The sequence below is a fragment of the Mandrillus leucophaeus genome, unplaced genomic scaffold (assembly GCF_000951045.1).
Source record: "Mandrillus leucophaeus isolate KB7577 unplaced genomic scaffold, Mleu.le_1.0 Scaffold22, whole genome shotgun sequence".
In the NCBI taxonomy this organism is placed as follows: domain Eukaryota; kingdom Metazoa; phylum Chordata; class Mammalia; order Primates; family Cercopithecidae; genus Mandrillus; species Mandrillus leucophaeus.
Genome location: NW_012102254.1, coordinates 6,125,670 through 6,192,403, shown reverse-complemented (window position 1 = coordinate 6,192,403; position 66,734 = coordinate 6,125,670). Strand labels below are relative to the sequence as shown.

The window sequence follows — 66,734 nt, the reverse complement described above, 5'->3', positions numbered from 1 at the left end:
CTGTTTCTACCAAAAAAAAAAAAAAAAAAAGATAATTTAGCTAGACATGGTGGTGCATGCCTGTAGTCCTAGCTACTTGGGAGGCTGGCATGAAAGGATCACTGAGCCCAGGAGTTCGAGGCTACAGTGAGCTATAATCACACCACTGCCTTCCAATCTGGGTGACAGAGCAAGTCCCCATCTCAAAAAAATTATGGAACGTTGTTAAAACATTAGCCGAGGGAAATTATAGCACTAAATATCTACATTAGAAAATGGTATCATAGACTGTATCTAGACAAAAAAAAAAAAAAAGAGTAGCTGGGTGTGGTGGTGCATACCTACAATCCCAGCTGCTTGGGAGGCTGAGGTGGGAGAATTACTTGAGCCCAGGAGTTCAAATGCAGTCTGGGCAAAATAGTGGAACCCTATCTCAGTGTTAAAAAAAAATAAAGGAAAAGAGTAAAGTTTAAGAAACGAGAATAAAAAGAGCAAAGTAATGCCAAAGTAAACAGAAGAAATAACAATGATCAAAATGGGAACCTATAAAATAGAAAACAAGAAAACAATAGAGAAAATCAAGTCAAAAGTGGTTTTTAGAAAATAAATAAAATGCATAAGCTTCTAGTAGGACTGATCAGGAAAAAAAGGAAAAGGGACACAAAAGTATCAATATTAGGATTAAAAGAGGTGACATCACTATGGATTCTACACCAATTAAAGGATAATGGGGGAATGTTATAAACAACTTTATGCCGATAACTTTAATAATTTAGATCAAATGGCCAGTTCCCTGACAGACACAAACTACCAATACTCACTTTAGGAAAAAAATAGATAACCTGAATAGCACTATAACTATAAAAAATAATTAAAACATTTCCCCCACAGACACAGAAATCTAGGCCCAGCATCACATGAAGTTAAGCTTCTGCACAGCAAAGAAAACCATCAACAAAGTGCAGAAACAACCCACAGATTGGGGGAAAATATTTGCAAACTACCCATCTGACAAGCGATTAATCACCAGAATGTATAACGAGCTCAAACAACTCTATAGAAAAGGAATCTGATAATTTGATTTTAAAATAAGCAAAATATTTGAGTAGACATTTCTCAGAAAAAGACATACAAATGGCAAAAATGCATATGAAAAGGTGCCCAACATCATTGATCATCAGAGAAATGCAAATCCAAACTACAATGAGATATCATCTCAGCCCAGTTAAAATGGCCTTTTCCCAGAAGACAGGTGATAACAAATGGTGAGGATGTGGAGAAAAAGGAACCCTTATACACTGTTGGTGGGAATGTGAATTAGTACAACCACTATGGAGAACAGTTTAGAGGTTCTGACAAAAACTAAAAATAAGGCTACCATATGATCTAGCAGTCCCATACTGTTGGACATATACCTAAAACAAGGGAGATTGGTACATTGAAGAGGTATCTGTACTACTCTGTTGCAGCACTTTTCACATAGCCAAGATTTGGAAGCAACCTAAGTGTCCATCAGCAGATGAATGGATAAAGACAATGTGGTACTTATACACAGTGGAATACTATTCAGCTATTAAAAAAAAAATGAGATCCTGTTATTTGCAACAACATGGATGGAACCAGAGGTCATTATGTGAAATAAGCCAGGCACAGAAAGACAAACATCGTGTGTTTTTATTTGTGGGATCCAAAAATCAAAGCAATTGAACTCATGGGGATAGAGAGTAAAAGAATGGTTACCAGAAGCTGGGGAGGGTAGTAGGGGGTGGGGATGGTGGGGATGGTTAATGGGTATTTTAAAAATAGAAAGAATGAATAAGACCTAGTATTTGATAACAGGGTGACTACAGTCAATAATAATTTAATAGTTTTTTTTTTTTTTTTTTTTTTTTTTGACGGAGTCTCACTGTGTCACCCAGGCTGGAGTGTAGTGGCACGATCTCAGCTCACTGCAAGCTCTGCCTCCTAAGTTTACGCCATTCTCCTGCCTCAGCCTTCTGAGTAGCTGGGACTACAGGTACCCACCACCATGCCCGGCTAATTTTTTGTAATTTTTTTTTAGAAGAGATGGGGTTTCACTGTTTTAGCCAGGATGGTCTCGATATCCTGACCTCGTGATCCACCCGCCTTGGCCTCCCAAAGTGCTGGGATTACAGTCGTGAGCCACCGCACCCAGCCTACATGTTTAAAAATGACTAGAAGAGTGTAATTGGATTGTTTGTAACACAAAGAATAAATACTTGAGAGGATGGATACCCCATTTTCCACAATGTGATTATTACACATTGCATGCTTGGATCAAAGTATCTTCTATACCTCATTAATATACACACTTACTATGTACCCATAAAAATTAAAAATTCAAAAAAATCTAAACCTAGGTGGCTTCACTGGTAAATTTTATCAGACATTTAAGGAAGAAATAATACTAACTTTATACAAGATCCTGCAGAGAATTGAGTATGAGGAAATATTTTCCAACTCATTCTGTGAGGCCAGCATTAACCAGATCCAATACAATAAAAGTGTTACAATAAAAGTACAGACCAATAGCCTTCACAAACTTAAATGCAAAAATCCTAAATGAAATTTTAGCAGATTAAAGCCAACAATATGAAATTTTAGTAAATTACTATCCAATAATTGGATAATACATCAGGAACAAAGGAATTTTTTCAAAAAAATGCAAGGTTGGCTTTGTATTTGAAAATTGATCAGTGTAAATCACCATATTAACAAGCTAAAAATGAAAAATCATGGTCACTATAATGGTGTAGAATAAGCTTTTGATAAAATCCAACATCTGTCCTTGATTTTGAAATGTTAAACCCCTCAGCAAATTAGGGGTAAATGAGATCCTAAATCTGATTTGAAAGTATCTACAAAAATTTTATAGTTGGTATCATCACACTTAATGGTGAAAGACTGAGATCAGGAACAAGATAAAGTGCTTTCATCACTTCTTCTACTCAACAGTGTACTGCAGGTTCTAGCCAGGGCAGTTAAATAAAATAAGTAAATAAATAAATAAATGGCATACAGGTTGGAAAGAACAAAGTAAAAATTGTCCTTTGTAGACAACACAACTCGCTATGTATAAAATCCAATTAAATCTCTTTTAAAAGCTACTAGAACTAATAAGTGAGTTTAGGAAGGTTGCAGGACACATAACTTTATAAAAATCAATTTGATTTTTATATACTAACAATGAACAATTTGAAATAAAAATTTAAATAATGATATTTATAATAGCATTAAAATATGAAATAGAGTAATATGACAAAAATGCAAAATATCTATATTAAGTACTATAAAACATTGGTGAGAGAAATTAAAGAAGACCTAACTAAATGGAAATCTACTTTGTTTGTGGATCAAAGTATGCAATATGGTTAATGTGTCAATTGTCCACAAACTGAACTATAGACTCAAATCCATCTCAATCAAAATCCTAGTAGTTGTGTGTGCGTGTTTTGTAAAAATTAAAAAGTTGTCTCTGAATTCTATATGAAAATGCAAAGAACTTAAAGAGTAGCCAAAACAAATCAGAAAAATATAAAAAATTTGGAGGGCTAACCTGATTTTTAAATGTATGTAGAACTACTGCAGTCAAGACAGTGTAGTTTTGGCATAGTGATAGAAAAATAGATAAATGGAAGAGAATAAAAAATTCAGAAATAGATCCACATATATATGAGCAACTGATTTTTGACAAATGTTCAAAGGCAATCAGTGGATAAATGGTATCTTTCCAACAAATCATATTGAAATAATTGGATATCCCTATGTAAAAATATTAACTTTGATCAATATCTCCCAATGTATTAAAAATTAATCAATAATGAATAATATACCTCAGTAGGAAACCTAAAACAATGAAAATTCTAGAATAAATCAGGAGAAATTGTGTCATCTTGTATTAGACAAACACTTCTTACATATGACACCAAAGGTATGATTCACAAAAGAACAATTTGATAAAATGGATGTCATCAAAGTAAAAGATCTGTTTTTTGAATAGTACTGTTAGGAAAATTACAAAACAAGCCACGATCTGGAAAAAATATGAATACAACGTATACCTGATAAAGGATTTGTATCCAAAAGTATCAAAATCCAACAATAAGGAAGCAAATAACTCAGTAAAATAATGTGTAAAGATCTGAATGGACACATCACTGAAGAAGACGTTCAGATGGCAAATAAGCACTGGAAAAGATGTTGAACATCGTTGGTTTTTAGGGTAATGCAAATTACAACCACAGGGAGATACCACTACACCCCAATTAGAATGATGAAAATTAGTAAGATAGTTCACATCACATGTTGGCAAGTATGTGGAGGAACTAGAACTTTCAAACATCGTAGGCAGAAATGTAAAGTAGTGTAACAACTGTGGAAAACAGGTTGGCTGTTGTTTAAAAAGTTAAACGAGGATTTGACAATGAATTATTGGCTATGACACCAAAAGCACAGGCAATAAAAGTAAAGCCAGGTGCGATGGTTCACGCCTGTAATCCCAGCACTTTGGGAGGCCTAGGAGGTTGGATCACTTGAGATCAGGAGTTTGAAACCACCTGGCCAATGTGGCAAAACCCCGTCTCTACTAAAAACACAAAAATTAGCCGGGCATGGTGGCATGTGCCTGTACTCCCAGCTACTCAGGAGGCTGAGGGAGGAGAATCCCTCGAACCTGGGAGGTGGAGGTTGCAGTGAGCTGAGATTGTGCCACTGCACTCCAGCCTGGGCATCAGAGTGAGCCTCCATCTCAGAAAAAAAAAAGTAAAAATAGATAAACTATACTACATCAAAATTTAAAACTTCTGTGCACTAAAGGACATAATCAGACTGAAAAGTCAACCTATGGAATGGGAGAAAATATTTGCAACTAAACATTTGATGAGTAGTTGATATCCAGAATATATAAATAACTGCTACAATTCAATAACAACTACTTAAAAAATGAGCAAAAGACTTAGACATTTCTCCAATGATATGCAGATGGCCAACAAGCATATGAAAAAATGCTCAATATCATTAATAATTAGAGAAGTAAAAATCAAAACCACAATGAGAGGTCATCTCACACCATTATGATAGCAATTATCAAAAACAAAACAACAACAACAAAAAAGAAAATAATAAGCATTGATGAGAATGTGCAGAATTGGTACCTTTGTGCACTGTTGGTGAGGATGTAAAATGGCACAGCTGCTACATAAAACAGTATAGCAGTTTCTCAAAAAATTAAAAACAGGTTGGGTATGGAGACTCATGCCTGTAATCCCAGCACTTTGGGAGGCTGAGGCAGTTGGATTGCTTGAGCCCAGGAGTTCGAGACCAGCCTGGGCTACATGGCAAGACCCTGTCTCTATAAAAAATACAAAAATTAACCGAGCATGGTAGCGCATACCTGTAGTCTCAGCTAGTCAGGAGGCTGAGGCAGATGGATGGATTGAGCCTGGGAGGTCGAGGCTGCAGTGAGCTGGGATCACACCACTACACTTCAGCCTGGGTGACAGAGTGGGACCCTGTCTCAATAAAAAATTAATTAATTCAATTAAATAAAAATTAAAATAGAATTACCATACAATCCAGCAACCCCACTTCTAGGTATATATTCATAAGAATTGAAAACAGGATCTCTAAGAGATATTTGCACATTCATGTTTATAGTAGCATTACTAACAATAGCAAGAGGTGGAAGAAATCCAAATGTCCATCAGTAGATGCATGGATAAACAAAATGCCATATATACATGCAATGGAATATTATTCAACCTTAAAAAAGAAGGCAATTCGACCGGGCACAGTGGCTCACGCCTGTAATCCCAGCACTTTGGGAGGCCAAGGCGGGCGAAACACGAGGTCAAGAGATCAAGACCATCCTGGCTAACATGGTGAAACCCTGCCTCTACTAAAAACACAAAAATTAGCTGGGCATGGTGGCACACACCCAGCTACTAGGGAGACTGAGGCAGAAGAATCACTTGAACCTGGGAGGTGGAGGCTGCAGTGAGCCGAGATCGTGCCACTGCACTCGAGCTTGGTGACAGAGCAAGACTCTGTCTAAAAAAAAAAAAAAAAAAAAAAAGGCAATTCTATCATACGCTACAATGTGGATGAATCTTAAGACATTATGCTAAGTGAAATAAACCAGTCACACAGAAACAAAGACTATAATTCCACTTCTAAGACGTATCTAAAGTAGTGAAACTCATAGAAACAGAAAGTAGAATGTTGATTGCCAGGGGCTTGGGGAATGGGGAAACAGTGAGTTGTTTAATGGGTATAGAGATTCAGTTTTGCAAGATGAAAAAGTTCTGGAGATTGTATAGCACTGTAAATATACTTAATACCACTTAACTGTAGACTTAAAAATAATTAACATGGTAAATTTTATGTTTTGCATTTTTTACCACAATTAAAATTTAAAGTCTTCTAAAAAAAAAAAAACTATTCTTGAAAAGGAACCCCAAATTAATTAGATCAGTCTGTAGAGCAATTTTAGCCTCAGGATATTGTAGAAAACAACAGAACAATCATCTGGCAATTGGTGGTGCTTAATAGCTGGGTTTGATAAGAGAAAGAGACAATGTGAATCTTGATAAATCCACTCTCTTTGTTGGGTGACAATGTGTATGCCCAAGGCTGAGCCCTCTATGGAGCAATGTTAGAGGCTTCACATTTGGTAGTATTGGTGATAAACTTCACTAAATTAATCTAGCCAGTCACTAAAGAAATAAGCAAATGAAAATACAAAGCCCAGAAAAGAGGGGAGCAGTACCTAGAGTTGCCATAATATGTTATCTAAAATATTCTATTTCCAATAAAAAATGATGAGACATGCAAAGACACAGGAAAGTCGGATCCTGTGCAGTTAAAGTAGTGAAGTTAGTATGCCTGTGACTGTTACCCTTAGAAAGGTCTACTCTCAAGGCTGGTTAGCATCTGGGAACCTGGATGTTGAGAGATTTTGCACCATTCCCTGATAAGAATGGATCACTATACCTAAATTGTTTGTGCAAACAATATGGTTTATGCTGAATGCCTACTTTTTTCTGGGAGTTTAGAATTTTAGTACATGCCAGGCAGAGTGTGCATATGTGACCAGCCCACACTAAAAATTCTCAAATTGAATCTCTAGTCCATTTCCTAGTACACAACATTTTATACTTGTAGCAATTTGTTGCTGGAGGAATTAAGCATGTCCTTCGTAATTCCACTGGGAAAGGAATCTTCGAACTTACTCCTGGTACCCTCTAGAATTCACCTTATGAGCCTTTCTCTGTGCTGATTTTACTTTGAATTCTTTTGATGTAGTAAATCATGGGTATGTGTATGAATCTATGCTGAATCTTGTGAATCATTGAACCTAAAGGTGACCTGGGGTATCAGTAGCTAGAGTAAACAAAGAAATAGGAGAAGACTAAAATAAAAAATGAAAAAGGAGCCATTACAGTTTTACAGCTGTTACCACAGAAGCACAAAGGATCAATGGAGACTATTATAAACAACTATATGCCAACAAATTAGAAACCCTTGAGGAAATGGATAAATTTCCAGATACATACAACCTACCAAGATTGAACCAGGAAGAAATAGAAAATATGAACAGACCAATCATGAGTAATTAGAGTGAATCAATAATAAAAAAATATCAACAACAACAACAACAAAAAGCCCAGGACTGGATAACTTTATTGCTGCAGTCTACCAAATTTTGTGTTTTTTTTAGAGTCGGTCCTGTTATGTTCCCCACGCTAGATTCAAACTCCTGGACACAAGCCATCCTCCTGCCTCAGCCTCCTGGGTAGCTGGGGCTACAGACATGTGTCTTTGGACCTAGAATACCAAACTTTAAAAAAATTTTTTTAGAGAAAGGATCGTGCTCTGTTGCACAGGTTGGAGTGCCATGGTGTGATCACTATAATCTCAAACTCCGGGGCTAAAGTGATCCTCCTGCCAAGGAGGATCCCAAGCAGTCAGGATTACAGGCATGCACCACCATGCACGGCTAATTTTTTTTTGTTGTTTTTGTTGTTGTAGGGACATGGTCTCTATATTATACTGGCTGGTCTCAAACTCCTGCCCTCAGACAATCCTCCCACCTCAGCCTCCCAAAGTGCTGGGATTACAGGCATGAGCCACCATGTCTGACCTCCAAACTTTAAAAAAACTAACGGCAACTGTTTTCAAACTATTCCAAAACACTGAAGATGAGAGAATTTTTCTAATTCTTTCTACAAGGCCAGCATTACCCAGATACCAGGGTAAAATTGGGAAAGGACAAAACAAAAAAAGAATACTACAGGCCAGTATCCCTGATGAACACAGGGGCAATAGTCTTCAACAAAATACTAGCAAATAAAATCTAACCAAAAGATAATAGACCATGATCAAAAAGATAATATACCATGATCAAGTGGGATTTAACCCAGGGATGCAAGGATGTTTCAACATATGCAAATCAATAAATGTGATACATCACATAAACAGAATGAAGAACAAAAACATATGATCATCTCAACAGATGCAGAAAAAGCATTTGATGAAATTCTATACCTTATGATAAAAACCCTAAACAAACTAGGCATAGAAGCAACATACTTCAGCGCAATAAAGGCCAAATATAACAGACAAACTCATAGCTAACATCAAACTGAATAGTGAAAAGCTGAGAGCTCTTAAGAATTGGAACAAAACAAGGATGTTCACATTCACCTTTCTTATTCGACGTAGTACTGGAAGTCCTAGCCAGAGTAATTGGGCAAGAGAAAGAAATAAAGGGCATTCAGATTGGAAAAGAGGAAGTCAAATTGTCCTTTCAGAAAACGTGTATTCAAAATTCTAAAGATTCCAGTAAAATATTCTTTGAACTGATAAACAAATTTAGTAATGGTGCAGGGTACAAAATCAACACAGAAAAAACTGTAGCATTTCCATACACCAATAATGAACTGGATGACAAAGAAATCAAGAAAGCAATCCTATTTACAATAGCCCTCCCCCTGCAAAACAAAAACAAAAACAAAAACAAAAAAAACTAGAAATGAAGGAAGTGAAATACCTGTACAATGAAAACTATCAAACATTGATGAAATAAATTAAAGAGAACACAAACAAATTAAAAGACATCCCATGCTCATGATCAGAAGAATATGCCCATACTACCCAAAGCAACTTACAGGTTAAATGCAGTCCCCGTAAAAATATTGGTGACATTCTTCACAGAAAAAGAAAAGAATCCTAAAATTTGTATGGCACTACAGAAGACACCAAATAGCCAAACCAGTACTTAGCAAAGAAAAACAGAGTTGGAGGTGTTACAGTACCTGAATTGAAAATATACTACAAAGCTATAGTAACCAAAACAGTATGATATATAGACAAATGGGACAGAATAAAGGACCCAGAAATATATCTATGTATTTACAGTCAACTGATTTTCAACAAAGGAACCAGGAACATACATTGGAGAAATGATGCCCTCTTCAATAAATGGTGCTGGAAAAACTGGATATACATATGTAGAAAAATGAAACTAGATCCCTATCTATCCCCATATACAAAAATATACTCAACATCGATTAAAGCCTTAAATGTAAAACCTGAAACTATAAAACTACTAGAAGAAAACATAGGAGAAATGCTTTAGGACATTGGTCTAGGCAAAGATTTTATGGATAAGATTTCAAAAGCACAGGCAACAAAATAAAAAGAAATACAAATTGGACAGTATTAAACTAAAAAAAAACTACATAGCAAAATAAATAGTCAATGGAGTGGACAGACGATCTATAGAGTGGGAGAAAATATTTGCAAATTCCTAATCTGACAAGGGACTAATATCCAGAATATACCAGGAGCTCAAACAACTCAACAACAAAAACCCAAATCCAATAAAAGTGGGCAAAGGATCTAAATAGATATTTCTTAAAAGAAGACCTGCAAATGGCCAATAAATACATGAAAAAATGGTCAACATCACTAACCATCAGGGAAATGCAAATCAATACCACAATGAGATATGATCTCACCCCAGTTAGAATAGCTATTATCAAAAAGACAAAAAATAAGAAATGCTGGAGAGCATTCGAAGGTAATTTTTGTTTGTTTGTTTGTTTGTTTGTTTGTTTTTGAGACAGAGTCTCACTCTGTCACCCAGGCTGGAGTGCAGTGGCGAGATCTCAGCTCACTGCAACCTCCACCTCCCGGGTTCAAGCAATTCTCCTGCCTCAGCCTCCCGAGTAGCTGGAATTACAGGCGCACGCCACAGGCCCAGCTAATTTTTTGTATTTTTCGTAGAGACAGGGTTTCACCATGTTGGCCAGGCTGGTCTCAAACTCCTGACCTCAGGTGATCCACCCACCTTGGTCTCCCAAAGTGCTGGGCTTACAGGCATGAACCACTGCACCCAGCTCGAAAGGAATTTTTATATGCTTTTGGTGGAAATGTAAATTAGTACAGCCATTATGGAAAACAGTGTGAAGGTTTCTCAAAAAAATTAAAAATAGGGTTACTATATGATACAGTAATCCCTTTACTGAATATTTAGCCAAAGGAAGGAAATCTAAATATCAAAGGAATACTTTTTCCCCTATGCTTATTATAGAACTATAATATTCACAATTGCTAAGAGATAAAATCAACCCAGTGTCCATCAATGGACAAATGGATAAAGAAAATGTGGCATACATGCACAATGAAATACTATGCACTCATAAAAAGAATAAAATCCTATGATTTGTGGCAACATGGATGAGCCTGAAGGACATTATGTTGAGCAAAATAAGCACAGAAAGATAAATACTACATGTTCTCTCTTACATGTGGGAGGTAAAAATAATTCAGAGCTCATGCAAGTAGAAAACAGAATTGTGGATACTGGAGCCTATGGAAGGTAATGGAGGGGAGGGATGGGGAAGCATTGGTTAATAGACACAACATTATTGTTAGATAGGAGGAAGGAGTTCTGGTGTTCTGCAGCACCGTGGGGTGAACATAGTTAACTAGAAATTATTGTATATTTTTAAAAAGATAGAAGAGAGGATTTTGCATGTTCACAACACAAAGAAATGATAAATGTTTCAGGTAATGGATATGCTAATTACCCTGATTTGGTCATTACACATTGTATATACATATAAAAATACCACCCTGTGTCCTATAAATGTGTACAATTATTATGTGCCAACTAAAAATAAAAAAATTTGTTCTCGCCCTTTCCACTGAAAATACCTAGAAACAAAATCTACCAGGAGCAGTGAGCACCCTTTACACCAAGATTGCAGTCCTGAAACACCATTTCCCTTTAAAGGGAACTAGGGCCCTTTGAAAAAGTGGTTGATTCTATGATTGGGGCAGAAAATGCACAATCCCAGCATTTTGGGAGGCCAAGGTGGGAGGATCACTTGAGCTCAGGAGTTTGAGACCAGCATGGGCAACATAGTGAGACCTCATCTCTACTAAAAATTTTAGACCGGGCACGGTGGCTCACGCCTGTAATCCCAGCACTTTGGGAAGCCGAGGCGGGCAGATCACGAGGTCAGGAGATCGAAAGCATCCTGGCTAACATGGTGAAACCTGTCTCTATAAAAATACAAGAAATTAGCCAGGCATGATGGCGGGCGCCTGTAGTCCCAGCTACTCGGGAGGCTGAGGAAGGAGAATGGCATGAACCTGGGAGGCGGAGCTTGCAGTAAGCCAAGATTGCACCACTGCACTCCAGCCTGGGCGACAGAACGAGACTCTGTCTCAAAAAAAAATTTTTTTTTTAATTTTTTTAAGTTAGCTGGGCATAGTGGTGCGTGCCTATAGTCCCAGCTACTTGGGAGGCTGAGGCAGCAGGATCACTTGAGCCCAGGAATTCAAGGCTTCAGTAAGCCGTGATCATGTCCCTGCACTCCAGGCTGGGGCAGAGTGAGGCCCTGTCTAAAAAATAAATAAATAAATGAAAATAAAAATAAAAGGAATGGGTTCATAATAATAAGATAAAGAGAACAAAAAAAGTAAAATGGTAGACATAAATCCAACTATATCTTCCTCCAGATGAAATGTGGGCTAAAAAGAAAACCCTATATCAATAATAAAATTAAATGTGAGTAGATTAATTGATCCAATCAAAAAGCAAATATTGTCAGACTGGATAAAAAAACACGATCCAATTATATGCTGTTTACAGGAAACACACTTTAGTTTCAAAGATACAAAGAGATTAAAAGTAGAAGGATGGAAAAAGATGCATCTTGCAAATAGCAACCATAAGAAAGCTTGAGGGGCTGGGCACGGTGGCTCACACCTGTAATCCCAGCACTTTGGGAGGCCAAGGCAGGCGGATCACGAGGTCAGGAGATTGAGACCATCCTGTCTAACATGGTGAAACCCCATCTCTACTAAAAATACAAAAAAAATGAGCTGGGCGTGGTAGCGGGCGCCTGTAGTCCCAGCTACTCGGGAGGCTATGGCAGGAGAATGGCATGAACCCAGGAGGTGGAGCTTGCAGTGAGCTGAGATCATGCCACTGCACTCCAGCCTAGGCAACAGAGAAAGACTTCGTCTCAAAAAAAAAAAAAAGAAAAAGAAAAAAGAAAGCTTGAGTGGTTATATTACAAGACAAACTGAACTTTAAAACCAAAAAAAGATACTATTTCAGATTTAAAAAGGGCATTTTTTAACAATACAGGGATCAATTCATCAGGAAGATATAACAATTTAAAATGTATATTCAGCTACTGTGATACCGCCAAAATACATTAAACAAACACTGAAAGAGATGCGCAGGGAAACAGACGATTCAAACAATAATAATTGGAGGCTTCAATACCCCACTTTCAGTAATAGTTAGAATACCAGAAAGAAGACCAACAAGGAAATAGAGGACTTGAACCCTATTAACCAACTAGGCCTAATACAGCCCTGGAACATGCCACTGAAGAATAGCAGAATATACCTTCCTCTCAAGCACACATGGAACATTCTCCAGGACAAATCATATATGAGGTTAAAAAAAAAAAAAAAAAAACCTTAATACAGCAGAAGGATTTAAATAATACAACGTATGTTCTCTGACCTAATGTAACTTAACTGCATCCTCCCACTCCCTAGAATAGTTACAGGAATAAAAACTATTCTGTCTCCAACAAGGAAAAATGGAAAATATCTGAGGTACAGTTATTACTAGGCATGTAAACAAATAGGAAAATACAACCTGTATTGATGAGAAAAATCAATTATTTTAAACTGACCTAGAATTGATACAAAGAATCAACACACAAGGATATTAATGCAGTTATTATAACTATATATTATATAAGCAAAAATCAAGGGGAAAGATTGAACTTGTTTAGCAGACACAAAAGATACTAAAAAGATTAAAATTCAGCCAGGCCTGGTGGCCCACGCCTGTAATCCCAGCAGTTTGGGAGGCCAAGGCGGGTGGATCACGAGGTCAGGAGATCAAGACCATCCTGGCTAACATGGTGAAACACCATCTCTACTAAAAATACAAAAAATTAGCCGAATGTGGTGGTGGGCACCTGTAGTCCCAGCTACCTGGGAGGCTGAGGCAGGAGAATGGCATGAACCCAGGAGGCAGGAGAATGGCATGAACCCAGGAGTGAGCCGAGATCATGCCATTGCACTCCAGTCTGGGCAACAGAGCGAGACTCCATCTCAAAAAAAAAAAAAAAAAAAATTCAATTTCTAGAGATAAAAATGTCTGACATAAAAATATCCATTGGATGGAAAATTCTAGCTGAATGTCTTATAATACTCATTCATTCATAGGGTTTCACTCCAGTATAGGTTTTCTGATGGCCATTGAGGTATGCACACTGATTGAAAGCTTTGCCATATTCATCACATTAGTAGGATTTCTGTCGCATCAGAACTCCTAATGTATAGCGAGACTGGAGGACATAGGAGGATTCCCCCAAATCCCTTATCTTCCTCACATTTATCTTTTGTAGGTTTGAAACAATTCTTGTGTGTTACTCAATAAATTCCTTCTAGTCAGCTCCTTTCTTCATTCAAGGGTAATTCTTCTAACTTCTTGAAAGTGTCTTCACAGGCATCTCTAGTTTCTGGTTTCCCTATGAATCAACACTTAGAACCCTCTTACTAGCTGGGGGCATGACAATATTCATCTGTAGGCCCAGCTGCTTGGGAGGCTGAGGCAGGAGGATCGCTGGAGCCCAGGAGTTCAAGGCTGCACTGAGCTATGATTGTGCCACTATGACAGTGAGACCTCATATCTCTTAAAAGAAAGAAAGAATCCTCTTGGTGTTCCATCAGATAACTCTGATCCTTTTATTTCCCGCTTCATAGTCAAGTCTATTCTGTTCTCATCTGCTGTCAAAAGAAAACAGCAAACAGTTTTACTCATTTTTTTGTCTTGTGGAAACAGTATCATCAAGAGACCTTAAAAAAAAAAGTCAGATTATGGGTGTAGAATGACATGACATATTTAGAACAAGAGTGAAATGTTAGTAGCTCAACTTTTTCTTCATGGGCAGGAAAAAAAAGAGGTGGGGAAGTTTATCGGAAGAGGGTAAAAGAAGATATCAGGGACAAACAGATATTGAGCCATCACAACCAAGTTAGAAGGCCAACTGGAGGGCAAGTGACCAGTTTACAAAGGGTGGTGTGGTCTTACAGAGTTAAGATCTTTAGTAAAATGATGAACTGTAGGTTCATTTCCAACCATAACATTGTATGGTTCCATAGTTCTCTGAAAAGATGTTACAGAGAGAGGGATAGCAAACATCTCAAGTCAAATATGGGAGAAGGCAGAGTAATTATAGTCATGATTACTAAACATGAATATGTTGGTTCCTTTTAATTATCCTGCAGAGTATGACCTGAGGCCAAAACTCTGCCCAAACAAAGACAATATTTAATGACTCTACCAATTGGAATCCCTTTCTAAGGAAATTGAATTGAAAGTAGGGCAAAAATGAGGAAATTAAGAACAGGAGCTGAAGCAGAAATTATGGATGAAGAGAAGCCACATCATTAGGAGCAGTGAGTATGAGGGGACAGAAATTGTAATAAGAAGGACTAATGAAGGGGACAGAAGATTCAGAGTGAAGAAGCTGGATAGTAGTGGGAAGTAGAGAAATAGAAAACAAATGCTGGGAGCAGCTGGGTTGCATTTACAGTGGAACACTGGCACAAAGATTCATTTACTTTTGCTGCTTTGGCTCCTGGACTACCCTGCATCAAGGCACAGTCTCTGGGAGGCCCAGTTTTCCACCATCTGGTCTAGCCTGTGGAGCTTGCATCTTTTCCCATAGTGGTGAGAACTTTGAACTCACAATTCCCCTCTGGCTAAGATCCTCCATTTTCCTCATTAGTGTATGATTCAGGAAGACAAGATGTGCTAAATAGCTCATTGTCTGTGTATCTGTGTAAAGGCCTATCTACTTAGAAGGTTAAGGATTGGCTTCTGGAGCCTCCTCTGGAAAAAGATAATTAGTCTTCAACCAGACTAATACATGGGTGTTCACAAAATTGGGCATTGTCAAATCCCCCAACCTTGTTTGAATTTAAAAGGTTGATTATAAGTTTAGGTTTTTCCAACAGCAGAGCCTGAGACAAGGATGTAGGTGGAGTAGATTATTTTGAAGGTGATCTCAAGGAGCAAGAGGGAATGAGCAGGAAGGGTAAGATGGGGAAAGTCGAAAGCCAACAAAGAGTAAGTTATTGAGCTGGATCCACTGTGGGCAACTGAGGCTCATTTTCACTAGGGGCCCTCTAAGGGCCCATGTAGAACATAGCTCAGACTTTTCTTGTCAAAGGACAGGATGTTGGGGCATTTATGAACCAATTCTTATTTATCATTCTTTCAGGTTTGCCTGAGGGGATGTTTTTCTCATCCACTTCTTCCAGTTTGTGCCTAAGACCTGGCTGAACAGGCTTCTGAACTTCTAGAGGAAGCCTTCAACAAAATAGCGTAAGATGTTATGGTGTGTGCTTGAGACACGACTCTGTCAGGATGGCTACATCCATTCTCCTACAGCTGCACGAAAATCAGAGGTGGGCATAGGTGACTGTGGTAGAGAATACACATCTGTTTTAGGTAATAAGCAGACACTTCTTTTACTATGCTTTTAATATCAAAGAATTTTAGTGTTTTAAAATATGCCCTTTACCTATGTAGTAACTACTTCCGTTGTTTTCCAATACCCAAAAGTAAAGTATCTACAGAATATCTTGGACTGGGAGGGGCCTCAATTACATTTGTTCTACTACCCAGACACCCAGACACCTCTAAGGCTAGGAGACACTAGACTAACTTTAGAATTACCACTTTTGGGCCTCTCTAGAGTAGAATGTATTCGAAAGTCATGACCTTCTACATAAAAGTTCAGGTGAGTATCAGCCAAGATAGCAGGCCTCCCTGCCTCCCACCCCCAACGATTATCAAAGCCTTGGATGGATTCCCAGTGGACACAGCGTATTAATGCTTGTTTGCATTCAAATTAGCATGAGTTGTCCAAGGCCCGACCACAGCTAAAGTATTCAGGAGGCTGAAGACACTCTTCATGGTGGCTGTCCTGACTTTTCTCCCCCTTTTCCCTACCTGTGTCTTGCCTCAGTCTCCTGAATGACTTTCTTGCTTCTGGGTGTACAAAAGCCAAAATATAGTGGTGGAAACAGCACTTGCCTTGGATTTCAAAGCCTCACTGGTTATTAGGAAGGTATTTTAACAAATTACTTAAACTTACTCACCCTTAGTTTCAGTATCATCAAAACTGTGACAATATTATCTGTCTCAAAGGGTTCATGTAAGGAGCAAATGAAATTAACCATGTGAAAGAGGCTGACACATAGCAAGTAATTTTTATATGCTTTTTTTTTCCCCTAATATTCTGGCTTTGCCTCACTGTTTTGGTTTGAACTCTAGCTTAATTCAACTGAAATGTTCTGTGATTGCCAATTATATACTGCTGAAAATTGTGTGTGTGTGCGTGCAGGTATGTGTGTGTGTGTGTGTTGGGGGTGGGATGCAGAAAGTGCAGCTGGGTAGATTTTGGCACTAGTAAAGACCTCTATCAGGGGTCAATGATCTTTTGATTCATTGTAGCATCACCAGCCTAGTAATAGAGGGCTGGCTTAGAAACCAATTTGGAACAACCTGAGATTTTCATTTTCATCTAGCCCTTGAGAAAGGCTACAGAAAGACCAAAGCAGATCCCCCAGTATCCCACTTCCTTTCCTTTCCTACTAGGGCCATAACCACCCCTTTAACCTTTCAGATTCTAAGGCTCCCGTCAAAGCCACAGGCACCCCAAGCTCAGGTCCTCTGATTTTATGCTCCCTCTACTCCTACCAACAACTATGTGCCTTTTCCAGCCTCTCCAGATCGGCGTCCGATGAGGGTAAAAGGATAGGCAATGGGATTTCTACCTCCCTCCAAATTGCAAATATGGCTGTTCTGTCTTCCCTCAAGCTTTCCAGTCTGGACTGGATTTACCCCTCTCTGCTCCCAGCATGGTTGGCCTTTCACAGGTGGCCTGTCCCCATCTCCAACTTTCCCTTTGCTGTGACTCACTCATTTCTACAAGGTCCCTCTCTGAGGATGTAAAGATAAGGTGGTGAGGTTGTCCAAGATAGACATTGAGATCTGAAATGGATCCTTTTGAGTGACACTGGCCTAATCTAACCACTGTGGATGCCCTTCAGTGCCTAGAAAATCTTTAAATAACTAATGTCCTGAACTGTATTTGGAAGAATCCATATGTGATAGTTCATTTTACATGTTAACTTGAATGGGCCATAGTGTGCCCAGATATTTGGTTAAACATTATTCTGAGTGTCTGTGGAGGTATTTCTGGATGAGATTAACATCTGAATCTGTAGACTGATTGCCCTTTTTAACATGAGTGAGCCTCATCCAAACCACTGGAGATGTGAGTCGAAGGAAGACTGAGAAAGGGAGAATTTCCTCTTTCTGACTGTCTTCTGGCTGGGACATTGGTCTTCTCTCACTTTTGGTAATATGGTTTAGATCTCTGTCCCTGCCCAAATCTCATGTCAAATTGTAATTCCCAGTGTTAGAGGTGGGGCCTGATGGGAGGTGATTGGATCATAGGGATGGATTTGCCCCTTGGCTCTGTGTTGAGATAGTGAGTGAGACCTGGTTGTTTAGAACTGTGTAGCACCTCCCTCCTCCCCCAGCCTTGGGCCTTCTGTTGCCACATAAGACATCTGCTCCCACATTGCCTTCTCCCATGAGCTCCCTGAGGCCTCCCCAGAAGCAGATGCTGCCATGCTTCCTGTACAGCCTGCAGAACTGTGAGCCAATTAAACCTCTTTTCTTTATAAAGTGCCCAATCTCAGGCATTTCTTTATAGCAGTGCGAGGACAGACTTAACACATTTGGATTCAGACTAGGACTCAGACTGTAAGTTACACCAGCAGCTTTTCTGCTTCTCAGGCCTATAGTTCTTGGACTACAACTATACCTTCAGCTCTCCTGGGTCTTCAGATTGCATGTCTTGAGATTTCTTAGCCATATATATTGTATACATATAATCCTTGGTCATAGGTCAATCACATTCCAATCTGCATTAAAAACAACTCTGGCCAAGTGGGGTTTTATAGAAAGATGAGAAATACAAACTTTCCATTCGGACTGGGATTTCCATTTTAGTAGATCAATAATCTAAGATCTTAACCCATCTTGAAATGTCAGTTCTCTGCTTCCAGCCTCTTCTCATATGCCTATGTCAAACCCATTTATTTCTTGTTTGCTTGTTTTTTTTCCTCTGTACATTTGGGAATTCTAATTACCAGGAATGTGTGTGTATCTAAAACAAAGGCTATGTGTTGTATTATACCACTGTCTCAGAGCTCTGGCCCACTTTAAACAGGTTTTGTATAGTTCCACCTTGGTCAAAGATAGGGTGTTCCTTTCTATCACCATCATTCCACAAGGTTACCAAGTCTTTCATCTTGGGGGAGAGGTTAGGGTGCTTCAAGTTCTCTGTCAGATGGGCAGAATCTCAGGGCACAAACTGAGTGACAAAACTGAGGCTCTGGGCTGGCCACTGGCAATTGGTAGTCCTTACTAGCTGACAACTCTTTGGTGACATGCTTCCAGGCCATTGCTTAGTAGGAGTGCAAATGATTACAGGCTCACTGGTCAGTGGTCCATAGTCTAGTTGGTCATTTTGGCTCCTCCCATTCCTTTCTTCTTTCTCAGCAAGGCAAGAATGTTTTTCACCTTACTAAAGACTTCTGATGGCCTAACTCACTATAGTCTTTGTCCCTTTTTTTTCCAGTCCCATAGTGTGTAACTCTTGTCTACCTAGGTAGGGCAGGGGAGGAGAAGGGAGCCTTGGTTTACAAGTAAAATTATAATTTAGTGTGGGGCAATCACATTGATCAATATTTCAAAATCTACTCATTCATGCTTTGAAACCCATAAAGCACTATTTCCTTCTCTTTCTACTTGATTGGTGGCTGCTTCTCAGTCTCCTTTGTTGGGTCCTCCTTACCCTTTTTGATGTCATCCCTCCAGGATGGCTAGATAGTAGAAAAGAAAGTTGGCTGGCACAGTGGCTCACACCTGTAATCCTAGCACTTTGGAAGGCCGAGGCAGATGGATTGCCTGAGCTCAGGAGTTTGAGACCAGCCTGGATAACACGGTGAAACCCCATCTCTACTAAAATACAAAAAATTAGCTGGGCATGGTGGCATGCACCTGTAATCCCAGCTACTCAGGAGGCTGAGACGAGAATCACTTGAACCCGGGAGGTGGAGGTTGTAGTGAGCTGAGACTGGGCCACTGCACTCCAGCCTGGGCGACAGAGTGAGACTCCATCCAAAAAAAAAAAAGAGAAAGAAAATAAAGTTTTATTCACATCAGTTTACAAACTTGGAGAGATAGTCTCTGGCTTGAACTGAAAGTGGTGCTCTCTCTAAAGAACAAAGAGAAGGTTAGAGATTTTACAAAAAAGAGGAATGTTACATATTGCTCTTTGAGAAAGTCCGTTGGCACTAATAAGGGTGTGGGAAGCTGGCAAGCTCCAATTGGTGAGCAACTGCAGTGGGCAAAATTAGTCCCAGAGTTGCAGCAAGTTATCTCAAAAGCTATAGATAAAACTGGTTTGGGCTTATAATAAACAATTTTGGCAGTCAAGCTTACAGAGAATAACATTCCTGGAGCAATGTTTTGTACCCTGAGTGCTTCCCCCAGCTAATTTCTTGACTTTGTTTTATTAGATACAACAAGAATGACCCAATTCTTATGATCAGCTTTCACATTTCTTAGCATTTACCACCACCTGACACATTTTTATATTTGTTTTCTGTTTACCCCACTAGAAATGTAAGCTCCATGAGAACAGAGACGTTACCACTTTATTTATGTCCTTAGTGCCCAGAACAGTATTTGGCACATGGCAAGTACTCAGTAGTTGAATGAATGAATGAATGAATGAATCAATCAATCAATCAATCAATCAAGGCTGAAGTTTAAGTATGTTGTTTAATGAATGCCAGGAGAGAACATAAAGAAATAAACAGAATAAGCCTGGCATGGTGGCTCACACCTGTAATTCCAGCACTTTGGAAGGCCAAGGTGGGTGGATCACCAGAGGTCAGGAGTTGGAGACCAGCCTGGCCAACATGGTGAAACCCCGTCTCTACTAAAAATACAAAAAATTAGTCAGGCATGGTGGCACGTGCCTGTAATCCCAGCTGCTCAGGAGGCTGAGGCAGGAGAATCGCTTGAACCTGGGAGGTGGAAGTTGCAGTGAGCCAAGACTGCGCCCCTGCACTCCAGCCTGGGAAACAAAAGCGAAACTCCATCTCAAAAAAAAAAAAAAAAAAAAAAAAAAAAAGACATAAACAGAGTAACAAGAACCTTGCTCATTCAATAAACATTCATCTACGACCTATGTGGCTTCAGCTTTGTACTAGGTGCTAAATACATGGGATCCATGCAGACATGGCCTTTGCCCTGTTGGAGACTTGTTCCAACCATAGTCCCATATAGGGGTGTCAATTCCAGAAGTCCAAACCTAAGAGACTGAAGACCAAAGAGAGGATCAGAGTTCCAGTTTCCTTTATACATACCTCACTTTACCCAGGGTAATGGACAGCTAGAATAACCTCCTCTTTCAGGGGAGAGATGTCCCTACCATTTGCACATTACCTTGCACCTTCAACTTGATTACTATTTAATATCATAGCTCCAATATGTCATCATGTGCGCAAGAGATACACCACAGTAAGCGAATTCACAAGAGGGTGATTTATAAGCCATGTTATTATTTATTATGAGAAATAATGTTATGAGAACTGCATAGGTTCAAGAAGAGACCAGAAAAGTCACCTACTAGATCATTCAGACATGAAGGTTACTCCCTATCAACCTCAATTGAAATGCAAATCAAAACAGAAATGTCCAACTCTCTTAGGAGGCAACAAGCATCCTGAGACCCTGGGTCCTGTCTTTCATTTCTGCACCCTTCTGGTCTGAAACAGCGGCCAGTTCTTGTTTGATGTAAGGAATAGTAGTACCCAAGGGCTCAGGAGTTCCGCCTCTCTTCTCCAGCTCTAGGAAAAGAAACGAACCATAGAGATGTGGTTTCCTAGAGATCCGGGATGAGGGGGGCGGTGCAACCGGAAGTCGCAGTATCCTCGGCTCGGCCATTATTCTGTGCCTCGGCTGCCGCAAGGGCTAGTTCCTGTGTCATCTCCTAGCGGCCTGGCGCCGAGGCGGCGGTACCCAAGGCTGGAGCCGCAGCGGGAGCCCCCGGTGAGCGGGGTGGGCTCGAGGGCGGGTGGGCGTGCAGGGAAGGCGACCCGGGACGCGGGCCTGAGCTTGCTGGGACTGCACAGCCCTCGGTAGCCCCTCCCGGGCCCTGACGCCCGGCACGGTCCGTCCCCAGCTCCGTGTTGGGGGTCGACGTCGTGGCCTCGGGTGGGCACGCAGCCGGCCCGGAGGAGGTACTGAGGACAGCAGCTCCGAGTCTGTGTGTGTCTGTGAACGAGTGCTCCTGTCTAACGGACTCCACTGGCGCTTTGAGAAGAGCTGCCTCAGCAGCCTGCGCCCCCAGCTCAGGCCTTTCTGCTCTTCCTCAGTTTTCTCTGAGGCTAATGCACAGAAACATTCTGAGGCTTCCCTATACCCATGGCGCCCAGACTCCTGAGGACGGATTTTTGTTTGTTTGTTTTAAGGGATGGAACAATTTTAGTTTTTTTAGTCTTTTAGTTTTGTAATATAATGGTATTTAAAAATCAAACTTGAAACCACCCATACTACCATTACTTCAGGCAATGCATTTTCACCCAAAGTACTAAGACCGTAAACTCAGAATAAATGCTGGCCTTACGCGCGCGCGCACACACCCACACACACACACACACACACACACACGCGCACACTCATTGCCAACCTGTCAGCGACGATTGTTACTGGTTTTCTCTTTTTGCAGCTTGCCAGATTAAAGCTTTGTCGTGGACTGGTGTTTGGAAACCGTTGTTTTAGAACAGTTGTTGTTTGGGTTTCATAAGTCTCTTCGTAGATGGAATTGTTTTGGACTTCTGGAATTAGAATCGCTGAATTCAGAATTTGCTCCCATATCTCAACTAGCTAAGTGGCTTTGAGTGGATTCGCTCCTCTGATCCTTTTGTTCTTTTCAACTTCTGCCTTGAAAACCTTTTGTGAGACGCAAATAAAATGTATGTTTAAGAATTTGTTATTTTTATGTTATTTGAAAATTATTCGAAATTCTTTTTAAAAATTCCTTACCATTACCCCCAGATCAGTTACCAAGGACTGCCAAGTTTTTCTCAATTATCTTATCCCTACTGGGGGATGAGTAAGTTCCTACCTCGTTTAGAACTTAAGTCATGTGTTTATTACAAAAACCTAACTGATCTTTCTTGATATCCAGTCCTCTCACCCCCACCATTCCTCACTGATAGAATCCTGACACAACTAGACTCTCCTCATGCTCGGAGTGGAATAGGTCTTTCTAATTTTGGTACAATACCCAGAAGTCGTAAAAGATTGACTGCATGGCAAAAAACACTTTAAGCAAAGTCACATGGCACATATAGTCACAAAGACACTTGACAAACTGAGAAAAATTTGCAGCTGCCATTGTAAACAGAGGACTAATTTTCCTGTGATAAAAGTGTGTACAAATTAACAAGACCCAATACCTCAATAGAAACATGAGCAAAATATATGAATAGTTACTTCAAAAAATATACAAGTGACTCAATATATTAATTCATTCAAAATGGAAGTTAAAAATTTGGCAAAGAGCACACAACTTTGAGAACCGTATTGGTGAAAGTGAGGAAAGGCACTCCCATACAACTGTTTTTGATGGAGGTATAAATTATAAATTGGTACAGTCCTAATGAGGTCAAATTGGTAGTATCAGAATTATACATGCATATACATTTTGACTCAGCAATTCTGTTTCAAGGAATTTTTCTTATATATGCCTACACACATCCAAACTGATGTATGCCCAGGATTATTCATGATAATATTGTTGGTAATAAGAAATGATTGAAAACTACCCAAACAAACCATCAGTGCTGGCATGAATAAATTATGATACATCTATGCATCCATAAAAATGTGGAGAAGGACTGTGTATTGACAGGAAATATCTCTAAGACATGGTATTATTGAGAAGAAAATGTAGCATGTCATTCATGGTGTCCTACCATTTGTGAAAATAAGGGAACTAGATAACGATATATGTACACACACATATGCAGAAATAACTGGAAAGATAAGAAGCTAACGGAGAAGGAAACTTTACACAGTATTCATTTTATAATTTTAAATTTTGAACCAAGCGAATATATTACTATTTTTAAAAATAAGGAAAAATGTAAAGTAAAACCTTTTTAATGCTTAAATGTAAGTAAAACTGCTGCACTTACAGGACAGGATCATCTCCTCAGAATACTGCCTCTCAAGAGCAGTAGTTAGAATTTAACTTCTGTTTACCTCTCTGCTCTACTCCTACACTCTTGCCTCTGAAGTTCACTTTCCTTCTCTGGTCTTCCTTCACAGAGTTATGTGTCCTCCCTTGCTTTTGAAAATAGAGTTTCTTTCTTCCTGGAATGGCTTTCCTCATAGTCCAATGATCCTTTTATTTTTCCTTAAAAGCCCAGTCCAAAATTACCTTTCATGGCTGGGTGCAGTGGCTCACGCCTGTAATCCCAGCACTTTGGGAGGCTGAGGCGGGCAGATCACGAGGTTAAGAAATTGAGAGCATCCTGGCCAACATTGCGAAACCCCATCTCTACCAAAAATACAAAAATTACCTGGGCATGGTGGTGCGAGCCTGTAGTCCCAGCTACCTGGGAGGCTGAGACAGGAAAATTGCTTGAACCCATGAAGCAGAGGTTGCTTTGAGCCGGGATCACGCCACTGTACTCCAGCCTGGGTGAGAGAGTGAGACTCCATCTCAAAAAAAAAAAAAAAAAAAAAAATTACCTTTCGTGAATCCTTTCTGTAGTTTTATGTTCTCCTATTACTTGTACTTTAACATTACATTGAAATTATGTTTATATTTCTGACTCCCCTATTTGTTATAAACAAGCTGTCTTTAAGGGTCTATGTGTTCAAATAAAGAGGATGCTTTCATATGCTTTCTGATGGTGATGTAACTATTATAACCTTAAAAGCTTAAAAATGTTTGTACCCTTTAGCCCAACAATTTTCTCCTAAGAGTTTATCCTGAAGAAATAAGCAGAGATGTAACTAAAAATTTGTTAGCAAGGATAGCCATTGTGACCTTATTAATAATTAGGGAAAGTTAGAATTAATCTATGATAATTAAATTGTGATAAGGACATAGTTCAGAATAATAGCAGTGATTGTTTTCTGGTTTTGTGTGTTTTCTGGTTTTATAAATTTTTGGTTTTATAATTAGAAAAATGTGTTATTTCTAAAGAACAGATGACTTCTAGAGAGCAAGTCTAAGTTCTGTATAATAAAACCTTATTCATATTTATCCATCTATGGGACTAGATGTGAAAGGAAAAGAAAAAATGGGAAATTTATCCAAATATTTTGATTAACAGAATGAACAATTTTCAGAGAATTAAAGGCATATAAAGCAAAACTACACAGAACTTAATTCATCCTTTCTTTGTTAATTGAGGAGGTGGTTAGGATTTTATCTCATATGTATCATGATTAATGATTACTTGTTAACTCTGCGGAACACAGGAAAGAGTGCTAGTTACGGAAGGGTAATAAGTAACATTTAAACCCATATACCAGGCACTGTTCAAAAACTTGAAATGTATTATACATCAAATTCTCATCACAACCCCAAGAGGTAGGGACTGTTACTATCCCTATTTTACAGGTTAAGAAACTAAGGTTCAGAAGTGAGGTACTTGTTCCAGGTTGCACAGGAGTAGTAAGGTGCTCATTGTTAGAGTGGTAAAGAGTCTATTGTAATTAGATGAAGGGATCCTATGAATAAAGACCAAAGGAAGTTCATATGTTTGGTTTCAGCAGTCGTGCAGGTAACATGAGTGTTTGTGTCCCAGAGCCTTAGGCAGGGGGTTTCTGTCAGAGGAAGCACTCTCTAGAACCTGGAACCTTGTACTGACAAAGGTTCTCTCTATTACGGGGAGCTGACTGGGGCCTGTAAAGCTCAGTTGTTTCTCTGGGCTAACTTTAACAATGATTTCTTGAGATCTTGTAGATGATACTCTCCAAGCTCTAAGGAAGAAGTCAAGCATTAAGGAGACCTGGACTGGAGAGGAGCCTTTTTCAAAAAACAACAATGACAAGAGAAAATTGGGCCCACAATGCTCTGAGACAAGAGGGCCTTGTGAAGGGGAAGGATGATACCTGGAAATGGGGAACCAGCTTCCAAGGAAGCAGCTCCTCTGTTTGGGAGACCTCCCACCTACACTTTAGACAATTACGTTACCATGAGACATCTGGACCCCAGGAGGCCCTGAGCCGGCTCAGGGAACTCTGTCGCCGGTGGCTGAGACCAGAAGCACGCACCAAGGCACAGATCCTGGAGCTGCTGGTGCTGGAGCAGTTTCTGAGCATCCTGCCTGGGGAGATTCGGACCTGGGTACAGCTCCATCACCCTGGAAGTGGCGAGGAGGCTGTGGCCCTGGTAGAGGAGCTGCAGAAAGACCTTGATGGACCAGCAATACAAGTGAGAAAGGCAGAGAGGGGCGATGGGTGTTGGGATGAAAGGAAGGAAAGAATTGAGGCTGGGCTAGAGGGTGATCCTGTGATTTTCATTAAAAATTAATAGCACACTAGCAACCCTAACGATAATTAAAGCAGGCCCATGAGTATTCAGACCATAGAATATGTCTGTAGAGAAACGGGTTTATGTTGAGGTCTTTGGGTCCAACTCAGAAGCAGCATAAAAACATTGACTCTGTTTTGTCCCCTGGGTAATACTTGCTAATGCTGAGTTTGGATCAAGAACCTGAAGAAGAAATGTTGAAAAGTTTTTCCCTAAACGGAAGCCTATGTATTGTTTCTATAATTCTGTTTGGAATGGTAATGAACACCTAGAGTATAAAAGGCAATAGCAGGCCAGGCACAGTGGCTCATGTCTGTAATCCCAGCACTTTGGGAGGCTGAAGTGGGAGGATCACTTGAGGCCAGGAGTTCAAGACCAGCCTGGACAACATGGGAAGACCCCATCTCTACAAAAAAATTAAAAATTAGCCAGGTGTATTGGCGAGTGCCTGAACTCCCAGCTACTTAGAAGGCTGAGGTGGGAGGATCACTTGAACCCAGGAGGTTGAGGCAGCAGTGAGCTATGATTATACCATTGCCCTCCAGCCTGGGTGATAGAGTGAGATCGTGTCTTTAAATACATACATACATACATAAAATGGCAGTAGTATAACAAGAATGAAGCTTTCCAAGTCTTGGTAAGATCTCTTGTGTGCCCTACTAGGGATCTGCAAGCCAAGGGACTGCGCTAAGATATTTGCTTCTGATAAGATTTATATCCTTGACCATTAGATTGGAATCTTAATATAGCATCTCATGTGTGTGAGATTTCTTTCTGTACATCTGTAGCTCACTAAAAACATTTCTGTATAAGACATCTGAATCATAACCCAAACTTGGGTGTGGCAGTAAGGATGGGCCTGTTTGTTTTAATCATAATGTGGAAAATTTTAGAGCTATATATTTCATTGCAAATTACTAATACATCCTCATTTGAGAGAGAAGAAAACTGAGGCAGACGTCTAGCTGGCCTCAAAACCCAAGTGCCTTGGTGCCAATTTTAGTGTTAGTTGTATTTGAGCACAAAGGGTTAGGTAAAGGGGTCAATAAGCAGATGGTAAATAAGTAGAAGAGATGTGACTGAAGTCCAGTCTAAAACTAAGTCTGAAGCTAAAATCCATGCTCTTAATTACTGCTTATTACTTCCCATTCCCTCCTTAACCCACACCCAGGTCTGGCTTCTGTTCCCACCGTTCTGTACAGTCTCCTCTGGGAGAGGTCACCAGTGCCATGAGTGGGGCTCGAGGGCAGCTCCATTGTTCTCAATGCAAAGCTTTACTGCTGTTTTGATGCTCCATACTTGAGGTGGGTCTCTCTGATCTCACAGGTCTAGATTGTGGGCAGAAAGAGGTCCACAGTGCTTAGGTGAGTCCATTTTCTTAAGGAACAAGAAGAACCAGCTTATTTTACTTGTTTCCAGGTTCCAGTCCTTGTCCAGGATCAGGACACTCTCCAGAAGGCGGTGAGTGCCCCAGGAACAACACTTCCTCCTGTACTTCCTGGCAGCCACATAGCAGCTGAAATTTGCCCGCATCCTCCTACTGACCTAGTGGCATTCAACCTCCAGGATCCTCAGCATGGTATTTACTCAGTGCTCTGGGCTTTGGGCTGTTCCAGGACCCTTTCTGTGGCTCATCCCCCTACTTCTGGGAAGTTGCTTCCTCTGCTACCCTGTCTAGGAATCTCTTACAGTGCCAATTTCTTTCTGCTGTTCCTGCTGTTCTCTTTTTCTTTCTTGGGCCCCTCTGATCTTGTATCCACTCTTTTTGTTTGTTTGTTTGTTTGTTTGTTTTTTTGAGACGGAGTTTCTCTCTGTCGCTCAGGCTGGAGTGCAATGGCGCGATCTCAATCTCGATCTCGGCTCACTGCAACCTCTGCCTCCCGGGTTCAAGCCATTCTCCTGCCTCAGCCTCCCGAGTAGCTGGGACTACAGGCACGCACCACCACACCCAGCTAATTTTTTTGTATTTTTAATAGAGACGGGGTTTCACCATGTTTGCCAGGATGGTCTCAATCTCTTGACCTCGTGATCCTCCTGCCTCAGCTTCCCAAAGTGCTGGGATTACAGACGTGAGCCACTGCGCCCAGCCTTGTATCCGTTCTTATTCCTACTCTTTTTGTTATTCCACTTCTGCAAGTGGGGGTCACTCAGAAAAAGTTTGTAGGTCCCATATGCAGCTTTTTCTCCTTCCTCAGATTCTCCTGCCCCTGAAGCTTCTGCCCTTTCCCAGGAAGAGAACCCAAGAAATCAATTAATGGCACTTATGCTCCTAACGGCCCAGCCCCAGGTAAGGTTTGCATCCTCTTTCCTTCCCAACTGCACAGCCTAACTGGCTGAAGTGCCCTCTCTCATCCTTGTCCTTCGATGTCCAGTCAGTTCCCATTTCTAAATCAAGGTCTATGCTATTGGAAGACAGACTTTACATGTGATCTCCTTATGTCTCCCTGATGTCTATTGTGCACTCACGGCCTCACAGTGTATTCCTTCACCAGAAGTGAAGGGAACCTTTCCACAGGCAACTTCGTGGGCATTGGTAATCTCACACACACCTGTTATTTCAGGAGTTGGTGATGTTCGAGGAGGTGTCAGTATGCTTCACTTCAGAGGAATGGGCATGTCTGGGCCCAATCCAGAGGGCCTTGTACTGGGATGTGATGCTGGAGAATTATGGAAATGTGACCTCTCTAGGTAAGGACTCTTCTTTCTGTGATGCTTACCTTTATTTTCCCTTTATTTGTTTTCTGATTATAAAAGTAGCGTATACTTATTTTGGGAAACACCAAATATTACAAAGAAGAAAAAAAACCTTCCTTAACATCGCTATTTCCAGATAACTATTATCATTTTGATATATTACCTTTCTGTTTTTTCTATATGTTTGAGGGATTTTTTACATTGTTCAAATGTGTGTGTTTGTGTGTCTGTGTACAGTTTGATAGCTTGCTTTCCTTGTGTGTGTTCTCACATGTTACAAACTCTTTGCAGTTATTATCTATATTGGCTATATGATTTGTACCATAATTCAGTCAGCCATTTCCTTATTTTGAATAATTGCTATAATAATCATCTGTCTCTGTGCCTAAGGCCTTCTAAAATGTTTTATTATTTTTAGAGGTACAATTACTGGGCATAAGTGTTTGAATGGCTTTAAGGCTCTTGCTTCATATTGCCAAATTCCTTTCTGTAGCAATCCCTGTTCTCTCTGTTCTTAGCAGTAATGTATAAGAACACTCCTTTTGCTCTGCCTTCATTTGTACTGAGTAATCCCACAATTCTAAATTGTTGCTAATATAATTTTAAAATTATATATTCTAAAATAGATTTATTTGATAAATAATAAAAGAATATTTAAAAAATTTTTGTTAGCCATTTTTGCTTCCAGCAAACATTAAATACCTATCGTGGTACAGCTGTGAAAATGATGTGATTCTGCCCTTAAATAGCTTACGATGGTTTAGGAGTTTATTACAGGAATATTAAATATGCAAGGCAGAGTAAAATAATTGGTACAAGAGTGGCATAAAACTGGTGTGATGGAAATGCAGAAAACAGGGCAATAATTTCATTCCTGGGGATTAGGAAAGGCCATAAAAGAGGTAGCATTTATACTAGAACTTGAAGAAAAGTGTAGAATTCTGTTTGGAGAAATCAACATTCAGAATTGGGTAATCAGTCACAGGAACTAATTTTGACTGAAATACAGATTTAAAGTATCAGTTTAAATGGCTGCAGAGTATTGCATGGTCCGTGTATCATGCTTTACTTTGACAGCTTTATGATTCTGAATGTTTCTATTCAAGAACATTACATAACATTCCATTTTTTCTGTACTGCCTTTGTATGTGTCAGGCATGTTTTAAAATCGTCTAGATCTTGCATATTTCTGGTAATATTTATTCTTTGGAATTGGAGTCTTTTCTGATATTTTCTAATTGTCATTTGCATATATGAAAGTACTGGTTTTTTGTATATTAATTTTGTACCTAGCAACTTTATTATTTTATTGTCTTTAATAATTTATACTGTATATTTTCACACTTTTGAGACTGTATCCTTTAGTATCTCAGCAGTGGCAGTGGTGGGTCAAACAGTCTGTAGATTTTATACTTTGATACATATTCGCAAATTATTTTCTACCAATGATACTTGAATTAAACTCCCGCAGAAAGAGCACACAGGAAAGCCAATTTCCCCTGGATATGCTCACAATTTGGTCAGTCTTTTAATTAAATCTTTGCTAGGTAGATAAAGAATACCATCTTTTGTTTGTTTGTTTTTCATGTTTTCATTATTTGTGTGATTGAAGTCTCTTCATATGTTTACTCGTCATTTTACTCCTATTCATACACTTGCTATATATAGAACTACTGCTAATGCTTTGCCAGTTGTTGCATATGTTTTTCCCATTTGTTTGCCTTTCAATATTATTAATTTTTTTTTAAGCCTTAGAAAACCTTTTATGTTGTCAAACTTAGGAGTATTTTCCTGTATGGTCTTACTGGTCTTTTTCCTCATAAAATTATTTTTTAAACCCACCTGTATTTTCTTTTTTTTTTTTTTGAGATGGAGTTTCACTTGTTGGCCAGGCTGTAGTGCAATGGCACGATCTCAGCTCACTGCAACCTCTGCCTCCTGGGTTAAAGCGATTCTCCTGCCTCAGCCTCTCAAGTAGCTGGGACTACAGGCACCCACCACCATGCTCAGCTAATTTTTGTATTTTTAGTAGAGATAGGTTTTGCCATGTTGGCCAGGCTGGTCTTAAACTCCTGACCTCAGGTGATCCACCTGCCTCAGCCTCCCAAAGTGCTGGGATTACAGGCGTGAGCCACCGTGCCCAGCTGTATTTTCTTAAGATATTTTTATCATTTTATTTTGATATTTAAGCTTTAATCCATCTTGATATTTATCAATTTATCTTGATATATAGAATGACATAGACATCTCGTGGAGGGGTTTTGTTGTTTTTTGAGATGGCAGTCTCACTACGCTGCCCAGGCTGGCCTCAAACTCCTGGCCTCAAGCAAACCTCCCACCCTAGCCTCCCAAGTAGCTGGGACTCTAGGTATGCACCACCCTCCTAGCTTGTTTTTTAACCCAAGTGACTTTCAGTAGTTCCAAAGGTATTTATTCGGTAATCAATCTTTTCTAAAAATTTTAAAATAGACTATATGGATTAATTGGCTAATTTTATGAAACATACTTACTGTGGACCCATACCTCATGCTGTACACTAAAATAAATTCCAGATAGGTCTAAGAGTTAAACTAAAAAAAAAAAAAAAAAAAAAAAAAAAAAAAAAACAATAAAATAATGTAGTTGCTTGATTATTCCAGCTCTTTGAAGAAAAAGAAACTTGAACGTACTTTAATAAATTAAAAAAAAAAGCGTGCACTTCAATGTTGGGGCTTTGGGCAAGCAGATGCCCAGTGTTTATTTCCACTGACTTAGTAACTCTGATTTGAGGGGGATACATTAAAGAAATGGTTCAAAAAGAGGAAATAAAAGTCATATGTCTAAAAATAGTCCCAGGTAACTTGATGGTTAAAAGTTGGGCAAAACAAATTCCCTAAGATAAAGTACTAAGCAGAGCATGGTGTTTTGACCTAATAGTATATTATGACACTATCAAATATTATGACAACTCTGTGTACCCAATTTTCATGCATCGATAAACTGTGGTAGAAAAGCAGACTCCCAGATAACTTGTACATACTACTTCAGTGTGTAAAATGTTTGTATATGTTTCTTTAGGAGATTGGACTAAAATTTGAAGGAAAGTATTAAGAAATATTGAGTACCTCCTGTGTCAGGCTTAGCCCCTGCCTTAAAGTACATTCAAATTGGAGAGATAGACATTTCCACTTATAATGGAAACATTCTGTATAATAAAAGTATGCATAAGTTTATGTGAGCCCATAGGAGCCTGGGAATGATGGAAGGATTGGGACAGCGGGAGGAGGAGATGGATGGTTCCCAGTTCCTCCACCAGGAGGGAAAGATTTATAGCAGTTTTACTGAGGTGTATTTAACATGCCATAAAATTCACCATTTAAAGTGTACAGTTCAGTGGTTGTTGTGTATTCACAGAGTTGTGCAACCATCCACAGTAATTGAAAAACATTTTCTGCCGAGCGTGGTGGCTCACGCCTGTAATCACAACACTTTGGGAGGCCGAGGCGGGCAGATCATGAGGTCAGGAGATCGAGACCATCCTGGCTAACACAGTGAAACCCCGTCTCTACTAAAAATACAAAAAAAATTAGCCAGGTGGCGGGTGCCTGTTGTCCCAGCTACTCGAGAGGCTGAGGTGGGAGAATGGCGTGAACCCGGGAGACGGAGCTTGCAGTGAGCCGAGATCGTGCCACTGCACTCCAGCCTGGGCGACAGAGTGAGACTCCGTCTCAAAGAAAACAAAAAAAATTTCATCAACCCTTCAGCAGTCCACCTTCATTTCACCTAATTCATTCCTCCAATCCAGCCCTAGCAGGCACCAATCTGCTTTCTACCTCTATAGATTTGTGTATTTGAAACATTTCATATAAATGGAATCATGCAATATGTAGTCATTTGTGATTGGCTTCCTTTACTTAGCATAGTGTTTTAAGGCTTATCCATGTTGTATCAGGTATCAGTTCTTTATTCCTTTTTATTGCCAGATATTCCATTGAATGGATATATCTCCATTTATCAGTTGATGAACACTTAGGTACTTCCACTTTTGGTCCATTATGAATAATGCTGCTGTGAACATTTGTGTACAATTTTTTGTGTGGATATAAGTTTTCATTTCTACCTAGGAGTAGAATTGCTAGGTCTTATGATAACTCTGTATTTAATCATTTGAGGAACTTCCAGACTGTTTTCCAAAGCAATTGCACCATTTTACACTCCTACCAGCAGTGTATAAGGGTTCCAGTTTCTCTACATCATCCCTAACACTTGATATTATCTGTCTTTTTTATTTTAACTATCCTAGTGGGTTTGAAATGATATCTCACTGTGGTTTTGGTGTGCATTTCCCTGATGGTTAGTGATGTCGAGCAACTTTTTATGTTCTTATTGACTATATGTATGTCTTTGGAGAAAACTGTCTATTCACATTCTTTGTCTATATTTTAACTGGGTTATGTGTCTTTTTATTACTAAGTTGTAAGAGTTCTTTATATATTCCATATATAAGTCCCTTAACAGATATATGACTTATAAATATATTCTCCCATTCTGTGGGGTCTTGCCCTGTTGCCCAGGCTGGAGTGTAGTGGTGCGATCATTGCTTATTGCAGCCTTGAACTCCTGGGCTCAAGTGATCCTCTCACCTCAGCCTCCTGAGTAGCTGGGATTACAAATGCACCCCATCAGCCTGGCTAATTTTAAAATTTTTTGTAGAGACAGAATCTTACTGTGTTGCCCAAGCTGATCTTGAACTCCTGGCCTCAAGCGATCTTCCTGCCTCAGCCTCCCCAAGTGCTGGCATTATAGGCATGAGCCACTGGGCCTGGTGACTTTTCCCTTACTTGATGGTATCCTTTCAAGGACAAAGTCATTAATTTTGATGAGTTCCAGTTTGTTTGTTTTTTTTCTTTTATTGCTTCTGCTTTTGGTGTCCTATTTAAGAAATCGTCACTAATCTAGGGCCGGGAAGATTTATGTCTATGTTTTCTTTTAAGTTTTAGCTCTTACATTTCAGTCTCTTATCCATTTTGAGTTAATTTTTGTATATAGTATGAGATAAGGATCCATCTTCATTCTTTTGCATATGGCACCATTTATCCCAGGCACCATTTGTTGAAAAGACTGCGCTTTCCCTATTGCATTGTTTTGGCACCCTTTTAAAAAAAACCAGTTGATTATAAATATGAGGGTTTATTTCTAAAGTCTCAATTCTAGTCCTTTGATCTATATGTCTACCCTTATGTCAGTATCACCCTCTCTTACTATTTTGGCTTCATAGTACATTTTGAAATAAAAACGTGTGAGTCCTCCAACTATGTTCTTTTTCAAGATTGTTTTAGCTACTCTAGGTCTCTTGACTTTCCATCTAATTTTGATATCAGCTGGTCAATATCTTTGAAGAAACAAGCTGAGATTTTGATGGGGATTGCAATGAATCTGTAGATCAATTTGAGGAGTACTGCCATTTATTAATGTTAAATCTTTTAATCTTTGAACATGAGGTTTCTTTCCATTTATTTAAGCCGTGAGCTTCTTTCAATAATGTTTTGTAGTTTTCAGAATATAAGTTTTTCACTTCTTTTGTTAAATTTATCCTGATCTTGTTTCTGAGACTATTATTAATGTTTTATTAATTTCCTTTGTGGATTATTTAATACTAATGGATAGAAATACCTTTTTTTTTTTTTTTTAAATGAGATGGGATTTTATACGTTTCTGAGGCTGACCTTGAGCTCCTGGGCTCAAGCATTCCTCAGCCTAAACCTACTGAGTAGCTGGGACTACAGGTGTCTGCCACCATGTCAGACTGATTTTTATATGTTGAGCTTGTATCCTGCAATCTTGCTGTACTTATTTATTAGTTTTAATAGTTTTTTAGTGATTTCTAAGGATTGTCTATATGCAAGATTTTGTCATCTGCAAATAGAGATAATTTTACTTCTTCCTTTACAATCTGGATGCCTTTTCTTTCTTTCTCTTACGTAATTGATCTGGCTAGAACCTCCAGTACATGTTGACTAGAAGTGGCAAGAGCAGATAGCCTTTTCTTGTTCTCAGAGAGAACCCATTCAGTCTTCCACCATGAAATATAATTTATTTTAATTTTTTTCAACAGGGTCTTACTCTGTTGCCCAGGCTAAAGTGCAGTGGCGTGATCACGGCTCACTACATCCTCAACTTCCTGGGCTGAAGTAATCCTCCTAATCCTCTTATCTCAGCCTCCCACATATCTGGGACCACAGGCACACACCAAGCTAATTATTTGTTTTTATTTTTATTTTATTTTTTTCTGTAGAGACAGGGGCTCACCATGTTCCCCAAGCTGGTCTCAAACTCTCGGCCTCAAGTGATCCACCTACCTTGGCTTGCCAAAGCACTGGGATTACAGGCATGAGCCACTGTGCCTGGCCAGAAATCCCTTTCTATTCCTACTTTGTTGAGTGTTTTTATCACTATGGAGTGTTTTATCTATTGACATGATAATGTGGTTTTTGTTTTTCATTTTGTTGATATGGTGTATTACATTAATTGGTTTCCTAGTATTATACCAACATTATTTTCCTGTGATAAATCTCACCTGGTCATGGTGTATAATTCTTTTTATGTCCTGCTAGATTTGGTTAGTTAGCATTTTGTTGAGGATTTTTATGTTTGTATTCATAAGCTATATTTATCTATAGTTCTCTTTTTTGTGATGGTTATGTCTGGTTTTGCTATCAGGGCAATACCAGCTTCATAGAATTCGTTGGGAAATGTTTCTGTTTATTGGAAGAATTTGTGAAGAAATGGTATTCTTTTAAGGTTTGGTAGAATTTGCCAGTGAAGCAACCTGGGCCTGGGCTTTTTGTGTGTGGGCAGGAGGTGGGGGTAATTTTTTTTTTTTTTTTTAATTACTGATTCAGTTTCTTTAGGGAAAGACCTACTCAGATTTTCCTTTTTTTCTTGAGTCAGTTTTAGTAGTTTGTGGCTTTCTAGGAATTTGCCTATTTCTTCTAAGTTGTCTTAATTTATTGGCACAGTATCATTGGTAGTATCGTTTATACTCCTTTTTATTTTTTTAAGATCAATGTTAATGTCCAGAGAGTGACTTTAGAGCTTAGTTTTAAAGGGTATAGGTACGGGCTTGGATGGTGACTTGGAAAGAGGAAGAGCAATTCAGGAAGAGGAAAGGACACGGGCAGTGATAGGCAAGAAATGACATGTTTGGGCAGCTGCATGTAGTTCACTGTGGCTACAGTCTAGGGGCGTAAGAGGTACTGACATTAATAGATACCAGAAAAATAGGCAGTGGGTGAAGATATCCCTTTGACTCCACTGGTTATTTCTGCTTTGTCCTGTAGGCAATGAAGAGTTAGGTGTTTTGAGCAGGTAAGTGACATGATCAAATTTACATATTGGAAAGATCATTGACAGAAGGTACGCATGAATTGGAGCAGATGGAAGGTGGGGAGTGTTAGAGGTAGGAAAGCCTGTGTCTCTTTCTTGCAGGCTTCATTCACCAAACGTTATGGAAAGTAACCAGCTCCCTCTATCATTCTGACATTTTTCTACAAAGTCTTAAAAAGCTGAAGAGGCCCATATATTAAATAGTTTAACCAGCTAATTAGCTACTGATATAAGAGTTCCTAATTTCTTAACCATTTTCCATCTCAGTTTAACTACTTGTAACACTTCATTTCCTTAAAGCTTGTTTCATTATATAGAAGCAGCTCCCCCTCTCCACCAGCATTCTTCTTGTCTTTGTTTTTCGTTTGTTTTGTTCTTGTTTTGTTTTGTTTTGAGATGGAGTCTTGCTCTGTCACCCAGGCTGGAATGCAGTGGTGTGATCTCGACTCACTGCAACCTCCACCTCCCCGGTTCAAGTGATTCTCCTGCCTCAGCCTCCTGAGTAGCTGGGATTACAGGTGTGCACCACCATGCCCAGCCAATTTTTGTATTTTTAGTAGAGACAGGGTTTCACCATGTTGGCCAGGCTGTTCTCAAACTCCTGACCTTAAGTGATCTGCCCTCCTTAGCCTCCCAGAGTACTGGAATTACAGGCATGATCCACCGTGCCCGGCCTCTCCTTATGTTTGAAACCTCACTGTGGATAAGGAAACTGAAGTACCAGCATTGGATAAGCCTAAGACACATACCCAGGCCTGCAGCCAGGTGGTGTGGGTAGTGTGATTGGCAGTCCTGCCTGAGTCCTAGAGAGAAGGGCAGTTGAGATGAGATATGAGGGCCTGACCTAAGAATGTCTGTAGTTCAAGTTAATATTTATTGGATCTTTGCCATCCTCATCGTCTCATAAACTTAAAGAAATGTATAATGAAATAAAATGGCTGCACTCTTCTCTCGCTGTTTAGATAGAAGAAAAGTATTGTTATGCAAAGAGAAGATGATGTTACTGTTATTCACATAACTTTACTTATTAGACAGTTTGGGGGAACTGGCTCATAATTTCTCTCACACTTGGGTAGTTTGAAAGTAAACTTCCATGCCGGGCGCGGTGGCTCAAGCCTGTAATCCCAGCACTTTGGGAGGCTGAGACGGGCGGATCACGAGGTCAGGAGATCGAGACCATCCTGGCTAACACAGTGAAACCCCGTCTCTACTAAAAAATACAAAAAATAGCCGGGCGAAGTGGCGGGCACCTGTAGTCCCAGCTGCTCGGGAGGCTGAGGCAGGAGAATGGCGCAAACCCGGGAGGCGGAGCTTGCAGTGAGCTGAGATCCGGCCACTGCACTCCAGCCTGGGCGACAGCGTGAGACTCCGTCTCAAAAAAAAAAAAAAAAAAAGTAAACTTCCAAAACATTTTCATACTGTTCGTATTTTAAAATATTTGAGACTATTGGAGTAGATAGGAACCTTGGAGATTAGTTCAGCCTCATCATTTTACAGATGTTTTCATACTTTTATTCTATTTTCCCTTTTCTTTCTGTATTTCTTCTTTTATGTTTTATGTGTAATTAAGGGAGTTCATAACAGACCTTTTTAAAATGAATTTTAAATTTTCCATTTCTTAATTTTAAACGGAGTAGGAGTTATATATAAATTCTAAGGATTAAGTTGCTTTTCGATGGATTTCTTTTCTGTTGGTTAATTGCTTTCAACCAGTTAAAAAGTATTCATGCCTTAGACTTTTCAAAAATTAAAAATTGCCTTTCAGAGTCCTTACATATATTTTCCTTCCCTTAAAGTTTCCATCTTTCTAACATGAAGAAAATAAAAAAGAAAGTTACTTGTAATACAAGTGGTTCTTGCTCTTCTATCCAAGTTCCTTAGATATGAACCACCTCCATAAGATCCTATGTTTTCTCTCTGGTTTTCCTTGCTTCTGTTTTCTCAGCATTATTTGTATTTTTCCATCTGCTTCCTGAAGACAAAGCACTTAAAAATGTCTCAACCTGAGTTGTATGTTAATCCATTTACAACATCTTGTCAGTGTAGCATTATTCTTTGTACCTTCATTTAATGAAAAGTTTCTCCTTTTTGTATGCATATTAAAGTATGCCTTCCTAGAATGTTTTAAAGTCATTTGAAGATCCTATTCTTCCAAACACAGGGACATGGTAACATTTGCATTTTTAATTCCTTTTACCAGAATGGGAGACCATGACTGAGAATGAGGAGGTGACATCAAAGCCAAGTAGTTCTCAAAGAGCAGACTCTCATAAAGGAACATCAAAAAGACTTCAAGGAAGTGTTCCCCAGGTCCTTGATTTTGAAGAAGAGTGTGAATGGCAAGTTTTGGCAAGTCAGTGGGGAAATGAAACAGATGAAAGGGCAGATACAGTGAAGAAAGGTTCCCTGTGTGAACGAGACAAGAAGAAAAGGACTCCACCAGAGAAACAAGGCCAAAAGTGGAAGGAATTTGGAGACAGCTTGACTTTCAGTTCAGCTATTTCTGAAACTTTAATAGGTACTGAAGGAAAGAAGTTTTATAAATGTGATATATGTTGTAAGCATTTTAATAAAATCTCCCATCTTATAAACCATCGGAGAATCCACACTGGTGAGAAACCTCATAAATGTAAGGAATGTGGAAAAGGCTTTATTCAGCGTTCGAGCCTTCTAATGCATTTACGGAACCATTCAGGGGAGAAACCTTATAAATGTAATGAATGTGGGAAAGCATTTTCTCAAAGTGCTTACCTTCTAAACCATCAGAGGATCCACACTGGGGAGAAACCTTATAAGTGTAAAGAGTGTGGAAAGGGCTTCTATAGACACTCAGGCCTAATTATACATCTAAGGCGCCATTCAGGGGAGAGACCTTATAAGTGTAATGAATGTGGGAAAGTTTTCTCTCAGAATGCTTACCTCATTGACCATCAGAGGCTCCACAAAGGGGAAGAACCTTATAAATGTAACAAGTGTCAGAAAGCTTTCATTCTGAAGAAGAGCCTCATTCTGCACCAGAGAATCCACTCTGGGGAAAAACCCTATAAATGTGATGAATGTGGAAAGACCTTTGCTCAGACCACTTACCTTATTGACCATCAGCGACTCCACAGTGCAGAGAACCCTTACAAGTGTAAAGAATGTGGAAAAGTTTTCATTCGAAGTAAAAGCCTCCTCTTACATCAGAGAGTCCACACAGAAAAGAAAACCTTTGGTTGTAAAAAGTGTGGGAAGATTTTCAGTTCTAAGTCAAACTTCCTTGACCATAAGAGGATGCACAGCAGAGAGAAACCTTATAAATGCACTGAATGTGGGAAAGCCTTTACTCAAAGTGCTTACCTTTTTGACCACCAGAGACTCCACAATGGGGAGAAGCCCTATGAATGTAATGAATGTGGGAAAGTTTTTATTCTGAAGAAGAGCCTCATTTTACATCAAAGGTTCCACACTGGAGAGAATCTCTATGAATGTAAAGATTGTGGCAAGGTCTTCGGTTCAAACAGAAACCTCATTGACCATGAGAGACTCCACAATGGGGAGAAGCCATATGAATGTCAAGAGTGTGGGAAAACCTTTATTATGAGCAAAAGTTTTATGGTCCATCAGAAACTCCATACACAAGAGAAAGCCTACAAATGTGAAGATTGTGGGAAGGCTTTCAGTTACAATTCAAGCCTGCTTGTACATCGGAGAATCCACACTGGAGAAAAACCCTTTGAATGTGGTGAGTGTGGAAGAGCTTTCAGTTCAAACAGAAACCTCATTGAGCATAAGAGAATCCACAGTGGTGAGAAACCCTATGAGTGTGATGAGTGTGGCAAATGCTTCATTCTGAAGAAAAGCCTCATTGGACATCAGAGAATTCACACAAGGGAAAAATCTTATAAATGTAATGACTGTGGGAAAGTCTTCAGTTACCGCTCAAACCTTATAGCCCATCAGAGGATCCACACTGGCGAGAAGCCCTATGCATGCAATGAGTGTGGAAAAGGTTTTACCTACAACAGAAACCTAATTGAACATCAAAGAATTCACAGTGGAGAAAAAACCTACGAATGTCTTATATGTAGGAAAGTCCTTACCTCTAGTAGAAATCTTATGGTACATCAAAGAATCCACACTGGAGAGAAACCTTATAAATGTAATGAGTGTGGAAAAGACTTTAGTCAGAATAAAAACCTTGTTGTACATCAGAGAATGCACACTGGGGAAAAACCTTATGAGTGTGAGAAGTGTAGGAAATCCTTTACTTCTAAGAGGAATTTAGTTGGCCACCAGAGAATTCACACAGGGGAGAAACCCTATGGGTGTAATGATTGTAGTAAAGTTTTTAGGCAAAGAAAAAACCTTACTGTACATCAGAAAATCCACACAGATGAAAAACCTTGTGAATGTGATGTGTCTGAAAAAGAATTCTGTCAGACTTCCAGCATTCATCTTCAACAGAAAATCCATACCATTGAGGAATTGTCTTGGCTACAAAACACCCATGAGTCCAAGATTGAGATTCAGAAAATCTAGTGTCATATATAAAATGGAATAGAATCCCTGCCTACTTAAGTAACTGTTGGACAAATGATATATATTTCTTCTAAGAAAAAAGTTTATTATTTACTCTTTAATAGACAAATGAGTCGCATATAGAAGAAAGTTAATAGGCCGGGCGTGGTGGCTCACACCTGTAATCTCAGCAGTTTGGGAGGCCGAAGCGAGTGGATCACCTGAGGTCAGGATTTCGAGCCCAGCCTGACCAACATAGTGAAACCCCGTCTCTACTAAAATACAAAAATTATCCAGGCATGGGGGCACATGCCTGTAATCCCAGCTACTCAGGAGGCTGAGGCAGGAGAATCACTTGAACCCAGGAGGGCGGAGGTTGCAGTGAGCTGAGAGCATGCTATTGCACTCCAGCCTGGGCAACAAGAGCAAAACTCTGTCTGAAAAAATAAAAGAAAGTTCATCCCAACTTTCAAGTCTACAAAAACATAATTCAAATCTAATAACATAGTTGTAAATGACAGCAACAATATCTTTGTATTAAAAAGTAGACATGGGCTGGGTGCAGTGGCTCACTCCTGTAGTCCCAGGACTTTGGGAGGCTGAGGTGGGAAGATCACTTGAGCCCAGGAGTTGGAGACAAACTTGGGCAACATAGGGAGACCCATCTTTAGTAAATAAAAATAAATTTATTAATAAAATTAAAAATTTAATCATAAAAAGTGGACATTGGTTTTTAAAGTGTGTATAGTATGCATTTTAAAGATAGCGTCACTGCTATAGAAAACCTGAAGACAGTATGATCCAGAATGGTCAGGTGTGGAGTTGAGTGGACAAGAGTCTGCTGATGAGGACAACCTAAGAAGAGCACTGAATTTGGAATCAGAAGACCTACCTTTGATTCCTGGCTTTCCCTTAATGGCCATGTGATGTTATTAAGTCAGCCCTAAAGCCTCAGTTTCCTGTCAAATGTTGACATGATACCTACCTCACAGGGTTGTTGTGAGGGTTACATGAAAGGATCTTTGTGAAAGTGCTTTTTGAAATCATTCAGTTGTCAATAAAGTTGGATAAAAGAGGTTATGGTCAAAGTTTAAAACATGGGATCACGTAAGTTTGTGTATTAAGTCAATATTAGAATGAGGGGGATTCTATGAACCTAAAAGATGCTCATTTTTGTAAGAGGAAGTATGGTGAATAGCCAACTGGAATTTAGTGCTGTAAGAATAATTTTTTTAATTTACCTTTAAAAATAAGGGAGTTAATAGATTATATATCTAGTTTATGTGTATGGAAAAAAATGTTATGGCCAGCCATTAACAGTGATGCTAAGGAAAACAATTTATTTTCCAGCTTTTGAATTTGAAACTTAACAGATGTAGAGTGTTAAAATGGAAGGGCAGTGGTACCCTGCTTTCCCTATCCAGAGGGAAAAAATCCTTGACCGAGCAGTTGAGCTGATGATCCCCGCCACAGTCATTGCCAATTCTAATCAATATTTCATCATTGCTGTCAAATGATAGCCTGTTACTCATGAAACAGCATTCTGTCCCAGCACTAAATTTACTGGGTCATAAATTTTTCTTACGGAGCCAAGCTCTTCACTGATTAAGCCAATGCAGTCAGTGCCCATTAACCCCTGTGAACCATTCTGTGTCCTTGAGTACATTTGTAGGTTTTAACTCAGTCTATATTTTTGAGTTGGTAATTTTTATGTTGTAATTCTCAAAGTTCTGCTTCTGTAGCTGGACTGTGAATAATATCTGAATATGAAGATTATGTTTTTTAATAATGTCAGAGTGGTATTTTGATTATCATAAATGTTACTAATTCAACCCCACAGTTCTTGGGGGCTGGTTCCTCATTAGAATGAAAGATAACCAAGAGTGAAAACTGAAAGGGGCCTAAGGCTTAAAGTCTTAAGACCTGGATGTGGGTCACGTTTTGCCATCTGCCTCAGAAAAAATCTCTTCAGTTCTTGGAGCCTTGAATTCCTCATCTGTCAAACAGGAGGAAGAATATCTACCTCACAAAGTTCTTTTTTTTTTTTTTTTTTTTTGAGACGGAGTCTCGCTGTGCTCCCAGGCTGGAGTGCAGTGGCGTGATCTCGGCTCACTGCAAGCTCCGCCTCCCGGGTTCACGCCATTCTCCCGCCTCAGCCTCCCAAGTAGCGGAGACTACAGGCGCCCGCCACCACGCCCGGCTAGTTTTTTGTATTTTTAGTAGAGACGGGCCAGGATGGTCTCGATCTCCTGACCTCGTGATCCACCCGCCTCGGCCTCCCAAAGTGCTGGGATTACAGGCTTGAGCCACCGCGCCCGGCCGGTTCTTATGAGATAATGAATATGAAAATGCTTCATCTATGTTGTAGAAGAATCACCCCAGCTTATATAATAATTGCAAAGGACATATGTAGTTTAACAGTAGAGACTGCTGTCATTTGCCTCTTCAGCAAGTAACAAAATGTAACATTGCTTAGATTGAGACAGCCCACATAATGTGCCACCTCCTGTGATGTAATAAGCTGAAAAATGTTCAACCTGAATTTCATTAAGCTTCTTGGACCTCATTGCCAGGTTACAGGAAATACAGGAGGCAGAGGAACAAATAAAAGACACCACGAGAAACAAATCCAGAACATGGAATATTGTATAAGAAAGCTGCCCTGGATTCTTCTTCAAAATATGATGATGATGAAAAAGAGAGGGGACTGAAAATTGTTCAAGCTGTCTGAGTCTACTGTGAGTTTATTATACCATTCTCTGCTTTTGTGTATGTATGAAAATTTCCATATGAAAGGTATAAAACATGGATGAGGAGGCTTGTTTTTAAAAGATGATACTAAAGAGCCATTAGATACTAAGAACCAGAAATAGACTCACATAAATGGCCAATTGATTTTTGATAGGGGCAAAAGCAATTCAATGGAGGAGGGATAGCCTTTTCAGCAAATACTGTTGGAGCAATTGGATATCCATAGGCAGTAAACCAACAACTTCAGGACCCAGGACTGAGCTAAGAAGGCTCAGATGACTCAAAAGCATGCTCCTTGGAAGGAAAAAAAAATGTTAAATTGGACTTCATCAAAATTAAGATAATTTGCTCTGTAAGAGACATTTTTACAAAGATGAAAAGATATTACGGGTTGGGAGAAAATATCTGCAAATCATATCCAACAAAGGATTTGTATGTAAACTACATAAAGAACTTTCAAAATTTAACAGTAATAAGTAAATACAATTAGAAAATAAAAGACATTTCACTGAAGTATACATAGCAAATAAGCAAATGAAAAAATGTTCAACATCATTAGGCATGAGGGAAATGCAAAGGAAAATCATGAGATATCACCACATTCCTATCAGAATAGCTAACTTTTTTTTTTTTTTTTAATGGTGGTAACTGCTGGCAAGGATGCAGAGAAACAGGATCTGATACTGTTTCTCTGGAAATGTAAAATGGTATAGCCACTCTGGAATATAATTTGGCAGTTTCTTGTAAAACCAAACATGTGTATGTCATGCCTCAAGAATTGCACTCCTGAGCATTTATCCCAGAGAAATGAAGACTTGCGTTCACACAAAAACGTGTATATGAATGCTCATAGCAGCTTTATTTGTAATGGTCAAAACCTGTAGGCAACCCATATATCCTTCCTTAGATGGTTAAAACAAATTGTGGTTTATGTATTACCATGGAATACTTGTTACTCCGCAATAAAATTGACTGACTTATTGATATCCATAACAACTCAAATAAATTTCAAGAAAATTAATGCTGAGTGAAAATAATCACAAAAGGCCATGTTGTGTATGAAAATGTTCATATAACATTCTCAAAATGATCAAACTATAGAGATGAAAAATGAATTAATGGTTGCCAAAGGTTAGGGATGGTGGGAGGGAAAATGGGGAGAGGGTTGGATGTAACTATAAAGAGGTAGCACCAGGAAAGTCTTGATGGTGATGGAACACTAGTGTATCTTGATTGTAGTGGTGGTTAGACAAATCTGTATGTGCTAAAAATGACAAAAGTATACACACATACTGTACCAATGTTGATTTCCTTTTTCATATTATGTAAGATGTAACCATGAGGGGAAAGTGGGTGAAGGGTGCTATTTTTGCATCTTCCTGTGAATCTATCATTTCAAAATAAAAAGTAAAAACCAACAATGACAACCAAAACCCAAAACTAAAGAGCCATAACTAAATAAAGTGTGTGAAACTGATTTGAAAAAAAAGTTATACATGTTTTAAGACAATTGGGAAATTTGAATATGATTGATTATTAGATGGTATTAGGGAATTTTTGTTAATTTTCTCACCTGTGACGGTGATGGTAGTTTGAAGAATATTCTTAATCTTATGAGATGCATGTTGAAGTATTTGGAATTAATGTTCTGATGTTTACAACTTAAAAAAAAAAAAGATTTTAAGTACGTATTGAGAGATCAGGCAAACATAGCAAAATGTTCGTTGTTGAGTCCAGATGGAAAATACGGGTATTCAATGTGCCATACTTTCAACTTTTATGTACTCTGATATTTTCAAAATAAAATATTTGAGGGGAAATTATCAGGGCTTTTTACAGATTAATGCTGTGTAGCTTCAGGCTCTTGGGTGCGCGCCTCGCCTGAGTGTTCTATCCCTGCTTGGGGATGCACCCCTCCCTGAGGCTCACTTAGAGCTTCCAGCCGCGCAATCCTCCTAAGCGTTTCGCCCCGTCCCTGGTGTGGGGCGACACTGGACACCCATCGAGAGGAAAGCACCTCCGAGATTCCTAGAGAGGCCGGCTTGGCTACTTGGGGAGCCGGAAGCCCATCCCGAGACACTTCCTGTCCGGTCATTGTTCTCGTACCGATGGGAGCTGAGGTCCCGGTCAGCCGGCCTCATGCTGCAGAGCCAGTGAACTCAGGTCGGGCTTCTCAGCTGCGAACAGTGAGTGAGATCGAAGTGGGTGGGCACGAACGTCGAGGGAGAAAGAGGGGCTGTCCCAGGGACCATGGCCCTAGGAGCGGCCCCTGCGTCCTTTCCCTGGGGACACCAGCCTTGTCTGTCCTGGGGTGGGTGAGTTCCCCACAGCCTTGGAATCCCGGCTGCCGCCCACCTGGGGCCTGGCCCGGGAGAGAATGGACCCAGACCAGCCAAGGGGCCAGACAGGTCCCAGGGACGGGGACGCGAGGAGCCTATACGTGGAGAGAATGGATTGCCACGTTTGGAAATAGAGAAAGGACATTGAAAGGGAGCCTTTGATAGAGGGCCCTGTGCCCTCTGGGACCAGAGGTCCGTCTGAATCTGATCAGAAGTCTGATGAGAGTACTCACAGTAGGCAGTCTTGCACATACACAAGGTGGAACTAGTCTTAAGACCTTCCTACCAGATTGAATTCGGATAGTGATGGAAAGAATAATCCTCCAGAATTAAGGTTTGTCACAGGAATGAAAGTATTGCATTACTTAATAAATTCAGTGTATACAGTAAGTGGTCAGTAAGTTGACATGGGGAAAAGAATATGATCACTTCAATAGCAGCAACAGGGGATTGAATAAGATTTAGCACCCTTTTCCAATAAAACATTCACAGGGGGATAGAAGGAAGAATTTCAGTCTCTTCATAAGCAATCAAACTAGTAAGGTTATGTTGCTCACAGGTTAAAAACAGAAACCCTGCTGGCTTAGCTGTGATAAAGGGTTTCTGTTAATTAGTGAGGGTATGAATTGGCATGGTGCTTGTGGAAAGCAATTTGGCAGTACATATCAACCAGCAAATCCTTGAATAATCCTTGAACTCTGATTATTATAAAGGAATAATTCAGCAAAAAAAAAAAAAAATTATTTACAAAGAAAAACTTTTAAATATTAATAAAATGCAAATGTAAACTTTTACTAAATAAATGGTTCATAAATAGGATATGGTTACGTAAATGATAATATAGCCACAATTTAGAATACTATGCCAGAGTGAGGTAGTTCTATATGTATTGTATTGAAAGATTGTTAAGACTATTGTGAAATACAGAAATTGAGTTAAAAAACAATGCAGGTTGCTGAACAGTATATAACTGTGATGATCTAAAGTATATTTTTGAAAAATAAGCAGTATGTGTGAAGGTGTACATATAAGTATGTAAATGCAGAGAAAATGGGTTAGGACTCCCATCTAAACTGATAAGTACTTTGTATGTGTGTGTGTAGTGTGTATAGGTTATATATTTAATTCTATATATTTCTGTATTACTTGATCCTTTTTCAATGAAGATTTATCAACACGATAGGTTATTGTGTAGCATTTAAAATAAGCATGAAGAGCCGAGTGTGGTGGCTCACGCCTGTAATCCCAGCATTTTGGGAGGCCAAGGCGGGTGGATCACAAGGTCAGGAGATCGAGACCATCCTGGCTAACACGGTGAAACCCTGTCTCCACTAAAAATACAAAAATTATCTGGGCGTGGTCGTGGGCGCCTGTAGTCCTAGCTACTGGGGAGGCTGAGGTAGGAGAATGACGTGAACCCAGAAAGCAGAGCTTGCAGCGAGCCAAGATCACGCCACTGCACTCCAGCCTGGGGGACAGAGCAAGACTCCGTATCTAAAAAAGAGTAATAATAACCATGAAGAATGGCAACATGAAAGTAATCTTTTTTTAAATCTTAAGTGTAATATTTTATCTCACAGGACATTTGGAAGCTATGGAAAATGTAAAAATCAAATTAAAAAAATGAAAAGAACCTTAAAACTACCTGTAATTACACCACCCAGAGATAACTACCCACTGCTAACATGTTTGTATAAAGACTCCCAGTCTTTTTCTTGGGATCCTTTTGTTCACATTATTTTGTATTCTTGGCAATAAAAAATCTTTTGTTGTAAAATCCTTTTTTAAAAAATGCTATGATGATAATTGTGAAAATATGTATCCCTATAGTCAAAAACAAGAATTTATAAAATCATAATTATTAGTAGTACGGTTGGAGATTTTCCTTTGAAAGAAATATCTTAAATCTTAAAATGTATAGTGGTTATCTCTTTGGAGGTAGACCGAGATGATTTTTCTTAATCATTTGCTGCATTTTTTAAGTTTTTACAATAAAAGTATGTTAACTTTTAATCAGGAAAAAATCAATAAACATTATATAAAGCTGTTTGCAATGTGGTTATTATGGGAAGACATTACATATTTACAGTCCGACCCCTTCATCCTATGAGGGAGGAATAGAGGATTCCATGTCCTACAGTGGCCCCTGGCCAGGCACTGGTGAAATTTGCCAGTGTGTTAAGTGGCATCCAGCAAATCTCTCCTTGGTGCTAACAGTGTTTTCTGATTTCTCAGTAGGCAGTACTCATCTTGGCCCTGGGAAGAAACTCAAGAAGAAGCTTTTGAAACATAAAGCTTAGATGGGGTTTGACCTCTGCTGGGCAGCTCCCATCTGTATGAGTTCCCCTGCTGAGCAGAGAAGATGACTGCAGAATTGAGAGAAGCCGTGGCCCTAGCTCCATGGGGCCCAGTGAAGGTGAAAAAGGAGGAGGAGGAAGAAGAAAACTTCCCAGGTCAGGCATCCAGCCAACAAGTGCACTCTGAGAACATCAAAGTCTGGACCCCAGTGGAGGGTCTTCAGACAGGCCTTGATGGATCAGAAGAGGAAGAAAAGGTAAATTGGGGCCTGAGAGGAAGAGGGGAGGAGATACTTGAAGACCTCAAGGAGTTTAAGAGGGGACTCTGCCCCTCTACTTCCACACCTGGAGTCTTATTTCTTGGGTATGATTCTAGCTTCCAGTCACTTGTAATAGGATAGAAATGTTCTCTTCTGATTGATGTGACATTCAGTACTTTCTATAAACCAGTGGTTCTCAAATTTTGCTACACAGAACCTGGAGAGCTTTTTATAAAATCTTGATGTCCATGCTGTATTCTGTTCCCATTAAATCATAATCCAGGGTCCAAGCACAGTGACTCACACCTGTAATCCCAGCACTTTGGGAGGCCAAGGCGGGAGGATCACTTGAGGTCAGGAGTTCAAGACCAGCCTGGGCAACATTGCGCACCTCGTGTTTTTCTATGCAGAAATACAAAAAATTAGCTTGGAATGGTGGGATGTACCTGTAATCTCAGCTACTTGGGAGGCTGAGGTGGAAGGATTGATTGAGCCCGGGAGGCATAGGTTGCAGTGAGCCGAATTAACGCCACTGCACTCTAGCCTGGGCAACAGAGTGAGACCTTGTCTCAAAAAAAAAAAAAAAAAAGCATCTAGGGGTGGGACCTGGGTATCCATGTTTTTAAAAACTCTTCAGGTGATTTCAGTCAGGTTTTGACAATGCTAACCAGAGCTTCTAAAACTTTAATGTGCATAGGAATCACCTAGGGGCTCTTGTTAAAATAGTTGAAGTTCAGATTCTGATTGAGGACGTCTGGGTATGGTCTGAGAGTCTGCGTTTTCTTTTTCTTTTTTTTTTCAAGCTTGTGGGTGATGCAGATACTGCTGCTGATCTTTGCACCACACTTTGACTCATGAGGCTGTACACTGTGCTGTCCTTAATGTTTCAAACGCACCCCTTACCATTACTAGTCAAATGAGGGCAGAGGTTCCCCCAGAGTCTTTCTGTAATAATATCATCAAAACCTTGCTGCTTTGTTCCTTAGATCCCACAAAAGTTCACTTTGAAAATTCTTCCCATATGCTCTCTCCTCTTATGTACTCACTGATAAGCTAGGTTTAGATTCTGGAGTGAGCAGTGAGGTGCAATCAAAGTAATAAGCAAGAAAGTAGCTGGCTTGCTTCTCTGCCCAACTCACCCTGGGGGTTGGAGGAGACTCTGGCTTCCTTTTCTGTTTTTAAAAATTGTTTTATGGCCTCCAGGAATAGATAATTATGTTCTCATTCTCAAAATTGTAATCACACTACCCCCTACCACCAGTTCCCTCTTAAACACGTTCCTCCTTGTCTCTAGAGTCAGAACATATTCTGGGACATGGCGGTAATCCTGAAAGCAACTCAGGAGGCACCTGCTGCTTCACCCCTTGGCAGCTACTCGTTACCAGGGACTCTGGCCAAGAGTGAGATACTGGAGACTCATGGGACCATGAACTTTCTAGGTATGGTTCAATTCCCTGATTCTGAATCTGACCATTGGGGTTTCTCAAAATCTTTTCAGAGACTGTGGTGGGCATCCTGTTTCCTAGGTTGACCAACAGAGTACTGAGGTATTAAAAGTGTCAAGGAAAGTTGGAAAGACAAATGCTGAAATGCCTGTGCATTTGTTACGGGAAGTGCCTTATTTTGCACACAGGCTCAAGACACCAGACAAACATAGGTTTTGTCCCTAAAACCTAATCAACAGCAATATGGCACCAGGTTCAAGAGGCTGAAGAAGAGACCCAGGGCCAGCAAACGACATGGAGTTTTACTAGATGTTTATATACAGGTTAGACAGTCTAGAGGCAGTGGGCTGGGCACAGGAGAACCACATGCCCCAGCGGCACAGGCTGGGCAGGAGAACTGCAACCGCTTGCCAAAGGCATGCAGTTTATATAACATTTTCCCTTAATTCCCTCCCATGAATGACCTCCACCTGGCAGCCTTAATTTAACACAAAACAAGGGGCCCCAATCCCCTTTAGGGCCCATATTCCACTGAAAGGGGTGGGGAATGGATAAGGAATAGATCTCCAGGTTGGCCACTTCTGGATTCCTTTGCTTGGAACTCCAAACTGTGTTCAGGTGTGTCTGCCATACAAGCTCATTCTCAGGTTATGCTTAAGTTGTTGCCATCAGGTGTTTTTACCATACAATAGGTGAATTCCAAACTTACTTTTTAGTGATATTTATTGTTCAGTGAGTTTCATCTCTGTGCACACATGTAAGCACATGTCCTCTTTATATGCTTTGTAGTTAGCATAGGTTAGTGAGCCTGCAAGAGATGCTAGCTGAGGTAGGATCAGTCAACTTTTGTGGTGATTTTGAGCAAATGCCCTGGAGATGTTCTGTTTTCATAGATCTTTGTGCAAATTATGGAGAATTTTGAGCAGCTATGTCAACCATAATGAGGTTCAAAACTAGGTCTTCATGGAGGGTACTGATGGCTTATCAACTTGTTCTCTCTAAGCTAGGACTAAAGAAAGGGTAGTATGTTCTAAAGATCTCACTGGCAGTGGCAGAAGCTTGCCTGTGGAGGAGTGACATTTAAGTGAGGGTCAAGAATGCAGTATCCATGAGTCCTGTGTTTCAAAGCACTTATCGGATGATTGCCAAGCCCTATTCTTTTTATGAGTCTGCCAGATAATTAACACTTTGAACCCTCTCTCCTCCCTAACCAGTTCCTCAGGCATCTGGGGACCAAGTCACTTTCTTAAACCAGTGCTATGGGGAAGACGAGGATCTCCACCTAGATTTTCCTGTCTCATTTTTAATTATTCCCAAACTCTTAGCAACTTCTGTTCCCCACTTTCTGCTTTTTGTTCCATTCTCTCTGGTGCATTCCCCTGCGTGTCACTTATTTTCTGTCTGTTGGCTTTATCAGCCATTCATAGTCTTAACCCCAACAGCTGCACCTCATCAGGAATGGGCTCCCTTTTCCTACTTTGCCTCTTAACTCAAGACCGTGTTCATACCCGAGACTTACCATTTTGTGCTGCCAGCTATTTCCATGGCGATGGCAGGAACACTGCCAACACTATTTCCATGGCGATATCAGCAGGCGATGGCGGAAACACTGAGCTCTATGTGTGAGAGACATCTGAGTGGGGTTGCTGCCCTGCCTGTAGTAACTCTGTGACCTTGAGTAAGTCCCTTCTCTCTCTGGACCTCCATTTCCTGTTCTACAAATTGGGTGTGTTCATTCATTAAGTATAGGATTCGTTGGCGCTCTCCTTCCTGTGTGCCAGGCAGTGTGATAGGTGCTAGAGATACAGAAATGAATAAGACACAACCTTGCTCTTTTTTTAGCTGAAGGAGAACAGTTTCATCATCGTGATGAAATTGTATAATATACATGAAAGTGCTTTGGAAATTGTGATTGTTACTGGGTTTTTAATGTCTGAGCAAGTTTTAACTGCAGTTTTCATATTTTAATTAATGTTGCATTTATTAAAGTTTATTCATTTAAAAACCAATTTTTAAGCCATTAAGCATAACTTTTTACTTCATCCATATGTCTAGAAATATTTGTATAAAAGTGAGAGCATTTGTATTTTTTCTTTAATTTATGTTCAGTTAAGCTTCAAATTTTACAGATTAAATTTTTTAAACATTTTGGCCGGGCGCAGTGGCTCAAACCTGTAATCCTAGCACTTTGGGAGGCGGAGGCGGGTGGATCACCTGATATCAGGAGTTCGAGACGAGCCTGGCCAACATGGTGAAAACCTGTCTCTACTAAAAATGCAAAAATTAGCCAGGCGTGGTGGTGCGTGCCTGTAGTCCCAGCTACTCGGGAAGCTGAAACAGGAGAATCGCTTGAACCTGGGAGACAGAGGTTGCAGTGAGCCAAGATTGCACCACTGCACTCCAGCCTGGGCGACAGAACGAGAATCCGTCTAAAACTATAAATAAAATTAAAATTTTTAAACATTTAATCCTACCTGCTTATCAAATTTCTTTATATAAAACATAATTGCAAATTTGATATCTTTAGTTCTTTAAAACATTCCAAACACCTAACTGAGCAGATTTACAAGTCTTGTAAATAAAATCTTGATAAACACACAGCTTTTATAAATCTAATGAATTGGACTTATAAATTTAGTAAATCAAATTACCCTTCTTATCTCTGAATATAGTCACCAGCTGAGATGGCAGCCTCATGTAGCATTTCAGGTATCTTTAAAAAAAAAAAAAAAAAAGTGAAAGAAAAGTATTGATTTCAAAACTATGGCTATGCCTGTGTTCTAGTTGGTCACAAATTAGTTTTTGGTTTAGTTTTTCATTATTTCTGTACTTAATTTAATTTCTCTAGAGCTACAGTAATCCTACATGTTTTTAAAAAAGGAAAAATACCATTTCAGAGAAACCGAGGTTATACACCCGGATTATTTGCTGATTAATCTTTTTACCCAAAGAAATTTGAACTTGACCAACACCAGATGGACCCTAATTCTCTTTTCTTAGGCATTTGTCCAGACCCCAGGTCTTACTTTACTCAGTGATGAATCACTTGCATGAAAACCTTCTAGGCTACAGTTGCACCTGGTTTTGTAATGGTTTTGACAGGAGACATCATTCAGATAGAAGGAGTTGTTTCCATTATTGACTGTAATCAGTTTAGTAGTTCCCACTGATCTTCATTTTTCATTCCCAACATTCTAAATCTCCCAGTAAGGAGGGTAGGAGTGAAGGTCAGGGAGACAGTGCAGCTATGAACTAAAGTTTTCATGGGCTCTGTTTCTGTTGGAGAGATGCCCAGCTTGGGGATGGGAGGCCCAGGTGTCAGTGATGGGGAGTTAAAGCAAAAGAGGAAGTGAAAAGAACCAAGGGAGGAGATGTTAGATGGGAGAAGAATAAAGTGGGATGTAGGAGGAGATGTTAGATGGGAGAAGAATAAAGTGGGATGTAGGTGTTAAAGTAACAGTAAAGAACATAAAGAGAAGAAAGTCAGCAAAAGAAAAACAGAAGAGGCATGAAACTGTATATGGAAAAATTCAAAATATTTCACACAAAAAATTAAAAAATAGGAGAGGAGAGAGATGAAGAGTCAGTAAGGAGTCAAGATAACAGGAAAAAATAAGAAAGCAACAGCAAAAGAAAAGATAGAAGAGCAAGTAAACTACAGAGAGAAAAACAGTACATTTTTAAAAAGCAAGAGATAGCAGAACAGTAGGAATAGAAATAACCAGAAAAAGTTTAGCATTTTAGATTTTTTTTTTTTTTTGAGATGAGTTTCACTCTGCCGCCCAGGCTGGAGTGCAGTGGCATGATCTCGGCTCACTGCAACCTCCACCTCTTGGGTTGAAGTGATTCTCATGCCTCAGCATCCAGAGCAGCTGGGATTACAGGTGCCCGCCACAACACCCAGCTAATTTTTTTGTATTTTTCCTAGAGACGGGGTTTCACCATGTTGGCCAGGCTGGTCTCCAACTCCTGACCTAAGGTGATCCACCTGCTTTGGCCCCCCAAACCAAAGTGCTGGGATTACATGAGCCACCACACCTGGCTTTTTTTTTTTTTTTTTTTTGAGATAGCGTCTCACTCTGTCTCGTCCAGGCTGGAGTGCAAGTGCAGTGGTGCAGTCTCAGCTCACTGCATCCTCCACTTCCCAGATTCAAGCAATTCTCCTGCCTCAGCCTCCCAAGTAGCTGGGACTACAGGCATGCACCACCACACCTGGCTAATTTTGTATTTTCAGTAGAGACAGGGTTTCACCATGTTGGCCAGGATGGTCTCAAACTCCTGACCTTAGGTGATCTGCCCACCTCAGCCTCCCAAAATGCTGGGATTACAGGCGTGAGCCACTGCGACCTGCCAGCATTTCAGATTTTTATTGTTTGTCATATCTGGGGCTCTACTATATCCAGCACTTGGGCATTTCTTTCCTCTGACACTGCTCATCTTGTCTGAATGATTGTGATAGAATTTCGGATTACCATACTCTTAACCAGGCAATCAAACCAGGCTGTTTTCCTACCCCCAGTATTGCTTTGTACCACTCCAACATCCTTGTCCCACCCACTCATATCATCGGTTGGATGGTCATCCTGTAGGATATTTCCCTTCCATGGGTGCTAGTCTCCCCACCGTGCAGTAGCAGCAGTTATAACCTGAAGCTCACAGCACTACTGCTCATTTCTGAGCTGACATCACCAGTGGGAATACCTCGCTCCTCTACAGGCTTGCCACCCATTCCTGTTTCCCTTTATTTCACTTGCCTTATTTCTTGAGCTTGGTTTAACTGACAAACACTTGTTAAGGGTTCACTGTGCCAAAACTGGGTTACATGGTTGCACATTTCAAGGTCAAGGAAAGTGAGGGTGCAGAGGAGACAAACATAAAGAACTATGATGTTACTGATAGCAGGACTCCTTTTTGATACCATTAGATTCTGAAGCAATGTAAAGCATCCAGAGACTAATCAGTATCATAAAGCTTCAGGGTGTTTTGATGTTCTCATGATATTTTCTGGCATTGTGGAGCAGGCTATGCCATAACTCAACAAGATCAGCTTTCCTTGACACAATGCTAAGCTATTCCTATGACACAAGGGTAAGAGTTTGCCATGTACGGTTTCTTTTTTAATTCTCCTAGTGTAGCTGTCTATCACCATAGCAACTCCCCTCCCCTGAGCATTCATCTTTCCTTCTGACCCCTCACAACATCATCAGTCAGCCTGAAAGTTGCTGCACACATTCAGAACACTGACTGTATTCCAGACAATGCCTTAGTAGTTGACATAGAGCAACTCCATTAATATACTCACAGCCTTATGAGGTAGATACTATTAGTATCCCTGTTTTAGAGATTGGGAAACTGAGGCACACAGGAGTTAAGTAGCCCAAAGTCATGCAGCTAGTTAGTGTCAGAGCAGAGATTTGAAACCAGGCAGTCTGGCTCTAGAATCCATGTTCTTAACCTATATGCTGCAGGACCTCACAGCGTTTCATATGCTTTTGGTTGCTGTGGCTATCTTGGCAGCCAGTGTTACCCTTTCTGTCCATGCTTATCCTTTCTTTGATATCCAGTATCCTCAGACACAGAAACCTCGGTTGCTAGATCTTTGTTTACAGGTAGCAAATCTCCCTAATTAACTGGTGGGTTGTAAGCAAATCCACACTAAGTAGCTAAGGTAAGAAGGCAAGCCTAGGGAGAGGCTCGTGTCCTTCATAACTGGTCTTCATTGCAAGGGCAGTCATCATACAGCCAGGAGGAGCGCTGTCTGGAGATTGGGCCTCCCTGGCATGAGGCAGTGGGGTTAAGTGTCTAATGGAGGCAAGTGGAAGTTCTGGAAAGACCATGAGTCAGTGGATTCTGCTGTAGGTAGAGGGGAGGGCAAAGCCCCAGCTGAAGAACCTATGGAGGAGAGGTAACATGTGATGGGATTCTTTTTTTTGATGAAGCCATTTTGTGGAGGTGCTGAGATCACATACTCCCTTTTATGACTTGATGATCCTATTGTTTTTCTAGGTCAGAGAAAGCTAACATTTGTATTGTCTGTTTCTTGGTTCAGGTGATGAAACCAAGAACCTACAGTTACTGGTTCCAAAAACTGAGATATGTGAGGAAGCTGAAAAACCCCTCATCATATCAGAAAGAATCCAGAAAGCTGATCCTCAAGGACCTGAGTTAGGAGAAGCTTGTGAAAAAGGAAACAAGTTAAAGAGGCAGAGAATAAAGAGGGAAAAGAAAGATTTCAGACAAGTGATAGTGAATGACCGTCAGTTATCTGAAAGCTTCAAAGAAGAAGAAAACCAGAAATGTAAGAAATCTGGGGGAAAATACAGCCTTAATTCTGGCGCTGTTAAAAATCCAAAAACCCAGCTTGGGCAAAAGCCTTTTACATGTAGCGTGTGTGGGAAAGGATTTAGTCAGAGTGCAAACCTCGTTGTGCATCAGCGAATCCACACTGGAGAGAAACCCTTTGAATGTCATGAGTGTGGGAAGGCCTTCATTCAAAGTGCAAACCTCGTTGTGCATCAGAGAATCCACACTGGACAGAAACCTTATGTTTGCTCAAAATGTGGGAAAGCCTTCACTCAGAGTTCAAATCTTACTGTACATCAAAAAATCCACTCCTTAGAAAAAACTTTTAAGTGCAGTGAATGTGAGAAAGCCTTTAGTTACAGCTCACAACTTGCTCGGCACCAGAAAGTCCACATTACAGAAAAATGCTATGAATGTAATGAATGTGGGAAAACATTTACTAGGAGCTCAAACCTCATTGTCCACCAGAGGATCCACACTGGGGAGAAGCCCTTTGCTTGTAACGATTGTGGCAAAGCCTTTACCCAGAGTGCAAATCTCATTGTACATCAGCGAAGCCATACTGGTGAGAAGCCATATGAGTGTAAAGAGTGTGGGAAAGCCTTTAGTTGTTTTTCACACCTTATTGTGCACCAGAGAATTCACACTGCAGAGAAACCTTACGACTGCAGCGAATGTGGGAAAGCCTTCAGTCAGCTCTCTTGCCTTATTGTCCACCAGAGAATTCACAGTGGAGATCTTCCTTACGTATGTAATGAATGTGGGAAGGCCTTCACATGTAGCTCATACCTACTTATTCATCAGAGAATTCATAATGGAGAAAAACCTTACACATGTAATGAGTGTGGGAAGGCCTTCAGACAGAGGTCGAGCCTCACCGTGCACCAGAGAACCCACACCGGGGAGAAGCCCTATGAATGTGAGAAGTGTGGTGCAGCTTTCATTTCCAACTCACACCTCATGCGACACCACAGAACCCATCTTGTTGAATAACAAGTAAGGAAGAGGAAGACCTCCAGCATTGGTCATAACCTTCTGCCTCCCTAATGAGACACCTCTTTGCTGTTTTCTTCCTCCTCTATGAAAGTGAGGGCTATGTCCTTAAAAGTTAGAGTTTTCAGGAATGCAGCACAAAACACAAGAAAAGCATTTCAGAGGCTAATTTAAAGAAAACAAAAAGTAAGCACCTAAAGGCAAGGACTTTGTTTTAACTGTACCTTAAGCGGTCATGTTTTCTGAAGTGGAATGTGGCTTTCTTAGGAATGGGTCATACAAAGCTAAGTGGTAATGATGCTATTTGGGGAAAGGTCTTTTTTGCTTAATTTTGTTTTTTAAAACTCTGATGATTGCTTAAGCAACAGGCAGGTTATCTGCCTGGTTGAATTCTGGTTGAACTGTGTATTCTAATATTTCTGGTTAAGTGGTGACTAGGTAAGGAAACCACTTGGGGTATCAGTTCAACAATTCACTTATGAACGTTTATAAGCTTTCCATTTCCTAGGTAATTTTTAGAAAGTCAGTCAAAACAAAAAAACTTTACTGAAAATGGACAGAAATAGGAAATGGACTTTTTCCTTACTGTCTATACCTCTTGAACCTTGGTATTGTAAAAATCTGGGGACCTCTGAGTCTATTCTGACCATTCCCTAGTCTGCATGGCCAAGCACTCAAGGATTGATGGACACCACACACCAGCTATATTCATTTGCCCAGATCAACAGCTCCTTCTCCAAACATCTCAAGCCCCCAATTCCCATCACATTCCATTTGGGTGAGATGCAACTAACAGCCCCTTCCTGGATAAAGGAGTCAAAGAATAAAGCTTGCCTAGAGGCATGCCCCAGTTGTCTCTGCTGTCATTCTGCTCAAGTCCAGGCAGGGGTCTCAGTTTGGGTTTCATTCTGACATTCTGGATGGTGTTCAGAAGAAATGGTGGCGCTCTTCTCATTCTGAGAGGACCTAAGAGGGAAAGTGAAGGGAGAGGGAAGGTGGAAGTAAGATTCCTAAGGTCTTAATTTGATTTTTTGAGAAATTCAGAGGTGTTGGAATATGAAAACTTTTAGAGGGATGAAGAAACTGGCTAAGGTAAGATACCTTTGTTACCATTGAGCCTTTACTCCTGGAAGAATGGTTTATTAAACTATGCAGTAGGTAATATGTAATAATATTGCCTTGTATTTATACAGAACTTTTATTCTTTGTTGTGTACCCTTATGTATTGACCATGATACCTGGCATGTATCTCACGCATTAACATAGATCACTACCTTAGTCCTTACAACACTGAAAGAGGTGGTTGCCTGTTTACCTGAGAATGGTCATTTAGCGCAAGGCCAAGTAACAAGTGACAGCTTATATCCAAGTCCAGGATCTGAATCTAGATTCTGTGTTCTGCCATGCCACTTGCCTCACTACCTGTAATCCCGATGCAGACCTGTGGGGGAGACAAAGGGGTATGTAGTCCCATTTTTCAGGTGAGGAAGCTGATGTGACAGATTTTGGGGAGTGCCTTAGGCACTGTGACCAGAAATCAGCAAACCTAAGACTATTTGGTCTCCTGATTTCTGGCTCTGTCCCTCCACGCTATTCCAGTGCCTCAGGGCATACGAGAGCATTTATCATAAATGCTGAGCCTGATGCAACTCTCATGCAGAAGTCCCATGCATTTATCGTCACATTTCTGCAAGACTAAATATTAATCACATAGTGTTTTCTAGTTTATAGAGCACTTTTTTTGGTTTGTTTTTTGTTTTTGAAATGAAGTCTTGGCTGTGTTGCTTAGGCTGGAATACAGTGGCACGATCTCGGCTCACTGCAACCTCTGCCTCCCAGGTTCAAGTAATTGTCACCTCAGTCTTCTGAGTAGCTGGGACTACAGGTGAGTGCCACCACGCCTGGCCAGTTTTTTTTTTTTTTTTTTTTTGAGACGGAGTCTTGCTCTCGCCCAGGCTGGAGTACAGTGGCGCGATCTTGGCTCACTGCAACCTCCGCCTCCCGGGTTCAGGCGATTCTCTTGCCTCAACTTCCTGAGTAGCTGAGACTACAGGTGCACACCACCACCCCCGGCTAATTTTTGTATTTTTAGTAGCCACGGGGTTGGTCAGGCTACTCTTAAACTCCTGACCTCGTGATCCACCTGCTTCAGCCTCCCAAAGTGCTGGGATTAAGGAGTAAGCCACTGTCCAGCCTTTTTTGTATTTTTAGTAGAGATGAGGTTGCACTATGTTGGCCAGGCTGGTCTCGAACTCCTGACCGCAGGTGATCCACCTGCCTCGGCCTCCCAGAGTGTCAGGAATACAGGCACGAGCTACCATGCCTGGCCTACAGTGCATTTTCACATACAGAAGGCATACACAAGAAAGCTTATTAATTTCCTTTTTCCTCCCTCATCTATTTTTTTGTCAAAACATATGCAACTTATTTTTGCAGTTTTGTTCTAAATCATAGAGACACAAATACAAGAAATCAAAAGGATTCAAAAGTAGGATCACATACTCATGCCCTCACCAATCCTAACAGTGACTGTTCCAGTCTCCCTGATGGAATGGAGAGACCCAAAGAAACCACCACCTGTCTCTGCTGAGAGTAAGAACAAGTTAGTTTTTTTCCCCTGCCTTATCAGGAAACTGAGAATATAAGGAGAGCAGATCTGAAGATTTGAGATAACTCTGTGACCTTGACCCCCCAAGAGACCAAAACTACTTTGCTGAAAAAAAATACCTGCTGGGATTTATGACCATTAAGACAGTTAAACCATTCTACTATCACATATGTTTATCCTTGTAATTGAATATTAAGTTATGGAGGATTGTGATTTTCACTCATAGGTAGTTCAGAAAAGCTACCCAGGCGATTATGATGCAAAACTAGGTTTGAGATTCACTGACCCAACCTTGCAGTAAAGCAGTGGTTTTAAACCTTGGCTTCATGTTAGAATCACCTTGGGCACTTTTTTAAAATTTCCATTTCTAGACCTCAGTATTTTTTAAAATTCTGGAGGGGATTACAATGACAAGCAAAGGTGATGAACCACTGTAGCAAAAAGTAAAGGCTGCAGGTCAAGAATGTGTGTGATCAAAGGTGGAGGGGGTGGGGGGTGCTCCAGGATAAGGATCTGTATGTGCAAAGCATTCTATGTATTTTTAGCAGAACAGGACACTTACTTTACACTGGCTGCATTAGGTGTCCATCAGTGCCTCTGCCAACCATTGGATGTTAGAGGATTCTGCCACCTAACTTATTTTATTTGTATTTAAGTGAATATACCAGACATTTATATGAGTAAACCAAGTTTTACATAACATACTTTTGGTATGTATTATGACCTTTTACATTTCTACTTGGATTTCGTCTCCAGATCTCAGTTTCCACAAACCTGCATCTAGGTTCAGGGCCTCTGATTCTGCACAAATCATGTGAGCCAAGTGGATTGATTACTAGACAGATCAGATCCTTCCCCAGCTAATAACTCTCCCTCCTGATTCCAGCCCTGAAAATAAATTGCAGCCTGCCATTTTCTTTATGGTTTATAATAAGGGAGGAGTGACCACCTTTTATCAGTTTGCTTAGTTTCCTATTCTTTGGACTCATCTCCCATCTTTTTTGGGTAGCCTTGCTAGGAGTGGTTGAGAACTCTGAAGCCCCATTTTCCTAAGTTGCTGAGAGCTATCAGACTTTTAGCTGTCAAGCTGAGAGCTCTGTTGCAGGCCTAGTGATTGGCATTAAGAGTAGGGACAGGAAATCTGTCCTCATCCTCAAATGAGACCAACAGATATGTATTAAGTGGAGCACAGTGATGCAAAACTGATGGTGAAATCACAGTACTCTGGGAGCACAGGAGAAAGACTTCAATCCCTAACACACAAAGTTACACACTCAAACACAGCCATAAATTCCTCGAGGCTTAGGAAGAGGTGACTTTGGACAAAGCTAATTGTTCATCTGCTCTATATCCCCTCCCTTTCTCAGGTAGTTGTCCCTCTCCTACATCTGTCACCTCTCCACTTGCTCAGCCATTGTAGGCACTGCAACCTTTCTGGGGTTGCAGCCCCTTTGGAAATCCAGGGAAGATTGTGGATCCTCTTCTCCTAAGAAATGTACGTTGCAGATTAAATCTTGTGCTTACTTGGAGGTTATGCAGGCTTCCTGAAGCCAATACATAAATCTAGGGCCTAAAATCTAAACTGGGGATGTATTACATAATCACCAGTGACTTTTTTTTAAATGAGGTTAGGTTTCAGAATCGCTAAGAATGTTGCCCAGACGCATAACCTTTAAAATTTGTTTTTCTCCTGGATTCCTTCCCTCATCAAATGACATTATCCCCACCACCTGGGGCACCCAGATTGAATGTCCGGAAGCTATTTCTGCCTTCCTAAGCATCATTCATTACAAAAACATCTTGTGTTCCCTTTGTGGTGAACGTCATGCTAGATTCTGGAGTGCCAACGCAAACCTGGTCCACTAGCCCTGTTGTCATGTCTTGTTATGGGAAAAATATCAGGATCCCTAACATGATTTACTGAGCTCTTCATAATCGCTTTCCAGCCTCATCTCTTCACTCTCAGGCACCTTTTAGTGCAGCCTAGAGGCACGTGCTTGCTCTCCTCTGTGCCTTTGCTCACGCTTTTCTCAGTGCCTATAATACCTCATCACTACTTCCCACTCAGTCCCTTTCTATTTTTGTAAGCTTAGTTTCTTCTAATATTTGGTTCAAGTTCCATCTCTGGGAAACCCCTGACTGCCTTATGGCCAAAGGCATATTCAGAAGTATATTTATTGATATGCGTATACGAGTGCATGATATGCTATGTATCCAGGGATTTACCTTTTTGCTTTAAAGTGAAAAAATCTGGATTAAAAATTGTGTATATAATACACTTCTCATGTACTGTTGCTGTTATATATACTATATACCATTTAAAAGTATATAGATAAATTACCTAAAGGAAATAAGAAAATATCATAAGTGGTTAAATGACTTGCAGCCATACAGATGGTTAATTCCAGGCTTAGCTTCAAACCCATATACTCTGGATAATAGGATTATGGGTTACTAAGAGGGATTTTGTTTCTTTGTTTGTTTTAGTAATTTCTGTATTTCTATAAGGAGCAAGAATTTTATAAAAATAAATTATTATATTTGCATATCTAGTTTATTATATTAACTATAAACCATATCTCAATTCTCCATTTTGTGGTATGTTGGAGGGACCCTTCCCTTCCTTTCTCTTTCCCTTTTCCACATTGTTGTCTCTTACATTATCAAGTCTGATAATTCTTAAATTCTATTCTGTAACCAGTTAGGATTTTATGGTTTGTTTATTGATAGATTTCAAAAGCTGAAAATAAACAGCGTGAACATTATTATGACCATGTGAATATTGTTGACTGCAGATCTTAGCCTACTGTGTTTATATTTCCTTTTGGGATCAGCTTTTTGTTTTTACTGAAGTTTCTACTTGCCTTTCTTTTTACCTTGTACTGGTTGCTTTCCACACACTCGCAGTCATCTTCAAATTCTCCATTCAATTAAATACTCTGTTGAATTCACTTCTTTTCTCGCTGTATATTCCCCTTTCAGCTTCCTGCTCTAGTCTGTTTTTGATGCCCTTTCTGCTTATTATTCTGTTGTTACACTGGACTCAACTGTTTCCTGAATTCTGTGTCTTCTTTTTTCTTTATTTACTTCATCATTTTACTATAGTACATGTCAAGTCTCCTGTCAGGAAAAAGTACATGGAAGGCAAAGTTGTTGGGTGTTTATATGTCTTTCTCTGACTTCTCACTTGATGGTAATTTGATGGGCTCTGGAATTCTAGGTTGAAAAATTTCCCTAGAAGTTTGTAGCCATCACTTCACTGACTTACAGCATCCACTGCTGCTGAGATGCCTGATTCCAATCTGATACTTATTTATTTGACAATAAATAGTATTTACATTACAGTGATCTGTTTTCTCACCCCTATGCCTGGAAGCTTTTAAAGTCTCTTCTTTATCTTTGATGTATTCAATTCCCTAATGCTCAGTGGAATTTTTCAATCTAGAGACTCAGGTACTTCTACTCTTGGAAATTTTCTCATTTTTTATATGACTATTCCCCCTTTCCATGTTTTTTTTTTCCTTCTGTTTTTACTCTTTATAGAGTTTCTGCTAATCAAATGTTGGACCTTGTGGATTGATCCTTAGCTGCATTCATTATTTCCATTTCTTTGTCTTGTGCCACTATGAGAAGAGTACCTTATTTTCTAATGAATAATATTTTTAACAGTAACAATTTTAACAGTAACTAGTTTAATTTCTGAGAGCCTTTTCTTAGAAGTGTCTTCTGTCACATGAATTATCTCATTCCCTTCATGCCCCTGCCACTGGGTCCTTTTTCCCCTCTCTTTACCTTGTTTACTCTCATTAGAGACTTTCCTCAAATGTGTTGTGATTCTTACACCCATGTACATGTGTGCGCGTCTGTGAGTGTGTCTGTGAATTAAAAGCCTAATTGAGACCTCTGTGTGTAGGAGTGAAATTTGCCCACTATTTCCCTGGAGACCCCTAAATGCCAGAATACAGAATATTTTGCCTTGGGCTCTTACATTTAATCAGCAAAAATCCTCTGATATTTTTGTCTGGGGTTTAGATGCTGTTAAGTGCTTTTCTAGAAGTGGAGGGAAGGAAGCCAAGTGTTATTACAGAATTCCAGTTAATGCCCTTATTATTAGATCCACTTCTGCCTCCCGCCCTTCATTGTACCTGGGGTTTTGAAATTCCAAGTCTTCGGGGTTGAGCAGGGTAGATCAGCTAGCTCCTTCCATTGGATAGCTCTCAGCAAGAGTTCCAAGCTGTTACTCCCTCCACCCAGCTTTCTTAGTTACCACATCATTCATTTTCCATCTTCTAGAAATTTGTTCCTTTTATCTCTTCGTTATACTTTTTTTTTTTTTTTTTTTTTTTTGCTCTTGTTGCCCAGGCTGGAGTGCAATGGGGCGATCTCGGCTCACTGCACCCTCCGCCTCCCGGGTTCAAGCAGTTCTCCTGCCTCAGCCTCCTGAGTAGCTGAGATTACAGGAACATGCCACCATGCCCATGCCCAGCTAATTTTTTTTTTTTTTTGTATTTTTTAGTAGAGACGGGATTTCACCATGTTGGCCAGGCTGGTCTCCAAGTCCTGACCTCCAGTGATCTGCCCACCTCGGCCTCCCAAAGAACTGGGATTACAAGCATGAGCCACCGCGCCCAGCCTCATCATTACACATGTTAACCATTTTTTCCCATTGTTATTTTAGGGGAAGTTAAACCATTTTTAAAAGAATGTTGATATCCTTTCATACAGCAGTACCACTTTTAGAAAGCTATCTTAAGAATGAGTATTTGTACAATGATTTACATACATGTCAATGTTACTCATTTCACAAAAAATAAGTGACTAACCTAAGTAACAATAGGGGAATGATTAAATAAGTTATAATACTATGGAATATTGTGCAACCACTAAAGGTCATAATTAAAAGAATAGTGATATAATAGCACACAGTAATATTAAATAAGTAATGCAAAGTACAAAATAAAACACTGTACAGAGAGCCGAGTTTTCTAAGATGCACATGCATAGGAAGGAAAGAAATTGGGGGTTAACTGTGGTTAAATTTTCGGCATTGTCTACATTTTCTACAGTAAGCCTGAATTACTTTTATGATCAGGAGGGGAAGGTTAATAGAAAGATCATGGCTTGTTCAGAGTGGTGAGACTTTCTTGTGAAGTGTGAAATGGGTAATGGGGAATAATAGAATAAGGGTCTGGAGAAATAAGGTCCCTGTTTTTATCCATTGTTAGCATTTTATGGGTACCAAGAACCTAATACCAGGTGAAGGAGTTCAGCAGAGGAATATGTATTTGTGACATTGTCCTGGCTGGACTGTGAAGGCTGAGCTGGTGAGGGGAGAAAGGAATCCTGAAGACCATATTGGCAGTTTTTTTCAGAGCCCAAGAGAGATGGTGGGATTCTGACCCAGCCACTAGAAGGGGGCCAGAGGAGAAGGAATAGATGTGATGTTTTGAAGACAAAATGAGCAGACTTCAAGGAACACGGAAGATCAAGCAGCAAATTCCCAAGCCAGAGGTCTGGGCCTCTACATCCTGGTGAGACCTACGATATGACAAACGAGGCCAGGCCCAGGTCCGAGAGGCACTGCTTTCCTTGCAGTTCTCTGGAACTATCCTGTCTTCACAGTGGCTAATGCCTCTCTGATGTTGGGAAGGGCTGGAGACAAGGGAGGAGACAACCCAACTCCTAGCAGGCTACCTGGCTCTTGTAGGCTACCTTGACACCAACTAGTTTCCCCACTTGTACCATGTGTGGTTTTCCAGAATTCCTGTGATCTCTAGTATTTTCCCTCCAAGGAGTGGGGTTCCCTCAAGGCAAGTCCCACTACTGAACCAATAGCAAGGTTGTAATCATCACTACTGTTAGTTGAGGGGTTCCTGTGTGCCAGGCACCATACTAAATGCCAAGTGTGTTTTATCTCACTTAATCCTCACGTGAGGAGGGATGTTCTCTTACGCCATTTGCAAAACCAGTAGTCCCAGTCAGGATTGGAACAACTCTGATGTACAAGTCTGTGCCCCTTCCTCCCAGGTGAACTTCTCAGTGCACCCCTAAGGGCTCCTTTCCACATGTAAGAGTTCCTTGTTAAATTGAAAGAGCAGTGCTTGCCTGTAGTAAAAAGATCAATAGTGCAAAAGCATACAAAGAGATGTGAGACTCCCAGTCCACACAACCAGTCTTCTACCCCAGTGGTAGCTATTGTTAAATTTCTTGAGGATCTTTCCTCAAGATAGTCCCAGTATTTACAACCTTATGTATCGCCCTTAAAGAAACATGAAAAAACAAATGAAAGCTTAAGATACACAGTCTACACCTTGCTTTTTTCAGTGTCTTGGAGATGGCTTTATATTAGCCTGTAAGATATACCTCATTCTTTTTTTCACTGCTTTGTGATACTCCATTGTATGAATGTACCATAATTCATACAGTCCCCCTGTTGGTGGGCCTCTAGGTTGTTTTCTGCCTTTTGCTATTACTAACAGTACTGTGCCGAATATCCCCGCACACTGTCCTTGGATAAATTGATGAAATTAAATGGTAGGTGCATTTGATATTTTGATAGAAATTGGAAATGTAGTTCCCAATGTGTGTGAAAATGCCCATTCCCCTGAATCCTCTGAAACTATTGTGTTGTTTCTGATCTCATAAATGAAAAATGCTCTCATATTTTAATTTGGATTCAACTACGAGTGAAACTGGGTACCATATCCCATGTTTAAAAGCCATGTGTATTTATTTTCTGTGACTTGCTTACTCGCGTTCTTTAGCAGTTTTTCTGTTCATCCTTTTAATAATCGATTTGTACAAACGATAAAGAAATTACCCTCATCTGCTATATGTGTTGCAAATATTTTCCCAGGTTTATTGTTTGTCTTACTTAATTTTGCTGTTTGGATATTTATTTATTTATTTATTTATTTATTT

The 66,734-nt window shown here is 40.0% G+C and overlaps 2 protein-coding genes across 6 annotated transcripts; both read left to right on the top strand.

Annotated features, from left to right (window-relative positions):
- Positions 1-21,624: 21,624 nt before the first annotated feature.
- ZNF197 (zinc finger protein 197) lies at positions 21,625-45,391 on the top strand. Of its 3 annotated transcripts, none has more exons than XM_011981122.1 (6): positions 21,625-21,751; positions 25,689-26,159; positions 27,678-27,837; positions 28,454-28,545; positions 28,820-28,946; positions 43,391-44,414. In XM_011981122.1, the coding sequence occupies exons 2-6, from the start codon at positions 25,770-25,772 to the stop codon at positions 43,423-43,425; spliced, it is 804 nt and encodes a 267-aa protein (XP_011836512.1). In that variant the 5' UTR covers positions 21,625-21,751; positions 25,689-25,769; the 3' UTR covers positions 43,426-44,414. The 3 variants fall into 3 exon arrangements, with proteins under 3 accessions (XP_011836512.1, XP_011836511.1, XP_011836513.1); XM_011981121.1 differs by lacking the exon at positions 43,391-44,414 and adding an exon at positions 38,518-42,087; XM_011981123.1 differs by having other exon boundaries at positions 21,627-21,751; positions 25,680-26,159; positions 43,391-45,391.
- Positions 45,392-45,660: 269 nt separating this feature from the next.
- On the top strand, positions 45,661-58,055 carry ZNF35 (zinc finger protein 35). 3 transcript variants are annotated; one of them, XM_011981118.1, is made up of 4 exons: positions 45,661-45,754; positions 48,143-48,461; positions 49,759-49,903; positions 55,959-58,055. In XM_011981118.1, exons 2-4 carry the CDS (start codon positions 48,270-48,272, stop codon positions 57,203-57,205), a joined length of 1,584 nt encoding a protein of 527 aa, XP_011836508.1. In that variant the 5' UTR covers positions 45,661-45,754; positions 48,143-48,269; the 3' UTR covers positions 57,206-58,055. The 3 variants fall into 3 exon arrangements, with proteins under 3 accessions (XP_011836508.1, XP_011836510.1, XP_011836509.1); XM_011981120.1 differs by having other exon boundaries at positions 45,661-45,731; positions 48,146-48,461; positions 55,959-58,050; XM_011981119.1 differs by having other exon boundaries at positions 48,146-48,461; positions 55,959-58,050.
- Positions 58,056-66,734: the final 8,679 nt, after the last annotated feature.

Bases quoted from the DNA above. Each gene is read 5' to 3' on its own strand.
- ZNF197 (XM_011981121.1), top strand. From the start codon at position 25,770: ATGACAAGAGAAAATTGGGCCCACAATGCTCTGAGACAAGAGGGCCTT. The intron at 26,160-27,677 runs GTGAGAAAGGCA...ACTTGTTTCCAG, and splicing joins TTGATGGACCAGCAATACAA to GTTCCAGTCCTTGTCCAGGA. The intron at 28,546-28,819 runs GTAAGGTTTGCA...CTGTTATTTCAG, and splicing joins TCCTAACGGCCCAGCCCCAG to GAGTTGGTGATGTTCGAGGA.
- ZNF35 (XM_011981118.1), top strand. From the start codon at position 48,270: ATGACTGCAGAATTGAGAGAAGCCGTGGCCCTAGCTCCATGGGGCCCA. The intron at 48,462-49,758 runs GTAAATTGGGGC...CCTTGTCTCTAG, and splicing joins GATCAGAAGAGGAAGAAAAG to AGTCAGAACATATTCTGGGA. The intron at 49,904-55,958 runs GTATGGTTCAAT...TTCTTGGTTCAG, and splicing joins TGGGACCATGAACTTTCTAG to GTGATGAAACCAAGAACCTA.